The sequence below is a fragment of the Nicotiana tabacum genome, chromosome 22 (assembly GCF_000715075.1).
Source record: "Nicotiana tabacum cultivar K326 chromosome 22, ASM71507v2, whole genome shotgun sequence".
Taxonomy (NCBI): Eukaryota; Viridiplantae; Streptophyta; class Magnoliopsida; order Solanales; family Solanaceae; genus Nicotiana; species Nicotiana tabacum.
In genome coordinates, this window is record NC_134101.1 from 230,895,380 (window position 1) to 230,967,468 (window position 72,089).

At 39.7% G+C, this 72,089-nt stretch overlaps 1 pseudogene; it reads left to right on the top strand.

Annotated features, from left to right (window-relative positions):
• Positions 1-18,019: 18,019 nt before the first annotated feature.
• On the top strand, positions 18,020-31,990 carry LOC107803159 (putative disease resistance RPP13-like protein 1; annotated as a pseudogene).
• Positions 31,991-72,089: the final 40,099 nt, after the last annotated feature.

The following is a 72,089-nucleotide window of genomic DNA, read 5'->3' on the forward strand; positions in this document are numbered from 1 at the left end:
CGATGTTGTTATTACAGGTACTATTCTGGTATGTGATAGAGATGCTTCAGTGCTATTTGACCCTGGATCTACGATTGGTTGTCCCCGTATCATGCGATCTTGGATTGTCATGCCAAGACTGTGACTTTAGCCTTACCGAATTTTCCCCACTTAGAGTGGAGAGGGACTCCTGGTTATTCTACCTGCAGTGTTATTTCTTATGTGAAGGCTCAGCGTATGGTCGAGAAGGGGTGTTTAGCCTATTTGGCTTATGTCCGTGACTCCAGTGCTGAGGTTCCCTCTATTGATTATGTACTCGTGGTTCGTGAGTTTCCTGAGATTTTCCCTTCAGACCTACCGGGGATGCCACCCGATAGGGATATTGATTTCTGCATCGATTTGGCTCCGGGCACTCAGCCCATTTCTATTTTGCCATATCGCATGGCCCCGCCAGAGTTGAGGGAGTTGAAGGAGCAGTTGCAAGACTTGCTTGAGAAGGGTTTTATTAGACCCAGCGTTTCGCCTTGGGGCACACCGGTGTTATTTGTGAAGAAAAAGGATTGTTCGATGAGGATGTGCATTGATTATCGGCAATTGAACAAAGCTACGATAAAGAACAAGTATCCACTGCCGAGGATTGACGATTTTGTTCGACCAGCTTCAGGGTGAAAAGGTGTTTTCAAAGATAGACTTGAGATCTGGATACCATCAGTTGAGGATTAGGGCGTCCGATGTCCCTAACATAGCATTCCGCACTCGGTACGGGCATTATGAGTTTTTGGTCATGTCATTTGGGTTGACCAATGCCCCAGCAGCGTTTATGGAGTTGATGAACCGAGTGTTCAGACCTTATTTGGACTTGTTCGTGATGGTCTTTATTGATGATATTCTGATATACTTCTGCAACCAGGAGGAGAACGAGCAGCACCTCAGAGTTGTTCTTCAGACTCTGAAGGATAGTCAGTTATATGCTAAGTTCTCAAAGTGTGAGTTCTGGTTGAGCTCGGTTGTATTTCTAGGTCACGTTGTATCAGCAGAGGGTATTCAGGTGGACCCGAAGAAGATAGAGGCAGTAAAGAACTGGCCTCGACCAGCTTCAGCTATAGAGATTCGGAATTTCTCGGGGTTAGCAGGTTACTACTGTCGGTTCGTGGAGGGGTTCTCATCTATTACAGCCCTGATGACTAGGTTGACCCAGAAGGGTGCCCAGTTTAGGTGGTCAGACGAGTGTGAGGTGAGCTTTCAGAAGCTCAATACAGCTCTGACTACGGCACCGGTATTGGTTTTGCCCACAGGTTCAGGGCCTTATACAGTCTATTGTGATGCATCTCGTATTGGACTTGGTGTAGTGTTGATGCAGGATGGCAAGGTCATTGACTATGCTTCGAGGCAGTTGAAGATCCACGAGAAGAATTATACGGTTCATGATCTTGAGTTAGCAGCTATTGTTCATGCTTTGAAGATTTGGAGGCATTATCTATATGGTGTGACGTGTGAGGTTTACACTAATCACAAGAGTCTTCAGTACCTGTTCAAGCAGAAAGAGTTGAACTTGAGGTAGAAGAGGTGGTTAGAGTTGTTGAAAGATTATGATGTTACTATCTTGTATCACTCGGGAAAGGCCAATGTGGTGGCCGATGCATTGAGTAGGAAGTTTGCCAGCATGAGTAGTCTTGCTTATATTCCAGTCACCCAGAGATCGCTTGCTTTGGATGTTCAGGCCTTGGCCAATCGACTTGTGAGGTTGGATATTTCTGAGCCTAGCAGAGTATTAGCTTGCACGGTTGCTCGTTCTTCATTATTGGAACTTATTCGTGAGTAGCAGTTTGATGATCCTCATTTGTGTGTCCTTATAGTCACGATACAGCGTGGAGGTGCCAAGAAGGTGACTTTAGGTGATGATGGTGTTTTGAGATTGTAGGGGCGAGTTTTTGTGCCCAACGTTGATGGGATTCGAGAGTTGATCTTAGCGGAGGCCCATAGTTCTCGGTACTCTATTCATCCGGGCACCGCGAAGATGTATCAGGACTTGCGGCAGCATTATTGGTGGCGTAGAATGAAGAAGGATATAGTTGCCTATATGGCTCCGTGTTTGAATTGTCAGCAGGTTAAGTATGAGCATCAGAGGCCTGGTGAATTATTTCAGAGGATTGAGCTTCCCGAGTGGAAGTGAGAGCAGATCACTATGGACTTCGTTGTTGGGCTCCCGCAGACTCGGAGGAAGTTCGACGCAATTTGGGTCATTGTTGATAGGCTGACCAAGTCAGCGCATTTCATTCCTATGGCAGTCTCCTATTCATCCGAGAGGTTAGCTGAGATCTATATCCGGGAGATTGTTCGCCTTCATGGTGTGCCGGTATCTATCATCTCGGACCGAGATATGCAGTTTACCTCGCATTTCTAGAAAGTAGTCCAGCGAGATTTAGGCACCCAAGTTTAGTTGAGTACAACATTTCATCCTTAGACGGACGGGCAGTCCAAACGGACTATTTAGATATTGGAGGATATGCTCCAAGCTTGTGTCATTGACTTTGGAGGTTCATAAGATCAGTTCTTGCCTTTAGCAGAGTTTGCCTACAATAATAGCTACCAGTCGAGTATCCAGATGACTCCTTATAAGGCTTTATATGGTAGGCGGTGTCGATCTCCGGTTGGATGGTTTGAGCCGGGAGAGGCTCGGTTGTTGGGTACAGATTTGGTTCAGGAGGCCTTAGACAAGGTTAGAATCATTCAGGATAGGCTTCGTACAGCTCAGTCCAGGCAAAAGAGCTATGCAGATCGTAAGGTTCAAGATGTAGCTTTCATGGTTGGTGAGCGGGTATTGCTCCGAGTGTCGCCTATGAAGGGCGTGATGAGATTTGGGAAGAAGGGCAAGCTTAGCCCTAGGTTCATCGGTCCATTTGAGATTCTCGATAGTGTGGGAGAGGTGGCTTATAAACTTGCCTTGCCGCCCAGCTTGTCAGCAGTGCATCTAGTGTTTCATGTATCTATGCTCCGGAAGTATCACGGCGATCCATCACACGTGTTAGATTTCAGCACTATCCAATTGGGTAGGGATCTGTCTTATGAGGATAAGCTGGTAGCTATTCCAGACCAGTAGGTTCGACAGTTGAGGTCGAAGAGTTTTCCTTCAGTGCGTGTTCAGTGGAGAGGTCAGCCTCCTGAGGCATCGACCTGGGAGTCCGAGTCCGATATGCACATCCGTTATTCTCATCTATTTCCCGACTCAGGTACTTCTTTCTTTTGTCCGTTCGAGGACGAACGGTTGTTTTAGAGGTGGAGAATGTGATGACCCAAAGGGTCATCACTTGTTTTCTTATCCATTTCGTGCTTCCGAAGCCTTGAAAACCTCATTTATAGTCGCCTCAATTTACGTGCGCAGTTCGGGCGCGTAAGCGGAAGCCCAAATATGAAATCCTGTGAAAATTTGCTAAGTTTTGATATTAAAATGAATAAATTTGACTTCGGTCAACATTTTGGGTAAACGGACCCGGACCCGTGATTTGACGGTCCCGGGAAGTCCGTAGAAAAATATGGGACTCAGGCGTATTCCTGGAATCGAAATCCGAGGTCCCGAACCCGAGAAATAAATTTTTGAAAGAAATTATTTTCTGAAATTTTATATGAAAATTTGAAATACAAACGAATTAGAAAGCATTGGTATCGGGGCCGTATTTTGGTTCCGGCGCTCGCTACAGGTCTTATATGTGGTTTAAGAGCTTTCTGTGAAATTTGGTTGAAATCGGACGTCGTTTGATGTGTTTCGGACCTAAATATCTAAAGTTCAGAGTTTACGAAACTAGAATGAAAAATGATGATTTTGAGGCTTGATTCATTGATTTTGATGTTATTTTTGCGATTTGATCGCTCGAGTAAGTTCGCAGGATGTTATTGAGTTAGTGTGCATGTTTGGTTAGGAGCCCCGAGGGATCGGGTGTGATTCGGATGTGTCTTGGGATGGTTTTAGCCTTAGAAATGTTGTAGAATCTATTGTCTGTTGTTGCCCAGTTCTTTGTTCTATGCGATCACATAGGTCCTCCCGCAATCGCATAGTGTTAGCCTGAGAAGCCCTATATTTTCCTCTATGCGATCGCAGAGTCCTGTTCGCGATCGCGATGCCCAGCCTATTTCTTCTATGTGATCGTGTTCGTCCTCCGCGATCGCAATGCATAAAATCCAAACCTGGGCATGGAGTCAGTTTCTTCTATGCGTTCGCAACACCCTTCCTGCGATCGCAATGGCCAATTTTTTCCTTCCCTATGTGATCGCATGACCTTCTTCGCGATCGCATAGAGCAATTTTGCCCAGTTCTTTAAAAGTCCCAAAACAGAACCATTTCGGGAGTTATCAAAATTTTCACGAACTCCCTCTTCTCCAAGGTCCTTAGGTGATTTTTGAAGCTCTTCTTCATCGAAGTCTTTTGGGTAAGTAATTTCCCACCTATTTCATTCACTCTTCTTCATTAATTACTGAAATCCTAGACCTAAATCATGTGAAAATAGGTAGATAATTAGAGAATTGGGTAGGGTTAGAGCTTTTTGATTTTTCTTGAATTAGACCTCATTTTTGGGTCGAACTTGAAAGCAAATTATATATTCGGGATCGTGGGTGAATGGGTGACCGGAATTTGGTTCGAACCTCGTATTTTGACCAAGCGGGCCCGGGGTCGATTTTTTGGAAATTTTGGAAGAATGTTTAGAAAGTTATATTTAGGCATTAGAATTGGATTGTTTAGCATTTATTGATGATATTAAATCAATTGTGTATAGATACGATTGAAATGGAGCCAAATTGGAAAGGAAAAGCGATGCTTAAGGATTGAGTTGACCGTGGAATTTCGAGGTGAGTGTTTGGTCTAACCTTAGCTTGAGGGATTAGGAGTTGTGTCCTATTTGCTATTTGCTTCTTGTTGAGTACAACGTATAGGTATGGTGACGAGTATCTATACGTTGGTGTCAAGCATGACCGTGAGTCTTATATTGTGATTTTCATGATTTCGTTGTATTATTAAGGCTTGATGAAGATTTCTATTTTTGTTGAGTGAAGTTGTGGAAAGAATTGTGACCTATGAACATTGAGGAGCGTTGACTCCAGCTGTATAACGAATTGTGAAAGTATAAGTGATAACTGGAGTATTGGCTCGAGTTGTGAAGTGAGTTGTGAAGTAAAAGTAAGAAAGGGAAGAGATTATCACGTTGCACCCTTGCCGGGCTATTGTTGAGTTGTGGTTCCCTTGCATCGTGTTCTTAGTTGATATTACGGATGCCTAGGTTGATAATTCTTGTGTTAGGTGTTGTAATAAGTTTAGTTATAGCTGAAGTAGTTAGATGTTGTAACGAGTTTGGTTATAGCTGAGGTAGTTAGGTGTTGTAACAAGTTTAGATATAGCTCAGGTGGTTAGGTATTGTAACAATGTCTAGATATATCTGAGGTAGTTAGGTGGTAATAAGTTTGGTTATAGCTGTTTCTCCCTTGCCGGGATGTTGAGTTCATTGATATTGCTCCCTTGCCGGGATTTCTCGCATTAATTATTTCTCCCCTTGCCCCTTGTTTGCAGTTGTTGTCTGGGTGAGTATTGGAGATATTCTTTTTATAATGATCGGGTTGCGCGCCGCAACAAATATAAAAGGTATTGATATGAATCGGGTTGTGCGCCGCAACATTATTGAATGTTATGGATCGAGTTGCGCACCGCAACAAATATAAAAGTTATTGATATGGATTGGGTTGCGCGCTGCAACAACATTGAATGTTATGAATCGGGTTGCACGCCGCAACACTACTATATATATTTGGGTCGGGTTGCATGCCGCAACAATGATAATCATGGATCGGGTTACATGCCGCAACACTACTATATATATTTGTGTCGGGTTGCACGCCGCAACAATAATAATTGTGGATCGGATTGCACGCCGCAACAGTACTGTTATATGGTTAGATCGGGTTACGCACCGCAACAAATTACAGATTAGGTGTGCTTGTTCCGGATATAGGTTTTTGTTGGTTGTTCTGTCTTTAAATTTAGACTTCATGTTATGTCTGTTACCTCCCCACAGCATGTTCCCCCTCCTTTTATAAACTGTTTATATCCTGTTTATTTTCCGCAATATATATTATAACTGTACAGGTTTATCTGGTAGTCTGGTCTAGCCTCGTCACTACTTCGCTGAGGTTAGGCTAGGCACTTGCCAGCACATGGGGTCGGTTGTGCTGATGCTACACTCTGTGCATCTTTTTGCACAGATCACGGTGCCGGAGCAGCTTTTGGACAGCAGTAGGAGATTCGGGAGCTGACCTTCAGTCCCGGGACACTCGAGGTAGCCTTGCTGACATCCGCAGGCCCGAAGTCCCTTTCTATTTTTATTCAGTTTGATATCTCTTGTACCGAGACAGACAGTTATATATTTCATTCAAACCTTGTATTTAGTATTCTCTAGACGTTCGTGAGTATTGTGACACCGGTTCTTGGGTAGAGTTGTATTTAGATCTCCGTTTTGTTTACAGTAAATTACAATTAAGTCTTCCGCTTTATTATTAAATGTTTCGCTGCTTTAATATTGTCAACGTTTGTTAAAGAAGTAATAAGTAATTGGCTTGCCTAGCTCCTATCAGTAAGCGCCATCACGACTCCCGAGGGTGGGAAATCCGGGTCATGACATGTAGCTACGCGTTATTATTGACAGTTTCAGCATAACTTATAAAATCAATTGAAAAAGACAACTAAATCTTGGAATTCCTTAATATCATGTTTTATCCTAAATAGTTTACCGAAGAGAAAATAGTTTACTATATCGATGAATGGTCAGAAATAGTTTTTATTGACGTTAGAGAAAATAGTTTACCGAAGAGAAAATGTTTTATTGACGGCTCAATTTTTATTTGGCCCATCCATGCCACTGACGTTAGTCAATAATGGCATGGATGGGCCATTTCTTTAAAGGCAGTGGCATGAAATGAGCATTTTTTTAACGGATGGCATGGATAGACCATTTCTAAAAGTTGAGTGGCATTTTTAGGCCTTTTCCGTAAAAACTATTAGAGCTTGAGAATAGAAGAAGCATATTGGCAATTTTAGTATGAGTTTCTTTCTCAGATAAGGATTAAAAACCGTAGGTGTATTAAACAAATATTACTTTATCTTGAAATAATCTTTACAAAAAATATTATTTTACGTATTAATTTTTAGATAATATAAAGAAGTATGGTATACTAGTTGCGTGTTATAAATAAAATTTATTTTGCGGGAATTCTCCAAAATGCTATCGCACCCTTGTCGGATTCTCCAAAAATTCATTACTTTTGGAGGATCCGACATGTACCCAATGACATTTTTTGAGAGTTTGAATGATATAGTAAGACATTTTCTCTTCGGTAAACTATTTCTGACCATTCATCGCTACTAGTACGTTTGTTTTGTCTTGTATATGGCCATCATAGAAAGAGAAAAGGACAAGTATTAATATGTTTAGTTTTTTCTCTTTAAGTATCTCTGTTTTCATGTTGAAAAGGTTCATTAAAGTAGTAAAATATTTCTTATAAAACATTCTTCATTCCTAGGTTTTCAAAAATGAAATTATCTTTTCTTATGGTTTAACATATTTTTTAATAGTGAAAACATTAAGTAGGAAAAAGAAATTACAATTCAAATTCTAAGATTTCTGACAACAAAGTCAGGAATGACAGGTTGTGCCTGATTCTTTTCAAATATTTAAGAGTAAGAGTACTTTGATTAATGTGAAACAACTAAAATCTATCTATTATATTTTGCTATAAAAATCAATCCTCATCTAATTTACAATTAATATATATTGATAACCTAAAAGTCAAATCTAGTATATATCTCATATATACCAAATAACAAAAGAAATTTCAAAGTGATCATTCCAAGATAATTGCAACTTTGTCATCATATCGTATATTAGTAAAATTTTATTTTTAATTTCCGAGCGATTGCACCAAAAATTCGAGCTCCTTTTGAATATTTCTTCTTAATCAATAATAAATACAGCATTGTCATCATATTGTATTATCATTCTCCTACATAAGAAGGACGAGATGCATTTTGAATTAGTCGTACATTGCTCCCAATTTTAATATTGGGTTGAAATAGATCGATGTAATCGTATATTGCTTTCAGTTTAAGATAATAAATCAAAATCTCAGCCCCACTAGTGAGAATAGGTGAAAACTATATCAAATATTAATTTTATAGGAGAACCACCATAATTTCTTGAGCAGTGGAGTATAAAGGATTTAAAAGTAATTTAAAAGAAACTTACAAAAGAATAGACGGATTGCACACAAACATCCAAAGGTACGAGGGTAGTAAAATACATTCGGTCTTTACTAAATGAAATGTTTCAGGTTCGAGTTTCAGGATGGAGTCCTATTTACTAGGAAGCGCTAAAATTTTTATATTAGGCTTTTTATAGCGTAAATACAAATTAGTTGAGCATGTAAATTCCGAACACGGCATAAATTCAGATTATTCGGGCCAGTTCAGTTTGGAGATTAATGCTTCTATCTTAAAATAGTCTTAATTTTACCACTTCAGTGCTAAATCCAATATGTATTGAACGGTACTACTCTTATATATAACAATCATGATATTAACAAATATCATAACTTTTAGTACATAGATAAGTATGTATAAAGACATGACTGTCCTTTCAAAACCTTTAATACACCAAATCAAATAGTGAATAAGAAATAACTTCCAACATAACTAATCTCAGTATTACTAATACACCATATTTGGTACTGTTTTATACACCTTACCAAACAACCCCTAATTTCAAATATAATAGATAACATGTTATTGCCAAACTCAAAGGTTAAAGAGATTGAGTTAATTATTGCTCTTTCGATCACCACTTACAAGTTTTAAAGAAAAGAAAGAGGGGAAGAAGAAGAGAAAAACATGGTATATGAAGTTACCCAAAAATTGAGTATCAATTAAATTTTTTTCTTTTAAAAAGTGAGTAATATGCAGCTTCGTAAAATTTGTACGTTTTCTGTTGGACTGCTTTTATACTCGGGACTGAAAATCGATTAATTAAGGTGTCAGACAAAGTATATGAACCCAGACAGGGACCATGATAAGGTTTTGAAGAAGACTTGGAGGTCTTTTGTCTAATGCTGTATTTTGTCCCGGGCCCGGGCCTTAGTGGGCCTAACGGGCCGGGCCTCGCGGTCCCGGGCTTCGTGGTCCCGGGCTCTAGCGGTCCCGGGCCTGGCGGTCCCGGTCTTCGTGGGCTCAATGGGTGGAACCGGCCCGTGACGGGCCTAAGCCCACATGGTCCTGTGCTTAACGTGCCGGGCACGTGGGCTTCGCGGGCCTAGCGGGCTTTTTTTTTTTTAAGACAATTTCTTGTAGTATCATGGCTATATTAAAAATATATATGTAGTATATATGTATATCTAATTATTAAAGTGCTTGACGAAAAAGAAAATAACAAAACAATAGTAAAACACTAAATTGTCATGCATAATATATTTTCTTGTAGTATATTATATTGTATCTTATGTATATATATTCTCTTATATATTTTCTTTTAGTATATGTATTGTATCTTATGTATATATATTCGCATAATATATTTTCTTGTAGTATATATATTGTATCTTATGTATATATGTTCGCATAATATATTTTCTTGTAGTATATATATTGTATATTATGTATATATTGTAGCATAATATATTTTCTTTTAGTATATTATATTGTATCTTATGTATATATATTCTCTTATATATTTTCTTGTAGTATATATATTGTATCTTATGTATATATATTCGCATAATATATTTTCTTGTAGTATATATATTGTATATTATGTATATATTGTAGCATAATATATTTTCTTGTAGTATATTATATTGTATCTTATGTATATATATTCTCTTATATATTTTCTTGTAGTATATATATTGTATCTTATGTATATATATTCTCTTATATATTTTCTTGTAGTATATATATTGTATCTTATGTATATATATTCGCATAATATATTTTCTTTTAGTATATATATTGTATATTATGTATATATATTCGCATAATATATTGTCTTGTAGTATATATATTGTATATTATGTATATATATTCTCTTATATATTTTCTTGTAGTATATATATTGTATATTATGTATATATTGTAGCTTATAAATAATTCTAAGTATAGACAAAGAAATATTGCGAAAAGAAGCTCATGGGTAGAAGCAATAAATTTTATTACCAAAAAATGGCATATCTTTCTTAGTCATCCTTCCCCCAATGGAATGAGCACAACAAGGTACTAATACCACCATTAGAAGGAAAAAAAACTAAGGAAGATGTGTCAAAATACAAGTTACATATTATTCTATGTACTATCTCTAACAAATCTCATAAATCCTTCAAGGTTCGGAGGAGGTTGCGTTGGTGGTGGTGGAAAAGAAGCTTGTTCATCACCATTTCCGAGCGAAGCCGAATTCCTTCGCAAGTTCCGCTATCATTTCTTCATAAGCTTCATCTATCGCCGGTTGTGCTTCTGCAATTCCAAAGTTTCTTCTTTCCGAGTGGATCCAATCTCTAAACAATACTGATTTTTCCAAGCTATCCCTCATAGACGCTCTATGATCACCTATTTGCAGTCTTGCTTGACTGAAAGCGCTCTCTGATGCAACAGTTGAAGCTTGAATTGATAAAATATCCCGAGCCATCCTTGCAAGAACAGGAAAATGTTTTTCCCTTGCCTTCCACCATTCCAAAAGATCAAAAGAGCCGTCTGGATTCTCCTTTTCAAGTCCCTGAGACAAATAAACTTGAAGCTCATTTAGATGTGAAGTTTCATCATAATTTTCACCTTGAGACCCCTGAACTCCGTCCAAGATTTAAGAGCTTTTAAGCCCGCAACTTTTTTAGAGGATTGTGAGCTAGACGAAGTAGGGGTTGGAATAGTTGGCCTAGCATGCTCTAAGGCAAGTTGATAAGCATTATAAACTGTTTGAGCGTTAATCTTAATTGAAGCTTTTGCATCTGCAAGTGTCGCAATTTCCTCATTTGAAAGATCTAAAGCCTTATAAATATTTGAATACCAAAAATGAGGACCTCCCAATTTCATTGTAGGATTTAGCATTGCAGCAAGACCATAAATAGGAGGGATAGAAAAAAATATTTTTTAAACTTTTGTTTCATTTCATTTATAGCAAGTTCATAAATATCCCCACCCTCACTAAATTCAACAAACAAATCAGATAGTGCTGCAATATAAACTAAACAGTTTGAAATAGTAGGATAATATTGCCCAGAAAATGCATTTGTTGCAATTTGAAAATGTTCTAAAAAATCTAAAAGAATTTTAACATTAGTCCAATCTTGAGTGGCAAGCATTTCATCATCATCTTCACCACCTACCCGAGAATTAAACGTTGCATTAATTGGGTTTCTATATTCATATGCTACTACTAAACTTTCGTACATACAATTCCATCTAGTCGGGCAAGGTTTAGGAATCTTTCTTTCTCTAAGGCCATATTCATCACATTTTTTAAAATACTCTCTAAGTCTACTTCTACGGTTTGAATAAAAAAGCCAATTAAGAGCCATTCTAACCTTTTCAATTTCTATGTTTAATATTCGCATACCATCACCGACAATTAAATGATAAATATGACAAATACATCTAACATGGAAAATATTAGTAAATGCAGGATTTAGTGTTGTTGTAAGCATGCCTATAGCACTGGTGTTACTAGAAGCATTATCCATTGAAATTGTCATTATTTTATCGCTAAAGCAAAAATATCTACAAATATCTGCAACAGTGTTAGCTATAAACTTACCTGTGTGACGCGAATTAATTATTCTATATGCAATTATGCGTTTTTGCATTATCCATTCCTCATTCTAAGATGGTTTCATTAGGATAAAGAGCATTCATAATTTCATCATCTAATTTATCACCTGGTGCAACATTATGATAAAATTCACTATCGGTAAATTGAAAATAAGGGTGATCATTATCAAGAATTACGGAAGGAGGAGGACGTCTAGGTTGGCGACTACTTTCAACTTGCTTATCTTTTCTAGGTCGGGGAGCCGGGGGAAGGGTAGTTGGTTGGCCACTACTTTCACCGGTTTTATCTTTTCCTTTACCAAACATTTTTTTCAAAGTAAATGCCATATTAATTATAATTATGCAAACTAAACCACACAAAAATATATTCTAAAAACGTAAGAGTTGAAACGAGTTTACCGGATTACCGAACAACTTCTTGAAAATTGAAAATCGTTGAACACTTGAAAACTTCAATTCAACAAGTTCACAATTTTTCACGAAATTTCAACAATAAATTAAGTAATTGTAGTAGAGAGATTGAGAGAGATTGAGAGATATTGAGAGATATTGATGAATTGGTGAATAAAAATGAAAAAATGAGGGGGTATTTATAGTTGAGAAATGGGGAAAAGTGTAATTATATAAAGTTTGGGGTTAAAATAAAGTTTGGGGGCCAAATGGCCATTTTTTTAACTTAAAAACGGTCATATTTTCAGCCCAAACGGCTAGATTTTAAATATGGCCGTTGGAGAATTTTTTTTTTTTTTTTTTAAAAATAGCCGTTGGGCCCGCCAGGACCGGCCCAGGCCCGCCTGCCTGTCCCGGGCTAAACGGTCCCGGGCTCGTGGGCTAAACCTTGAAGACCAGCCCGTGACGGGCTCAGGAGGCCCACCAAGACCGGCCCACCCAGGACCGGCCCACCAGGCCCGTTAGGACTGCGGGCCCGGTCCGGTCCGGTTCAGGCCCGGCCCACCGAGCAGCCCTACTTTTGTCTTGAGACATTAGGAGTGTGCGTGGATTCATGTACATCATCCCAATCGATGAAATGAAAACTATTTACTAGATTCACTATTTATTGTCCTTTCTAAAAACGAAAAGAAGATGATAAATATATTTTTCATTATCTTCGTACAAATTGATGTTAAAAAAGACCTTTTATCCATACTGGATCTATTAGCCAAACAGAAAGAGGCGAGACAGGCATTGTTTTCATGCGGCTATTTAAATATTATCTCCAGTTTAGTGTATGAGATTGACCATGTTAACTATAATGAAAAAATTCTGGACTAAAGGTGTGTTTGGTATGAAGGAAAATGTTTTCCTAGAAAATATTTTCATGAAAAATAAGTGGTTTTATCACTTATTTTCCCTTTTTTGGTTGATGAGTGAAAAACATTTTCCAAAAAATATTTTCTATTGTTTGGTTAGAGAGTAGAAAATATTTTTTCCAGGAAAATATTTTTTATGCAACTCTTCTCACCCCTCTCCCTCCCCCTTTCCCCTCCTCCAACCCTTCCCCAAGTCTCTAAAAATTGACACAACCCAAAAGAATTAATGTGCTGCTTTACTTTTTTACGCAAAAACCGCGAACTTTCGAACCTATAAACTTTATACTTTTTAAACTCGTAAACTTCCAAACACATAAACCTCCAAACTCATAACTTTGGAACTTGCAAAATTTCGAACGTGTAAACCGAAAGATGAAAAAACTAAAACTGAAAATATATAAAGAATTTTTTTTTGGGGGAGGGGTTGGTGGGGGGAAGTGTGAAAACGAAAAAACAGAAAATTGAAATTACAAAAATAAAATTAAAAAAAAAACTTTTTTAGTGGTGGGGGGTGGGGGTGGGTGTGTATTGGGGGGACGGGGGTTGGGGTGCAAAAAACGAAAAAACAGAAATTTAAAATTACAAAAAAAATGTAAAAAGAAAAAAAAATTGTAGGGGAGGGGGGTGGGGGAGTGGGATATTGGGGTGCAGAAAAACGAATTTTTTTTTTGAAATTACAAAAACAAAAGTTAAAAAAACATTAATTTTTTTTTTTTTGGGGGGGGGGGGAGGGGGTGAGGTGGCGTTGGATGGATGGGTGTGGGGTGGGGTGGAGGAATAAGGTGGGGAAGATTGAGAAGGAGTTTTGGAAAATATTTTCCCTTCTCTTAATAAGAAAAACATTTTCCTCCAATTGAAGGAAAATGAGTTGATAAAGAAAATATTTTCTAAAACATTTAAGCCAACCAAACATAAAAAAATTGAAAAATATTTTCCTGCATATCAAACACACCCTAAAATACTCTTAAGCAAATCGTCAACCCCCTCTAACTCAGTAAGCGAGAATATAGATGACATTGCTAGTTTCGTTAACCACTGGTTACCTCTTTCTTTTTTCTTATTTACTTTAAAAATAAGAGTAAAATTGTAGACAAAACTTTATCAAAATTAAAACTAAACAGTCTATGCACATGAATTCATAATGGAATTAATTATAGTATAAGTTTTTTTTGCAGATAAGGATTAAAAACCTTAGGTGTATTAAACAAATATTACTTTATCTTGAAATAATATTTACAGAAAACATTATTTTACGTATTAAGTTTTAAATAATATAAAGAAGTATGGTATACTAGGTGTGTGTTATAGACAAAATTGCGAGGATTTTCCAAAGTGCTAATGCACTCTTATTGGATCCTCCACAAATCCACTATTTTTGGAGGATCTGACATGTACCCAACGATATTTTTAGAGAGTTTGAACGGTATAGTAAAATATTTTCTCTTCTGTAGACTATTTCTGGCCATTCATTACTACTACTACTACATTTGTTTTGTCTTGTATAGTCGGATATCACAGAAAAAGAAAAGGACAAGGATTAATTAATATGTTTATTCTTTTTATCTTTTTCAATCTTTTTCCTTTTCTCTTTACGCATCGTTGTTTTCATGTTCATTAAAATAGTGAAACATTTCTTATAAAAACATTCTTAATTCTTAGGTTTCAAAAATGAAATTACCTTTTCTCACGGTTTAACATATTTTTTTAATAGTGAAAGCATTAAGCATGAAAATGAAATTACAATTAAATTTCTAAGATTTAGGACAATAAAGTCAGGAATGACATGTGCCGGATTCTTTTCATATATTTAAGATTAAGAGGACTTTGATTAATGTGAAACAACTGAAATCTGTCTGCTTACTATAAGAATCAACCCTCATCTAATTTACAATTAAGATATTATCATGACCCAAAATTCACTAAGAAATTTATAAAAATGTCTACAATAATTTCATGAAATGGTAGTATCTATATACTCTATTCATTCAAATTTTCACAATTTCTAAAATATTTTCATAATATGGTAGGCCCAATTATCACTACAATGAGTGTAAAAGTAAATGAAGCAAAAGGCAAATTTATTTTAGGCTCTTTCATTTCTACAATAATTTTAGGCTCTTTAATTTTTAAGTCCCTTTCTACACTCTCAAGTAGCTTTCCTCTCTTGCCTCAATTATTCAGCTGAGTAATGAATAGCCGAGAAACAAGACTCCATTAAGTCTTTGTTTTTTTGTTGGGTAAAAAGTTTTACTTTTAATTGCAAAGAGAAAACAAGGACAATTTTGCTTTTTTTTTTTTTTTTTGTCTCTGTGGTAGCTAAGTAGCAAACATAGATGTAAGAATTACAAGCTTGAAATTAGGGGTTGTTTGGTAAGGTGTATAAGAATAGTACCAAATATGGCATATTAGTAATACTGATATTAGTTATGCTAAAATTATTCTTTATTGACTGTTTAGTTTTGTGTATTAAAGGTTTTGAAAGGACAGTCATGTCTTTATACATACTTATCTATGTACTAAAAGTTATGATATTGTTAATGTCATAATTGTTATATATTAGAATAGTACCGTTCAATACATATTGGTTTTAACATTGAACCGATAAAATGACTATTTTAAGATAAAAACATTAATCTCCAAACTGAATTGGCCTAATTAATTTGAATCTATGCCGTGCTCGGAATTCACATGCTCGACTAATTTGTATTCACGTTATAAAAAGCTTCATATGATAGTTTTAGCGCTTCCTAGTAAAGAGGACTCCATTCTAAAACTCGAACCTGAAATATTTAATTTAGTAAAGACCGAAGGGAACTTTACTAGTGCCCCGTACTTTTGGATGATTTTTGTGCACTCCGTCCTTTTCATTTGTAGGATTCTTTTAAATTATTTTTTAATCCTTTATACTCCACTGCTGAAGGATTCATGATTGTGGTTCTCCATCTAGAAAATAAATGTTTGATATAGTTTTTCAGCTATTCTAGTGAGTGTGACTCAGATTTCAATTCATTACCTTAGATTGATAATAATATACGACTAATTCAAAATGCATCTCGTCCTTCTTATGTGGGAGAATGATGATACGATATGATAACAATGTTGTACTTATTATTGATCAAGGAAAAAATCCAAAAAGAACTCGAATGTTTGGTGCAATCGATCGGGAATTGAAGAATTAAATTTTACTAATATACGATATAATGACAATATTGCAGTTATCTTGGAAATGATTACGCTGAAATTTCTTTTGTTATTTTATATGAGATATATACTATATTTGACTTTTAGGTTATCGATATATCTTAATTGTAAAGTAGATGAGGGTTGATTCTTATAGTAAGCAGATGTATTTAAATTGTTTTAATTAATCAATGTACTCTTACTCATAAATATTTGAAAAGAATCGGGCACAATCTGTCATTCCTGACTTTATTGTCCTAAATCTTAGAAATTGTAATTTCTTTTTCTTGCTTAATGTTTTCACAATTAAAAAATATGAAACCGTAAGAAAAGGTAATTTTGTTTTTGAAAACCTAGGAATGAGAAATGTTTTTATAAGAAATAACTGACTACTTTAATGAACCTCTTCAGCATGAAAACAAAGATGCTTAAAGAGAAAAAAAAAGATTGAAAAAGAGAGAAAAAACATATTAATCCTTGTCCTTTTTTCTTTCTATGATAGCCAACTATACGGGACAAAACAAATATAGTAGTAGTAATGAATGGTAAGAAATAGTCTACATAAGAAAAAATGTCTTACTATATCGCTCGAACTCTCCAAAAACGTCGTTGAGTGCATGTCGGATCTTTCAAAAGAAGTGAATTTTTGGAGGATCCGACACGGTGCGGTACTATTTTGGAGAATCCGTGCAACGTAAATTCTGTCTATAACACACAACTAGTATACCATACTTCTTTATATTATCTAAAAATTAATACATTAAATAATATTTTTTGTAAAAATTATTTCAAGATAAAGTAATATTTGTTTAATCCATCTAAGGTTTTTAATCCTTTTTTGCAAAAAAAAAAAAAAAAAAAAAAAAAACTCATACTAGAACTGTTAATATGCTTCTTCTATTCTCAAGCTCTAATAGTTTTTAAAACATGATATTAAGGAATTTCAAGATTTAGTTGTCTATTTCAATTGATTTTGTAAGTTATGTTGAAACTGTCACTAATAACAATTAGTTACCACATATAATGGATCAATAGGGGTTGCTCTGATGGTAAGCAACCTCCACTTCCAACCAAGAGGTTGCCGAAGGTCTATTTGGAAACAGCCTCTCTATCCTAGGGTAGGGGTAAGGTCTGCGTACACACTACCCTCCTCAGACCCCACTAAGTGGGATTATACTGAGTTATTGTTATATATAATGGATCAATAAATTTATTAGAGCAGAGAATACACTATTAAAATTTAAAGCCACCCTTAATTATTTTCCTACCATTGTTTACAACTTGAAAGAGAATATTGCAAGAAAATTATTTACAACCTCATGGAAATTTGATAAGAAAAGGAACATTTTCAAGAATGTATAGTGTAGAGTATCTCATAGGAATTTCAGCAATAATTTAACAATCATTTAAATTTCTAAAACATTTTCATGACATGAGCAAAATGCACACCAAACACATACCCCACACCAATTAGGCTGTCCTCTCTTGCCTTAAGTATTAACTATGTTATTAGGACAAACTTCTGCACACTTTCCTAATCTCCTCTATATGTAATAAATAGTGATACACAGTATTACTTTTTATGAGCACACCTAACACATACCCCACACCAATTTACATCATTTTCCAAGTAGGCTGTCCCCTCTCGCCTCAACAATTCAATGAATAGTTAATTCCATATTAAAGTCTTTGTCTTTTTTTGTTTGTTAAAAAGTCTTGCTTTTTGAAAAGAAAGAAAGAGAGAGATATAAGGTCTTCAAGAAGCACAAGTTAATTTTGCTAAAGAACGGACTCAGCTTTCAACAGGTAAAACTAAGAGTATTTTTAGATAGAATTGTTAATCTTCTGCAAGTTCTTAATCATTATCTGATATAAGGTCTTTACATTCCAACTTTAGGTAATGAAGCAGATAGCTTCGTGAAGCAGATCATTTTGTGATTTTCTTGTTTTGCTTCGGAGCTTTCAGAAATGGAGATTGGCTTAGCAGTTGGTGGTGCATTTCTTTCTTCAGCTTTGAATGTTCTCTTTGATAGGCTTGCTCCTCATGGTGAGCTGCTGAAGATATTTCAAAGGGGCAAGCATGATGTTGGACTGTTAAAGAAGCTGAAGCTGACTTTGCTTGGTCTTCAAGCTGTGCTAGGTGATGCAGAGAATAAGCAGACATTAAATCAATACGTCAACCAGTGGCTTAATGAACTTCGGGATGCTGTGGACAGTGCTGAAAACTTAATGGAAGAAATCAATTATGAAGTTCTGAGAGTTAAGGTGGAAGGTCAGCATCAAAATCATGCAGAAACAAGCAACCGCCAAGTAAGTGACCTCAACTTGTGCTTGAGTGATGAATTTTTTCTTAACATAAAGGAGAAGTTGGAAGGCACCACTAAAACATTGGAGGAGTTGGAAAAGCAAATCGGCCGCCTTGGCCTAACAGGGTATCTTGATTCGGGTACGGGTAAACAAGGAACTAGTACTAGACAAGATACTTCTGTGGTTGATGAATCTGAAATCTTTGGCAGGAAAAATGAAATAGAGGAATTGGTGGGCCGGTTATTATCTGTTGATACAAATGGTAAAAGTTTGAAAGTAATTCCTATTGTTGGAATGCCTGGGGTTGGCAAGACAACACTTGCTAAAGATGTTTACAATGATGAGAAGGTAAAAGACTATTTCGATTTGAAAGCTTGGTTTTGTGTGTCTGAACAATATGATGCTTTTAGAATAACAAAAGGTTTACTTCAAGAAATTGGCTCATTTGACTTAAAGGACGATAGCAATCTTAATCAGCTACAGGTCAAATTGAAGGAAAGCTTAAAGGGAAAAAAATTTCTTATTATTCTGGATGATGTTTGGAATGACAACTATAATGCATGGGATGACTTGAAAAATCTTTTTGTTCAAGGAGATGCAGGAAGTACGATCATTGTGACGACACGTAAGAAAAGTGTTGCCATGATGATGGGTAGTGAGCAAATTAGCATGGATACTTTGTCTAGTGATGTCTCTTGGTCTTTATTCAGAAGACATGCATTTGACAACATGGATCCTACGGAACATCTAGAACATGTAGAAGTCGGGAAACAAATCGCAGCTATGTGCAAAGGTCTGCCCTTAGCACTAAAGACACTTGCTGGTTTGTTACGGTCCAAATCAAAGATTGAAGAGTGGAGACGCATTTTGAGAAGTGAAATTTGGGAGCTGCCAGACAATGGCATATTACCAGCATTGATGTTGAGCTACAATGATCTTCCCGTGCATTTGAAGCAATGCTTTTCCTATTGTGCAATATTTCCCAAAGATTATCCATTTGGCAAAAAACAAGTCATTCGGTTGTGGATTGCTAATGGTCTAGTACATGGGTTGCAAAAAAATGAAACAATTGAAGATTTAGGAAACCTATTCTTTCTCGAGTTGCAATCAAGATCACTTTTTGAAAGGTTTCCAGAGTCTTCTAAAAATAATGCAGAGGAATTCTTAATGCATGACCTTGTTAATGATTTGGCCCAAGTTGCATCTTCAAAACTTTGTGTTAGGTTGGAAGAGTACCAAGAGTCTCATATGTTGGAACGAAGTCGACACGTGTCCTATCCAATGGGCTATGGTGACTTTGAAAAGTTGGAACCTCTCTACAAAATGGAGCAGTTGAGGACATTGCTTCCAATCTACAGTATCGAGCCATTTTATCCATTTTCTCTAAGCAAGAGGGTGTTTCATAATATATTGCCAAGACTAACATCCTTAAGGGCACTTTCATTGTCTCGTTATGCGATTGTGGAGTTGCCAAATGTCTTGTTTATTGAATTAAAGCTCCTAAGATTTTTGGACCTTTCTTGGACAAAGATAAAGCAGTTACCAGATTCCATTTGTGTACTCTATAACTTAGAGACACTTCTCTTATCATCTTGTGAATTCCTTGAGGATTTACCACAGCAGATGGAAAAGTTGATAAACTTGCATCACCTTGACATTAGCGGCAGTTCTCGCTTAACAATGCAGCTACATTTGAGCAAGTTGAAAAGCCTCCATGTTTTATTGGGAGCTAAATTTCTTCTAGGTGATCGCAGTGGTTCGAAAATGGAAGATTTGGGCAAACTATGCAGCTTGTATGGAACTCTATCAATTCGACAGTTGGAAAATGTGGCGGATAGAAGGGAAGCTTTGAAGGCAAACCTGAGAGGAAAGGAACATATTGAAAAGTTATCATTGGAGTGGAGTGTAAGTATTGCGGACAGTTCACAAAATGAAAGAGACATACTTGGTGAGCTACATCCAAATCCAAACATAAAAGAACTTGAGATCAACGGATATAGAGGGACAAACTTTCCAATTTGGCTAGCTGATCATTCATTTTCTGAGCTGGTGGAATTGTCTCTAAGCAACTGCAAGGACTGTTAATCCTTGCCAGCATTAGGCCAGCTTCCTTCTTTGAAATTTCTTGCAATTCGAGGGATGCGTCGAATAACAAAGGTGACTGACGAATTCTATGGTAGTTCATCCTCCAAAAAGCCTTTTAACTCTCTTGAACGACTTGAGTTTGCAGAGATGCTGGAGTGGAAACAGTGGCACGTACCAGGGAATGGAGAGTTTCCTACACTTCAGGATCTTTCAATTATTATTTGCCCCAAGTTGATTGGAATGTTGCCCGAAAATCTTTGTTCTCTGACAAGTTTGACAATTTCAAATTGTCCAGAACTCAATTTGGAGACACCTATCCAACTTTCAAGTCTAAAAGAGTTTAAAGTTGAAGGTTCTCCTAAGGTTGAAGTTCTTTTTGATCATGCTGAACTCTTTTTGTCTCAATTTCAGGGAATGAAGCACATTGTTGAATTATATATTGCTGACTGTCACTCTCTTACCTCCTTGCATTTTAGCAGTATGCCATATACATTGAAGAAATTAGGGATAAAGCGTTGTGGGAAATTTAAAATGGAGTCGTCAGTTGGTGATATGATTTCTATAGGAAGTAACATGTTTCTGGAGAAATTGGATTTGGAAGAATGTAATTCTATAAATGAGATATCACCGGAGTTGGTCCCACAAGCATGCTATATGAGGGTAGAAAGTTGCCACAGCGTTACAAGGCTTTTGATTCCCAAAGGGATTGAAGGTCTCAGAATTTATAACTGTGAGAATCTTGAAATACTTTCGGTGGCTCAAACGACGTCATTGCATACTTTGAATATTATGCGCTGCGAGAATCTAAAGTCGCTGCCAGAACATATGCAGGAACTCCTTCCATCTCTTAAGGAACTAAAACTGTATGAGTGTCCAGAAACAGAGTCCTTTCCTGAAGGAGGATTGCCCTTCAATTTAGAAGTCCTTGAGATCCAGCATTGCAAGAAATTGGTGAATGGGCGAAAGGAGTGGGGTTTACATAGACTCACAAAGTTAACCATCATCCATGATGGTAGTGACGAAGAGATTCCTGCTGGTGAAAATTGGGAGTTGCCTTGCTCTATTCGAACTCTTTCGATAGACAATCTGAAAACATTAAGCAGCCATGTTCTCAAAAGCCTCACCTCTCTTGAATATCTATGTACTTATAATTTACCTCAAATGCAGACACTGTTGGAAGAAGGGCTTCCCTCGTCTCTTTCTGAGCTTATATTATTTGACCATGATGAGCTCCATTCGCTACCGACCAAAGGTCTTCGATGCCTCACCTCGCTTCAACGTCTAGATATCCACTTTTGCTATCAACTCCAACATATTCCAGAATCAGCGCTGCCCTCCTCCCTCTCTAAGCTGACCATCTCGAGTTGCCATAATCTCCAATCTCTTCAAGTGAAAAGAAAGCCTTCCTTCCTCTCTCTGCTGCCTATTTGTCATAATAATCTCCAACCTCTTCCAGAATCAGCGCTGCCCTCCTCCCTATCTAAGCTGAATATTTGGGATTGCCCTAAACTCCAATCTCTTCCAGTAAAAGGGATGCCCTCTTCCATCTCTATTCTATGTATTTCTAGCTGCCCATTACTGGAACCACTCCTAGAATTTGAGAAGGGGGAATACTGGCCAAATATTGCTCAAATTCCCACCATATATATCGATGAGGAATACCTGTGATGATTAAAACGAAGGTGTTCTAACATATGTAAGTTATTCTTTTTGTTTTTTTCTTTTCAAGTAGCTTTTTATTTTTTGTTACTTCTCTTAAATTTGCTTTTCTGTTAATTCTTTCCCCTTGTTAAATCTTGTTGAGCAGTGTGAAGAGTCTATTTCCACTATGAAACAGAGGAAGCATCTTCACTTTAGGATGAACGGTGATATGTTGCAGCTACATAAATTCTTATATCTGCGCTAAAACATTGTAAGAGAAACCAGGTATAGGTTCAAATTGAAATAATTTACTCCACATAGTTGATAGCATAATATGATATTAATAAACTAGAAATATTTTACCATGCACCTACATAGACATATCAGCCGGATGTGCATTGGCTTTTCAAATATGAACCATTTTTTTCTTGAAAATTTTAGTTCATGTATTTCTTGATGTTTCAACTAAATAGAAATTCATGTAATCTTGTTATTTTCCTTTTTCCAACTAAATACACATTTTATGAAACTTGATTTGCCCTGAGTAATTCTTTCTCTACTGTGGATTAGTCTGCATAGATTAAGATTTATTTGTTCTAACAAAATCTTCTGCTTGAAGATTTTCACTTGATTGTACCACTTCGAGGTTTACTTTCTAACAGATCATAAATGCAATGTTTGACGAGTGTAAACCATTTTGCTAAGAGTCTCTGTAATGAATCAATAAGTATTTGTACTCTTTTCCAGTTAAACCCGACCATGAACAACGTGATCTTCTTCTCTTGATTAAGAAGAATTATTCATCCTACTGTGTGAAGTTTTATTCCCAGTAGAAACTAGAATTAAACAAATTAGATGGTATGTCAGAATGTTGTACTTCAGTTGCTTTTCCATTTTTCATTACTTCTCTTGGCTTGTTTGTTAATTCTTCCTCTTTGACAGATCTTGTTGAGCAATGTGAAGCCAAGGAAGCATCTTCACTTCGACATGAAGTTTAGATGCAAAAGAGGTAATATGTTGCAACTATAAAAATCACTATACATTGTGAAAAATAAAAATGCCTATTATAGTTAGAAATTAATAATTTGCTCTAGAAAGTTGATTGCAAATGTAATATTAAACCATGAGAAATTGATTACCATGCACATTAATAGATATGTCAGGGTGATGTGCATAGCCATTTGAAAGGAGGTGATGGTTATGGAGTAATGCAAATGTTATCTCTTGACCTTTGATATTTCTACTGGCAGTTCAAAGGCATACGAGACACAAAGTTTGTATTCCATAATTTAACATCTAAAAACAGCAGCACAATGTTAGTGCTATTTTGTATGATTATCTGATCTAAACTATTTATTGTCTTCTTCCCATTGCTCAAACCACGTCTAGAATTTGAGAAGGGGGGTCGATGAGGAATACCTGTGATGATTAAAAAGAAGGTGCTCCAACAGATGTAAGTTATTTCTTCTTTTTTTTTCCAGTAGCTTTTATTTGTGTTTACTTCTCTTTGCTTAGTTGTCAATTATTTTCCTTTGTTAAAGTCTTTTTGAGCAGTGTGAAGAGTCTATTGTAACTATGCTTGTTTTGTTAATTCTTTTTCTTTGTTAAATCTTTTCGAGCAGTGTGGAGCTTATAATGTCACTATGAAGCCGAGGAATCATCTTCAGGTCAAGATTACTTGTGATGTTTAGATGAGAAAAATAGGTACTTCTCTTTTGTTTGGAATTTGACTGTTCTACTTCTCTTCCATCAGTCTGAGAAGGAAAAATTATTAGTCCCTTCTCTCGGAAAAATAGAATAGACCCGCAAAAATAATATTCACAGTATTAGTGATAAACGCATAACACTATGTTATGGTTAAATCAGCAAGAATAGAAATGCAGCAACAATGACACCAAAATTTTACGTGGAAACCTTTCTGAATAAGGGAAAAACCACAGCCAAGAAGAGCAACTGATATCACTATAGCGAGGAATTTTACACTGTATAGTAACGAGTACGAATACTCCTAAGACAACTACACCCCCCAAAAAAATACTCTTTTGCTTTTTCCACCTCATTACAATATCTCTCACACTCTATATTTTTTCACAGACTATTTTCTTATAGTCTATGAAATACCTTGCTCTCTCTCACTCAGATGTATTGTCTGAGATTTTGGTGTGTAGAAATGAGAGTTAAAGCTCTCCTTTTATAGCAAAAACCTCACTCTCTAAAGCCTACAATATTTGACAATTTGCACACACTTTTCACAATTTCAACAAGGTTGGCTACCAAACAAAACCAAGTCAACAAGATTGGCTACCAAACCATACCAATTCAACAAGGTTAGATATCAAACCAAAGAAACTTTCCTTAGGCACATGCCTATTACCTTGGCTTTTGAATGAGATGGACACCATCAATCTCCCCCTCCAGTCTCATTCATCTAGAGGAGGTAGCACTGTCTTCTAGTTTGAGTGCATGCCAACAAGTTCTTTGCATAGCTCGAACTTGTCTCTTGGTACAACCTTGGTCAACATATCAACAGGATTTTCACTCGTGTGAATTGTTTTGACCTAATGTGATTTGTTCTCCACTTTCTCACGAATCCAATGATATCTGACGTCGATGTGTTTTGTTCTCGCATGGTACATGGAGTTTTTGCATAGGTCTATTGCACTTTGACTGTCGCAATTGACAACATACTCCATCTGTCGCAATCCAAGTTCTTGAAGAAATCTCTTGAGCCATATCATCTCTTTGCTAGCTTCAGTAGCTGCAATATACTCCGCCTTAGTTGTAGACAGTGCGGCACACTTCTGCAACTTCGACTGCCATGATATAGCTCCCCCTAAAAAAGTAAACAAATATCTAGTAGTGGATTTTCTGTTATCAAGGTCACCTGCCATATCAGAATCTGTATAGCCCTTCAAAATTGGATTTGATCATCCAACACATAAGTATTCATGTGAGCTTCCTCTTAGATACCTGAGTATCCACTTTACAACTTCCCAATGCTCTTTTTTTGAATTTTCGAGAAATCTACTAACAACACTGATTGAATGAGCAATATCTGGTCGAGTGCATACCATTGCATATATCAAACTTCCGATGGCAGAGGAATAAGGAATCTTGGCCATTCTCTCTTTTTTCTCCGTTGTTGTATAAGACACATCTTCTTGCTCAACTTCAGATGACTAGGAAGGGATGTTCGAACCAACTTAGCACTTTTCATATTGAAGTGCTCCGATACACATTCAATGTACTTCTCCTGTGACAAGTAAAGCTTCCTTTCATTTCTTGAACGAGTAATTCTCATGCCCAATATCTTCTTAGCATGACCCAAGTCTTTCATCGCAAAAGATTTATTCAACTGTTTCTTCAACTCGTTAATCTTGGAAGCATTCCTGCCCACAATCAACATATCATCTATATATAGCAAGAGGATGATAAAGTCATTATCAGAAAATCTTTGTACAAACACACAGTGATCTGAAGAAGTTTTCTAGTAGCCTTGCTCCCTCATAACAGACTCAAACTTCTTGTACCACTGTCTGGGAGCTTGCTTCAATCCATATAGACTCTTCTTAAGTTTTCATACAAGATTTTCTTTACCTTTTACCTTGAATCCCTCAGGTTGTTCACTATAAATCTCCTTTTCTAAGTCCCCGTAAAGAAAAGCAATCTTCACATCCATCTGTTCAATCTCCAAATCAAGACTAGCAGTCAAACCAAGAACTGTCCGAATGGAGGATATTTTTACGACATGATAAAATATTTCGTCAAAGTCAATACGTTTCCTTTGACCAAATCCCTTGACAACCAATCTAGCTTTATATCTGGACTTCAAACTATGTTTTTCAGCTTTAACTTTGAACACCCACTTGTTCTTCAAAGATCTCATGCCCTTAGGTAATTTTACCAACTCATAAGTATGGCTCTCATGTAGAGATTTCATCTCATCTTTCATGGCTTCAATCCATTGATCCTTGTGCTCATCTTCTATGGCTTCCGCATAACATTCAAGTTCTCCCACATCAGTAAGTAATGCATACTCATTGGGTGAATAATGGGAGGAAGGAGTACGAGGTCTAGAAGACCTCCTGAGTGGAAAATCTAACTCGTCCACAGCTTCGTGAGTAGGAGCATCTACCTCATCAACATTAGCATTGTTATCACCATCACCATTGATATGCTGATCTAGAATATGGTTCTGAGCATCACTACCATCATTGAGCCCACCAACGTCATCCACATTTGTATGAGGAACTTGATCAAGATTAACTAAACCTTCAGAACTTGGAGATTTTAGCGTCTCCGCTTTGTTAATATCTTCAATGATTTGATCCTCCACGAAGATAACATCATGACTTCTCATGAACTTATTCTCAATTGGATCATATAGCCTGTAACCAAACTTACCAAGACCATAACCAATGAAGATGCACTGCCTTGTCTTGGCAGTTAATTTTGACCTTTCATCTTTAGGTACATGTACAAAAGCTTTGCAACCAAACATTTTCAAGTGGTCATAGGAAACATCCTTGCCATACTAAACTCTGTTTGGAACATCGCTTTGCAAAGCAATCGCAGAGGATAAATTAATAACATGTGTGGCGGTCAACAAAGCCTCACCCCAAAAGGAATTTGGCAGCTATGCTTCAGAAAGTAAACATCCGACTCTTTCTATCAAGGTCCTGTTCATCCTTTCTACTAAACCATTAAGCTGATGAGTCTTAGGAGGAGCCTTCTGGTGTCTGATACCCTGTTGCTTGCAGTATTCGTCAAATGATCCACAATATCCACCACCATTATCGGTATGAATTCACTTCAACTTCTTTACAATTTCTCTTTCAACTGAAGCCTGAAACTGCTTAAAGACACCCAACACTTGGTGTTTAGTCTTCAAAATGTAGACCCAAAGTTTCCTTGAGCAATCATCAATAAAGGTAGAAAAATAAAGTGCACCACCTAAAGTCCTTGTCTTCATTGGACCACATGAATCTGAATGCACCAACTCAAGAAACTCTGTCTTTCTTGAAGGAGGATGGGACTGGAAAGAAACTCTTTTTTGTTTTCCAGCCAAGCAGTGCTCAAATTTTTCAAATTTTGCACTTTCAAAATTTGATAACAATTTCTTCTTGGCCAGAACATTTAGTCCTTTCTTGCTAATGTGGCTAAGCCTCTTATGCCATAACGTTAAAGAGCTATTGCTCTCAACGTCATTTACCATATCAACACAGGTATAGGCCGTAGTCCATTATGACATTTTTCCCCACGAGCCACAATCATGGAACCCTTAGTGAGCTTCCATTTTCCAGCACTACTGGTGCTGGCATATCCCTCATCATCCAAAACACCAACAAAGATTAAGTGCAAACGAATATCAGGTGCATGCTTTACATTGTTTAAAACTAGTTTAGTTCCAATACTAGTTTCCAAACAAATTGTTCCAACACCAGCCACCCTAGATACAGTCTCATTACCCATACTCAAAGTTCCAAAGTCACCCTGAGTATAGGATGAGAAATTCCTTCCTTGATGTCACATGAGATGCGGCACCACTGTCCACAACCCAGCTTGACTCATCACAAACAATATTTATCATATCTGCATCAAGGACAATAACAAGATCTTCTATAGTGACGGTGGCCACACGATTGCCATCTTCTTTCTGTTCTTCCTTGTCTCTATTCTCCTTTTTCAAAATCAGACAGAACTTCTTTTTGTGCCCTTTCTTCCTGCAATGAATAGCACTCAATATCTTTAAGTCTGCTTCTAGATTTGCTTCTATTATGTTCTTTATTTTGAGAACTCCGGTTCTTGCTTCTCCCCCTAGAGTCAGTCACCTAGACATCTGATGAGGAGGAACCCTGAGATTTTCTTCTCATTTCATCATTTAAAAGGCTGCTCTTGGCAAGATCCATAGAGATCACACCATCCGGAGTAGAATTTGATAATGAAGTTCTAAGAACTTCCCATGAATCTGGTTGGGAACCAAGTAGAAACAAGCCTTGAATTTCTTCATCAAATTTAATGCTCATAGCAGATAACTGGTTCATGGTCCCCTAAAAATTATTCAGATGATCTGTGATCACGAAACCATCATGGTATTTAAACCCAACATCTGCTTTATCGGAAACATCTTGTTGTTTCCAGTTTTCTGAGCATACAAACTTTCAAGGTGCTCTCATAGGGTCCGAGCATGTGTCTCCCCAGAAATATGGTTCAAAACATTATCGTCAACCCACTGTCTAATAAAACCGCAAACCTGCATGTGTAACAAATTCCACTCTCCATCTGATTTATTTTCATGCTTTATAGTGGTGAAGACAGGTTGATGAAAATTCTTGACATATAGCAAATCTTCCATTTTGCCCTTCAAATGGCATAATTTGTGCCACTCAAAGTAACCATTCTACTAGTGTTGACTTCCATTGTTTATCACAAATACAAATACTATTTATTAGGATACCAAAGTAATTCTTTTCTGATGTGGAAGTTCAGACTGTGCTGCAACCACAGAGCATACTCAGACAAAACATTGGCTCTGATACCACTTGTTGAAAAAAATAGAATAGACCCGCAAAAATAATATTCATGATATTAGTGATAAACGTGAAACACTAAGTTATGGTTAAATCAGCAAGAATAGAAATACAACAACAATGCACTAAGATTTTACGTGGAAACCTTTATGAATAAGGGAAAAACCACAACCAAGAAGAGCAACTGATATTACTATAGCGAGAAATTGTACACTATATAGTAACGAGTACAAATACTCCTAAGACCACTACACCCTTAAAAAACACTTTTTTACTTTTTTCACCTCACTACAATATCTCTCACATTCTATTTTTCTTCACAGACTATTTTCTTATAGTCTATCTGATACCTTTCTCTCCCTCTCACTCAAATGTATTGTATGAGATGGTGTATAGAAATGAGAGTTGAAGCTCTCCTTTTATAACCAAAACTTCACTCTCTAAAGCTTACAATATTTGACAATTTGCTCACACTTTTTACAATTTCAACAAGGTTGACTACCAAGCCATACATTCAACAAGGTTGGCTACAAAACCAAAGAAACTTTCCTTAGGCCCATGCCTTACTTTGGCTTTTGAATGAGATGTACACCATCACCTTCATTCCCCTATTTATACTCTCCCCTCACCTCTTGTATAACATGAATGGTTGTCTTGACAGGTATCGGTAACACGATTTATCAGCCCTTTGATCGGTGAAAAAACTGAAACGATATAAGGCTTATAATTTCTGAGGTAATATTGCTTTTTCTTCAAAATTTATTTCCCATTCTATGATTTTGTGTACAATCATTCAAGCAGTGTATGGTTCAGTTATTGCAAAATGCTGATATTTGATTAGAATGATGTGATGCCTGAAGTTTCCGCCCAAACCTCGTCTAGAATTTGACAAGGGGGATTACTGGCCAAAAATTGCTTAAATTTCTACAATAAGAGTTGATGGGAAATTCCTGTAATGATTAAAACGAAGGTGCTTTAACTGATCTAAGCTAATTCTTTTTTTTTTTTTTGTTTCTTTGTTGATTCTTTCCCTTTATGAAATATTGTTGAGCAGTGTGTAGCGTCTATTGTCACTATGAAGCCGAGGAAGCATTTTCATATCGGGATGAAAGATGACAAAAAAGGTAAAATGTTGCAACTACAGAAATTTTTATTCATTGTAAAAAAAGAAAAGACATAGTATAGGCTGAAATTAATAAACTAGAAACCTTTTTTATCATTAGCATATGTGCATAGTCATTTGAAATATGAGTCAATCTTACTTGACAATATTTTTAGTCTATGTATTGTTTGAAGTTTCACCTCAACAGAAATTTCATGTTATTTTTTGTTGTTTCTCTTTTTACAGTGAGTTGAGAAAGGAGGTGTTGGTTATGGAGTAATGCAAATGTTATCTCTTGACCTTTGATATTTCTACTGGCAGTTCAAAGGCATACACGACAGAAAGTTTGTATTCCATAATTTAACATCTAAAAGCATCAGCATAATGTTAGTGCTATTTTGTATGATTATCTGATCTCAACTTAACGATCGTTTTTCTTTCTTTGTCTGGATTGTGGTGATCAGATGTTGTTGCTTAACATGGGAAGGAAAAGCTGGGCAGAGAGTTGTCAAGGTTCAGTCTTAATTATGTGAAATGCCCGTCTCAACGTCATGGACACATGGTGTACGCGTGTTTGTGTACTTCAGTAATTACATTGAAAATATATTGAACAAAAACAAATGTAAATTTTTAAATATCTAGCATTTATTTCCTTGAGTATAGCTCATCCAATAGAAAAGTTTTCAATTCTTTGTTTGTTTATGCATATATAAAACCAAGAGTAGAAACCAAAAACCTAGCCAACCTGTATTTTTTTTGTAATTGTTATAGTCAATGTACACTTGGTGAATTGGCCGAATCCGCTACATATCCTCACTCACACTCAGATCGTGTTGGATCGCTATAAAGTGGTGTCCATCTCTATATCATCATTTGCCCTGGGACACAAGCAGAGTTGCCCTTCTCCATCACTTCTCCATCTCCATCTATATGTTTGCGCAAATGTGAGACTGCCTCAGCATTTAGATTGATGGTCATCTCATCTGGTATGCCACATAAAGTTCTATCCTCTTATTAACATAAGCTATTTTGTCAGTAAACTCGCTTGTAATATCCTTTCTATGTACTTCTTCTTGTTTGTTTACTAGTTGTTTTTTCCCGTCACATAATGTTTATTTGTTTATTTCAGTCCTTTGAAGAAACAAAAGTTCGAGTACAGTTGGAAAGGCAAGGAAACATGCGATACTTGGAATGATTTCAAGGTTAGATAACAAACATATATAGATAGTAGTTTTCAATTTACTCGTTAGACTTGACAACATAACAAAGAAAGAGCCATCTCTCATTAGTTCCTTTGTGACAGTTGATGCTTATTAGCTGTTCCAAATATGATACGGAATAACTTGGTACTTTATTTTGATGATTTCCTCCTTTACTTTTCTACTAGCTCGATTTGGCCGCTGATACATTGTCATTGTTGGGTTGTTTAATCTTCTGTTCGTTGTTCTTAAACTCAAGTAAATTCGTGGAATCGCGAGGAAGAGCATGAATGGTCAGAAACATGCAATCTCTATTTCACAATCAGCTGGTACTTTTTCAAACTCAGTTCTTTTTCATCACATATTGCTTTGTTCATTTTATCTGTTTTTTTTTTCCTTTCCCTTTTTGAGTCAGCCTCATGTTGCAGCTCAGAACTTGAAAATCAGCATTAATTTGTATCAGAGGTTAGGAAACAGAGCGGATGTATCATGATGTCGTTGAAACTATGATAGATCTTGAATAATTGAGAAGCCTTCAGTTGTTGATTAATCGTTAAACCACAATTCGAATTAATGAGTGCCTTCCTCCACTTGTGATGTATAACTCGAGCGTTACCCCATGCTCCAAGCTGCGCCTCGAAGATGAGGAAGAGGAATGACCAAAGATTGATCAAAGTGAGGGTTGTTCTTTCCTATATCTTGTCTTGGATTTCAGTCAGCAAACCTTTGTACAAAAGTTTCTTCCTATACCGAAATTCGAACATCAACTAAAAGGACTAGTCATTTTCTAGTATCAATTATATAATCCATTTGCTAGAAGCCTCTCTACTGCTTGATGTTTCGTTTCCAGTAAAAGATAAAATTTTGTCAGAATGATCAACCTCCACTTTGTTCCATTTGCTACCAGGGACATGAATTATGTTCTGCTTGTCATTACACGCTGGCTCTGTTCTAAAGCTCCATATAGATGTTATATTTCAAATACACACACACATATGTACATATAAAAAGCCGCGGACAACCATCAAAATTATCTAGGAAATAAGTAACCTATTTTCTCCATCAAATCTTGCAGACTGGAAAATAAATCGTCATCATGAGAGCTGTTAAGCTTAGTTCCACAGAGATAAATGGTTCTATCGAGTTCTAAGTTGTAGATTCTATCGACTCTCTCCTGACAGCAATATCGTTGTAATTATTCAGACTGTGTGATTTTTTGTAACAAGCTAGCAGAGTATGTAAATTTAAGTATAATTTGTGGTGTTAGTTTAACATGTAATAAGTACTTCTAAATCACAGGAGAGATATTTTAGAAGAGGAAATTATTTTGTGCAACTGATTATTGCCTCTAAGACCACATGTAAAACTAGCTGGAACATGTTTTTTCAAGCTCCAGCTCTATACTTGGACTCCATGTAGACTATTGCATTATCAGTACAATACTGATCAGAATAAACCAGCTACAACTATTTCTGTATTTGGTAGCGCGAATGCAGGAATCGTTTCACAACCAACAGCTCTGTTTGCTAGTTGTGTCGATGATCAGATTCTCGCTAACTCATTCAAGTCTGATCGCTTTGATGTCTATGGATCAGCGACGTCTCTTTATTTTTATTTACTTCTATTGGCTTGTTTGTTAATTCTTTTCCTCTGTCAAAAGTCTTGTTGAGCATTGTGTAGTGTATCCATTGCCACAATGAAGCCGAGGAATCATCTTGAGGTCGAGATGGATTTAATGTTAGATGACAACAAGAAAAGGTGCTAAAATCATTATATTTGCATTGAGACATTGTAAAACAAAATCTGGTATATGCAGGAATTGAGATAATTTTCTCTAAAAAGTTGATAGTTCTAGAATATTCACTCACATTGAATTCGTCTTTAAGCTTGTCGTTTTCTTTAATCTCTTAATTTGTTACTCTAGATTAATTTTAGTTAAATATTCATACGTTACGATTCGCTTGAATAGATTAATTGTTTGAGTTTAATTTAGTTGATAGTTAATCACAAGTCCATGTGGGTACGATATTTGGACTTACAATCCTATATTACTTGTCGACCACGTATACTTGCGTGTGCGTTTGAGAGCAATAATAACCATCTATCTGATAATACCCTATATTTTTTTAATAAGGGTGTATTGGATTAGCAAAATAATAATAATTATAATAAGAAACTAACTAATAAAAATAAAACAAAATAAAAGGATAAGGAATTTAAAACAAAAGGGCCGAAGCCCAGAACAAACAACCTCTGCCCAACTTTTAAAAGGGTCAGGGGAAGGGGATGAAGCAGGAGCTTGAGAAACGAAACAAAAAAACAGCAGAGAAGGAAAGAAAGAGAAGAAGAAAAGAGAGGAAAAAGAAGAAAGCTTTGGACAAAGACTTTAAGAAGAATTGGGGTTGGAATCGAATCCTTCTGCTCAAGAGGTTAACCTTTTTCTTATTAGTTGAATTATTTCATTACATCTACGCGATTTCATGTAGAACAAAAGAAATCCATATCAGTTTTTTTATAAATAAATAACTGTAACTACCCGACCGGTCATTTTGAGCTTTTGCACCTTGCTCACCAGTTCTCGGGCATGACTTGCCCCGTGTGATGTATTATGACTTATGTAAATCGTCGGTTTTGCTTTTCAGTGTAACCGGAATGAATTTTGAAGAAACAATTCTCAGTTTGAAGCTTAAAATTTGAAAGGTTTGACCAAGATTTGACTTGTTACTATATGATCTCGGATCGATTTTTATGATTTGGTTAGCTCCGTTAGGTGATTTGGAACTTAGGAGCGTGATCGAAATGTGTTTTGGAGGTCCGTGAAAGGTTTTGGCTTGAATTGACGAAATTGGAATTTTGACAATTTCCGGTTGATATGTGAGATTTTGATATAGTGGTTGAAATGGAATTTCGGGAGTTGCAGTAGGTCCGTTGTGTCATTTGGGATGCGTGTGCAAAATTTCAGGTCATTCGGATGTGGTTTGGTAGGCTTTTTGATCAAAAGCGTAATTCGAAAATTTTTGGAATCTTAGGCTTGATTTAGTTTATTTGATGTTATTCGATGTTATTTGAATTCGATGTTATTTGAGGTGTTTTGAAGATTGGTACAAGCTTGAGTAGTGGTATATGATGTGTTTGTGCTTTTGGTTGAGGTCCTGGGGGCCTCGGGGTGATTCCGAATGGGTGACGGAAGAATTAGAATTGAGTTTTTGTAGCTGAAGCATTCGGTTTCTGTCATAACCGCAGGTGCGATGATCACAGAAGCGGAAGGCAGTTGCAAATGCAGCCAAGAGGAAGTTCTTCAGGAGCCGCAGAAGCGGTGAAGTGGGCGCACCTGCGGTAGCGCAAGTGCGAGTTTTTAACCGCAGATGCAGAAATTGGCTATTTAATGAAAACCGCAGATGTGGTGGATTTGGTCGCAGAAGCGGGAAATGGACCGAAGATGTGAAAATGTCTGGGTCAGAAAGTATAAAAAGGTTGCCTTCGCGATTTTGAGTGGGTTTTCACCATATTTCATTCGGGAGAAGGCTTTGGAGATCTAATTGAAGAGAAAACCAAAGGATAATCTCGTGGAGGTAAAGGTTTTGACTTCATAACTCGTTATATGTGACTAAAGGCCTAATTAGTGGTGAAATTTTGGGAAAAATCAGTGCAAAAATGAGTAATTAGGGCTTGAGATTAAGAGGCTTTTGAGTGAGAATTTGAGGGGCCATTTGAGGTCCGATTTTGATGTTTTTGATATGTATAGACTCGTGAGAGGATGAGGATTCTATTGATGTGATTTTTATTAGATTTCGAGACGTGGGCCTAGGGGGCCGGGTTTGAGCAATTTCAGGATTTTGATGTAAATTGGGTATTTTCGAGTGGGTTTTGTCCCCTTAGAATATTTTATTGGTTATGTTCTGATTGTGGATAGATGTGGAGCATCCAGAGGTCGATTTGTGAGGGCAAAGGCATCGCGGGCAAGAGTTTGGACCGGATCGGGGTGAGTAATGATTGTAAATGTTGTCCTGAGGGTATGAAACCTCGGATTGCACATCGTTGTGCTATATTGAGGTGACACACATGTTAGATGACGAGCGTGGGGTCGTGCACTGTTGGGGATTGTGACTTAGTCCATCCCGAATGACTATTTTACTGCGTATTTGACTGAAAACTACTTGCTTTCATCATGTTTTTGGGCTGAATGCCATATTTGGGCCTCGTGCCAACTATTTGAATCCTTAGGGGATTTTTATTGATATTTCCTCACTGTTTTGACTTTCTACTTGAACTCAGTCATGCTATATTCTACTGTTTTCATAACTCATCCATGTTTACTCTGCTTTAACACTTAAAATGATCTTTCAAATGATATTTTGGGCAGAGCATCATATTTTACTATGGCCCGAGTGGCTTTTGAGATTCTGACTGAGTAAGGCCAAAGGGCCTATGTTGTGAGGAAACACCTGATTATGATTATGAGGCCGAGGGCCTGAGATTTGTACGCCACGAGGTGGCTTGTTGATATGAGGTCGAGAGCCTAGTGATGATGCCACGAGATGGCTTGATATTGTGCTTGGGCCGTAAGGGGCCCCTCCAGGAGTCTGCACACCCCCAGTGAGCGCAGGTACCCATTGTGATGTGAGATATAGCCCGAGGGGCTGGTATTGTTTCTGAGATATTGCCCGACGGGCGGATTTGTTAACTGTGCCCGAGGGGCGACCCTTTATGTGTTTATCTTTCCTAATTGCCGGTTATTTACTTGCTTAATTGTTAAAAATGCATTTTTATGAATTTTAAACTGAACTCAGTGACTTTACACATCTTTACTTCTTCATTGCTTTTACTGGCTTTTACTGCTTCCTTATAGCCTGTTATGTTCCATACGTGATTTCATACTTCTCAGTCTTTATTTATGATTATTACTCACTGAGTTGGAGTACTCACTTTAGTCCCTGCACCCCGTGTGCAGTTTCAGACGTTGTAGATCCTGCTTGTGAGGGTTGAGAGCTCCCGACAGATTTCGGAGTTTACGAGGTAGCTGCTCGGCGTCCGCAGCCCCGTGCTTCTCCCCCTTTATCTCATTTCATTTTCCTTATTAGTGACTCTATAGTAGCTTTGTAGACTCTTCAGACTTGTATTAAATTGATAGATGCTCATGACTGGTGACACCCCGGTATCGGGTTGTGTTGGGTTTATTTTCTGCAAACCGTACTGTTCACTGCTTATTTGAGATTCTATCATGTTTAAGGCTTAATACTTATTATTTTAATTGCTTAAAATTAAAATGGGAATGTGTCGGCTGGCCTTGTCTTCACAAGAGGCGCCATCACGACCGGGTTCGGGTTTAGGGTCGTGACAATAACTAATTACTATGGACAATAAGGCTATAAAAGTTTGGTTTAAGTACTGATAGGTCTAATTTTGGAGAAATAAAGTATACTAAATAGTTTAAAGTTTATAGATTTTGGACTAGTTTTATGAGTAAATATAAATCGACAAATTAAGACTCAAACATGAACCCCAATGATTGGGTATTCTAAATTAGTTATGAATTAGCCTAAACAAGGAAATTAACATGAGATCGATATTATGTAATTATAGATTGATTAGAGGAATTTGTACGAATTGCTTGAGGTGAAGCATTTGGTATCTCGGCACGAGTACTGTGAGTATTAATCTTACCACAATTTGTATTTTCATAACTTGCATGATTTACACATGATTTTTAATATGAATATGTTACCGATTATTTTGAGTTTCATGTGGGACAAGTCTTTTACTCGATATGATACCGAAATAGTTATTTGAGATGAATACCGTGGTTTTAAATATTTTTGTTGTCACTAGATCTGTTTTACCATTACTTGAATTTACTGTTATCAAAAAGAAATTATATGATTTGATAAGAACCGAAATGTCCTATATTGTTTTAAAATAGTTTCTATGAGTATATACGGATTATAGAGACAAGTATAAATAGGAGTAGACATTGAAGGATCCCGTAGCTAACGACAGGTTTGTTAGACCTAGTGCACCTTGTAATTACCGATTACCGTTATAGCCCTCCCTAGTGGGAAGGTAGAACTAGCATACCGTTACCGATTTCCCTCGAGTAGGGACCATCGTTATATATGACTTCTTGCAAAGAAGTCCACAGTTATACCGATTACATGATATGTTCATTGACACCTCCCAAAATGTGAATACTGATATTATACAGTAGTTACCGAGCTTATTACTGAGTTGTTAATTATATTATACTACAAAAAAAGCATGATGAGACTAAAAATTATTTATTGTTTCTGAAAGGGCATTTTTATGTTATTTTCTGTTTGAGATACTAGCATGTTTCTGACTTGTCCCCAATAAAAATGGTCGTGGTTAAGTCTTATTACTCACTGAGCTAGTGACTCATTACCCGCTATTTTTTTTTACAGAGACAACAGTTGACCCGGGTGATGATTTCGTTAATTAGAGCGTACAGGTTGATAGTTCTTGGTGAGCCTCGCACTTGTTCGCGTGGGTAGAGATTTTATTTATTGTTATGGTCTTTCTTTGAACTCTTAGAGTTGCTCCATAGTCAATATTTTAGTGTCATGAGTATTATTTTATTATTATAGTTTTATGTTGAGTATCGTTGTTTAGTATCAAAGTTGGAGATAATTAGTATTTTTGGGTGTTAGTGGGTTGATTAGTAATGGTGGAGACTTGTTTTGGTAAATTGATAAGTTGTCAATTGTTTGGTATGATATTAGGATGTTTGGTTGTTGATTTGAGACAAGAAATTTTTGGGATAGTCCAAAAATAGGGGAAACTCTGTCCGATTTTCTATAAAATATCGATGAGGCTTACTTGGCAGCACTTGCTCCTAAATGCCGGTCACGATCCTAAATTGGATCGTGACACCATCATACGAGCTTTGATACACCAAATGAGAAGGCCGGAGATTGATTAATGGTTCTTTTAGTTTATTCTTTAAATACACTGACATAGTTATAAGTTAATCCATTGTAGCATATGGACTGATGTTCATTGGGAAAAAAACAAGATACCTTAAAGAAGAACAGGTATTAAAGTCACTATAGAACTAGACAAAATGAAGGACCATTATTGGCAATTGAAACTCATAAGTAGCTCTATTATTTCATTTTCTGTTTTTGCAAGGAAAATGTGTTAATATAGTTATAAATTATAAAGATGTGGACATAGGGCTCCTGAGGGAAAACTATCAAATACCATATGAGGCACTGAACACTCGCTGGCACGCATAGATGGTTATGATCTCACTCTTCATCTTACTTGAAGATTTTCAACAACTAAAAGCATCAGGCACTATATAGGAATTGATAGCTCAGGTAATGAACTGATCTTTTACCATGCACATATATGTCATCCGGATGTTTATTGTCTTTGGAAATTCATCTTAATAATTTAATAACTAAAAGCATAAGCACTAGATAGATTGCTCTAATCTCAATTTAGCATTCTTTTTCTTTCTTTGTCAGAAATTTTGTAACAATATGCAATCTATTACATTGCACAGTAATTATATAGATTTGATGGTAGCTAGTCTGAGGCTTGGCTCTATTAACATTCGTTTGCTCTAGTAACATTTGATTGCAATACTTTCAGGTTTTCTTCCAGAAAGCAATGTTTGACAGAATGGAAACCATTTTGCAAGAAATATCTCCTAAGTATTGTTTGCTGTTTTAGTTAAATCAGAAAATGTTGTTTGACATAAACAATGAATATTTTTTTTTCATCATCAAAAGCATATCTTTATGTTATAGCTACATGCAGAAGTTAAATTCCAACGAAAAAAAGGATAGAACAGATAACTACCCAAAGTTTTAAGAAACAAGTATACTTCCTGTAACGACCACCGGTCGTTTTAAGAATTAACGCCCCGATCCCCTATTTCCCCATGTTTATTTCTGCTATTTTGATTTGCCGAGATATTCGGTTTTGAGTTCGGAGAGTTTTGGGACACTTAGTCCCTAAATGAGAGCTTAAGTTTTGGAAATTTGATCGTAGTCAGAACACTGTGAAGACGGCCTCGGAATGGAATTATGATGGTTCCGTTAGCTTCGTTGGGTAATTTCGGTGTTCAAATTGTGTTTTGGAGGTCAGTAGCTAATTTATGCTTGAAATGCCGAAAGTCGAATTTTGAAGTTTCCGGTTCGATAGTGAGATTTTGATCCGAGGTCGGAATGGAATTTCAAAAGTTTTAGTAGCTCCGTAGTGTTGAATGTGACGTGTGTGCAAAATTTTAGGTCATGCAGACGAGGTTTGAGACTTTTTGATTGAAAGCGTAAATTTAGAGTTTTGGAGTTCTCTCACAGATGGTGAGGACACGTGCTACCTGAGATGATCAGGCACCCGCGCCCCCTACTGCAACTGTCAGAGGCCGGGGCTGGGGTAGAGGCCGAGGACGCGCATGTGGTGCAGCCAGAGAATCCGCGTGAGCTGCTGCCAAAGTACTACCACCCGTTCCAGCCGGAGTCCAGGCACCTAATACGTCTACTGCTACTACTACTCCAGCTCTCCAGGAGACCCTTGCGCAGTTCATGAGCATGTACACCACTTTGGCTTAGACATGGTTGCTTCCCCTTGCTGCAGCTACATCTCAGGCCGAGGGAGGAGCACAGACTCCCACCGCCCGCACTCCTGAGCAGCGAGTGCATGTTGATCAGGTCCCAGAGATTATTCCTGTATAGCCTGTAGTCCCAGGTCAGCCCGAGGATAGGGTAGCGGCTTCCAAGGATGAGCAGTGGATGCTTGAGTGGCTCAAGAAGTATGATCCTCCTGTATTCATGTTACATCTCGCATTTTTCGAACGTTAAGGTTTTGCCTTCAGTAAATTGACATAGACTCGGGGATGAGATCATCTTGACGTTAATGTATTTAAGCTATATAACAAGCAATAAATAAGTGTCATGAAGGATAAAGGATGCAGGAATTAGAGAAAACGAGTTTCATTGAAAATGGCCAAGTTTGGATAAAATACGAATCAAGTAATAATACCCGATAATTATAAACTAGTACCATGCAAGGTACCATATGACCACGATAGTATAATATATAAAGTATTTTGAAAATAAATGGAATTTTAAGTATTTTGTGATAATTTTTAAAATTATGCGGGTAATAGATTAATTATCGGATAACGAAATATTATCGGTTAACTAATAAGGGGATAAATTAATAAAAACATCTCCCCAAGAAGATACGTGGCAGCCCGCCCCCCTTTTATTATGGTGATTCATCAATCACCTTTAATATGTGTCAAGACTTTAAAATACAAAGTCTTATCAAGACTTTTTAGCTTTATCAATCAAAAAGCAATTCAATTCATTTCAAGACCAAAAGAATAACTGTTCATTCTGTCATTATCCAAGTGAAAAGCAGAAGCATTTTAAGCTCATCCAAAACGTTCAAGCCTCACAAATTAGAATCAAATCGTTACTTTGGAGTTTAAGCCAAATTTCGTTCCTCAAAGTTCAAAAAACACAGAAGCTTAAATTCAATTTTTGGGTCGAAGTTCAATCCACGAAGGTTTCCAACGGAACAATTATACGGAGTTGTTCCTACTCCAGGTATGTTAAGGCTAAGCTTTTCCTTCGTTTTAGCATGATATCGTAGTTACACAAGTCTGCTAACGAGGCATAAAGAAAAATTCGTATCCCGGAATTTACGTATATTTTGCTAGTCTCGCAAATTACATATATTTTTATAGTTTTGTAAGTTACCATATTCTTCTTATCGGGACTATATATTCAGTTGAGTATTTTCCTTCTTCCAGACAAAAGAGCAGAGAATTTACATATATACAGTATTAAAAGTATTTTCATTACCATCGAGCTATAATAGATGGGCATGCCTCTATCGGGAAACCTCTGTGGCCGAGCGCTTATGAGCGAGCCCAGTTAGTCGAGACACAGAGCCAAGTATGGCCGATCGCATGTGAGCGAGCCTACTACGACAGAGCAGTTATATATATACCGAGCCTACTGTGGCCGAGCGCTTATGAGCGAGCCTACTACGGCAGAGCAGTTATATATATACCGACTACGACAGAGCATATATATATATATATATATATATATATATATATATATATATATATATATATATATATATATATATATATATACACACACACACACACACACACACACATATTATACTTACTATATTGAGAGAGTTGAGTCAGTATCTGCAGATGAGCATAACTTCAGATTTATTTTCTTGACTCCCAGTTGTTTTCAGTTATTATATTATATGTTCAGTTTCAGCTTCACTATATTGCCTTACATACTTGGTACATTATTTCGTACTGACATCCCTTTTTGGGGGCTCTGCATTTCATGGATGGAGGTTCAGACAGACAGACGGGTAGACCTCCTTAGTAGGTGTTGCCCGAGCTCAGCTTTATCGATAAGCTCCCCTTCTTTCGGAGTTGCCGGGTCTCGCAGTGTGGTGTATATCTTATGTATATATGTAGATAGGTTATGGGTAGGTCGGGACCCTTTTCCGATCATAGTACATCTATCAGTAGAGGCTTGTAGATATATCCTGTCAGTTAGTACAATATGTTGGGCTTGTAGGCCCTGTACATATATTTTGTTGGTTTTTCAGTTGTAGTAATTATGATGGCCTTGCCAGCCCAGCTCTATGTTTATGTTTAGTCAGTGTTAGTCTCCTATTCAGCTGTATATTTTGCATCGCACATTATCTTGCAATGTGGCCCATGGCAAAATATGATATTACATGTTCAGAGTCTCTTAGTCGAAAGTGGTATGCAAGGATAAGTGAGGCACTGGGTGCCGGTCTCGCCCCTAGGCTCGGGGCATCACAATTCAGTGGGTTAGCCTCAAATGATGCCTTAGGATTTCTGGAGGAGTGTCACCGTATCCTCTACACTATGGGTATATCAGGATCGAGTGAGGTTTCTTTCACTACTTTCCAGCTTCGAGGAGCCACCTCTGAGTGGTGGCGCACCTATGAGTTAGATATTCCAGACGAGGTTGCTTCACTGACTTGGACTTGGTTTTCATATATGTTCCTGAGAGAGTTTGTTCCTTAGAGCCTCAGGGACGCATGGCGCATAGAATTTGAGCATTTGCACCAGGATGCTATGATTGTCTCAGAGTATGCTGTCTGTTACACTAGCTTGGGAAGACATGCACCCACCTTAGTTTCTACTGTTCGCGAGACGGTTCACCGGTTTATTGAGGGGCTTATTCCCAGTATCAGGTCTAGCATGGCTCATAAGTTGGAGATGGATATTTCTTATCAGTAGGTGGTGAGCATAGCTAAGAGGATTGAGGGTATGCATACTTGGGAGAGAGAGGAGAGGGAGGCCAAGAGGTCTCGAGAGTCGGGCCATTATTCTGGTGCATATGCCCCAGCAGTAGGTCATCAAGGTAGGGCTTATATGAGTCGCCCCGTTCATTTAGTTCTTCCAGCAGCCAGTGGTATTCTAGTTCCTCCTACGCCCCAGGATCCTTATCATGCACCTCCATTATCTAGTGCGCCTCCTGCGCGGGGTGCTTTCAGAGGTCAGTCCAGCAGACATGGCCCGATCCACTCACAGCTACCACGTCCTTGCAGATATTGTTTTGAGTGTGGTGATACATGCCATATGGTGAGGGATTGCCCCAGACTTAGGAGGGGTTCACCTCCACAGACTTCTCAGCCACAGCGTGCCCCGCAGAGTTCTCAAGCTATGGTTACAGCTCCAGTTGCTACCCCACCTACTCAGCCAACTAGATGTGGAGGTTGGGGAGGTAGAGGTCACCCTAGAGGGGAAGGCCGGGCCAAATACTACGCCCTTCCTGCCCGTACCGAGGCTGTTGCCTCCGATTCTATTATCACAGGTATTATATTAGTTTGTCACAGAGATGCATCGGTTCTATTCGATCCAGGATCCACTTACTCTTATGTGTCTTCTTATTTTGATCCTCATTTGTGTGTACCTCGGGATTCTTTAAGTTCCTATGTTTATGTTTCTACTCCCATGAGAGATTCTCTTATTATGGACCACGTTTATCAGTCGTGTTTGGTTGCTCTTAGTGGTTTTGAGACTAGAGCCAATTTATTATTGCTCAGCATGGTAGATTTTGATATTATCTTGGGCATGGATTGGTTGTCGCCTAATTATTCTATTCTTGATTGTCACGCCAAAATCGTGACGATGCTATGCCAGGTGTACCGCATGTTGAGTGGAGGGGTACTTTAGATCACACTCCCAGTAGAGTTATTTCTTTTCTTAAGGCTCAGTATATGGTTGAGAAGGGGTGTGACGCGTATCTAGCTTATGTGAGAGATGTCAGTATTGATGCCCCTTTAGTTGATTCAGTCCTAATAGTACGACATTTTCCTGATATATTTCCAGCTGATCTTCCAGGCATGCCACCCGATAGAGATATTGATTTTGGCATTGATTTGTTGCTGGACACTCACCCCACTTCTATTCCTCCGTATCGTATGGCTCCTCTTGGGTTGAAGGGTCAGTTACATAAATTGCTTGATAAGGGTTTTATTAGTCCTAGTGTATCACCTTGGGGTGCTCCTGTCTTGTTTGTGAAGAATAAGGATGGTTCAGTGCATATGTGCATTGATTATTGCCAGCTGAACAAAGTTACAGTGAAGAACCGTTATCCTTTGCCTCGTATTAATGATCTGTTTGACTAGATTCAGGGCGCACGAGTGTTTTCTAAGATTGACTTATGCTTAGGTTACCATCAGTTGAAGATTCGGGAGCCAGATATCACGAAGACTACCTTCAGGACTCGGTATGGTCATTACGAGTTCCTTGTTATGTCATTGGGGCTGACCAATGCCCCAACAACCTTTATGTATTTGATGTACAGTGTGTTCCGGCCGTATCTTGACTCGTTTGTCATTATCTTTATTGATGATGTTTTGGTGTATTCTCGGAGTCAGGAAGATCATGAGCAGCACCTGAGAATAGTGCTTCAGACCTTGAGAGAAAAGAAGTTATATGCTAAGTTCTCGAAATGTGAGTTTTAGTTGGATTTCGTGGCATTCTTAGGCCATGTGGTGTTGAGTGAGGGTATTCAGGTGGATCCGAAGAAAGTAGAGGACGTGCAGAGTTGGCCCAGACCATCTTCAGCTACAGAGAATCGCAGTTTTCTTGGCTTGGCGGGATATTACTATTGTTTTGTTGAGGGGTTTTCATCAATTGTAGCCCCTATGACTAGATTAACCCAGAAGGGTGCTCCGTTCTAGTGGACAGAAGAGTGTAAGGCGAGCTTTCAGAAGCTCAAGACAACTTTTACTACAGCCCCAGTTTTGATATTGCCTACAGGTTTGGGGTCTTATACTATCTATTGTGATGCCTTGATGATTGGCCTTGCAGCGGTATTGATGCAGGGCGGTAGGGTGATTGCCTATGCGTCCAGATAGTTGAAGGTACACGAGAAGAGCTACCCTGTCCATGACCTTGAGTTAGATGCCATTGTTCACCCCTTTAAGATCTAGCGTCATTATTTGTACGGTGTGCCTTGTGAGATTTATACTGATCACCAGAGTTTGCAGCATCTGTTCAAGCAGAAGAACTTTAGGCGGATGAAGAAAGACATAGGTGGGTTTGTAGCTCGGTGCCTCAATAGTCAGTAGGTGAAGTATGAGCACCAGAGACCGGGTGGGTTGCTTCAGCAGATAGAGATTTCGGAGGGGTAGTGGGAGCGGATCACCATGGACTTTGTAGTTGGGCTCCCATGGACTTTGAGGAAGTTTGATGCCATTTGGATGATTGTGGATTGGTTGATCAAGTCCGCGTATTTCATTCCTGTGTGTGTTACCTATTTTTCAGAGTGTCTAGTGGAGATTTATACCTGAGAGATTGTTCGTCTGCATGGTATTCCGGTTTCTATCATTTCTGATATAGGTACTCAGTTCACATCACGGTTCTGGAGGGCCGTTCAACATGAGTTGGGTACTCGGGTAGAGTTGAGTACAACATTTCGCCCTCAGACAAATAGACAGTTCGAGCACACTATTCAGATTCTTGAGGATATGCTTCGTGCATGTGTGATTGAGTTTGGAGGGTCTTATGATCAGTTCCTACCACTGGCGGAGTTTGCTTACAATAATAGCTACCAGTCCAGCATTCAGATTGAACTGTATGAGGCTTTGTATGGTAGGCGGTGTAGATCCCCGATGGGTTGGTTTGAGCTGGGTGAGGCAAGATTATTGGGCACATACTTGGTTCAGGATGCTTTGGAGAAGGTTAAGGTTATTCAGGATAGTCTCCGTATAACCCAGCCCAGACAGAAGAGTTACGCGGACCGGAAGGTTCGTGATGTTTCCTATATGGTTGGAGAGCGGGTTCTGCTTGGGGTTTCACCTATGAAGGGCGTTATGAGATTTGGGAAGAAAGGGAAGTTGAGTCCGAGGTTTATTGGCCCTTTTTAGTTGATGCGGCGTGTTGGGGAGGTTGCTTATGCGCTTGCCTTTTTTCCCAGCTTGGCAAGAGTTCATCCGGTATTTTATGTTTTGATGCTCCGGAGGTATCACGGTGATCTGTCGCACGTATTGGATTTTAGTTCAATCTAATTGGACAAGGATCTATCTTATGTTGAGGAGCTAGTGGCAGTATTGGATAGGCATGTTAGAAAGCTAAGGTCAAAGAACATTGCATTAGTAAAGGTTCAGTAGCGGGTTCAGCCGGTCGAGGAGGTGACCTGGGAGACCGAGCAGGATATGCATAGCCGTTTCCCTCATCTTTTCACTACTTCAGGCATGTCTCTATACTCGTTTGAGGATGAACGAATGTTTAAGTGCGGGAGGATGTAACGACCTGGCCGGTTGTTTTAAGAATTTACGCCCTGATCCCCTATTAACTGCTTTTCCCATGTTTATTTTTGCTATTTTTATTTGCCGGGATGTTCGATTTTGAGTTCAGAGAGTTTTGGGACACTTAGTCCCTAAATGAAAGCTTAAGTTTTGGAAATTTGATCGTAGTTGAAACAATATGAAGACGACCTCAGAATGGAATTCTGATGGTTCCGTTAGCTTCGATGGGTGATTTTGGGCTTAGGGGCATGTTCAGATTGTGTTTTGGAGGTTCGTAGCTAATTTAGGCTTGAAATGCCGAAAGTCAAATTTTGAAGTTTGCGGTTCGACAGTGAGATTTTGATCTGAGGGTCGGAATGGAATTACGAAAGTTGGAGTAGCTCCGTAGTGTTGAATGTAATGTGTGTGCAAAATTTCACATCATTCGGATGAGGTTTGATAGACTTTTTGATCGAAAGCGTAAATTTAGAGTTTTGGAGTTCTTAGGCTTGAATCCATGGTTGATTCATCGTTTCGATATTGTTTTAGGTGTTTTAAGGATTGGTATAGGTTCGGACAGTGGTACTAGACTTGTTTGTGCTTTTGGTTGAGATCCCGGGGGCCTCAGGATGGTTTCGGAAGGTTGTCGGAAGAATTGAGAGTTTGTTTGAGCAGCTTCAGTTGCTGATCTTCTGTCATAACTGCACCTGCGGACCGCACCTGCGATTGGGTCCCGCAGAAGCGGTACCGCATCTGTGTATGGGGAGTCACAGGTGCGGAAAGTTGAGTTTAGTGATTTGTCGCAGATGCGACCTTTGTTCCGCAAAAGCGGGACCGCAGAAGCAGATTAGTTGGACAGAACATATAAATAGTTGCTTTCGCAAATTTAAGTTATTTTCACCTCTTTTCAAACGGGAAGAAGCCTTGGGGAGCATTTTCAAGGGACATTTTCAGAGGAATTCATTGGGGTAAGGTCTTTGGCCTTTAAACTCATTATTGAGATGATTTTTATCATTGTAAGTATGAAAATTAAGGAAAATCAGTGGTAAATTGGGGTTTAAGGGATTGATTAATTAGAGACCTTTGAGTGATGATTTGAGGGACCATTTAAGGTCCGATTTTGGTACTTTTGGTATGACTGGACTCGTGAAAGTGTATGGATTCTGAAAATGTAAATTTTACCCAATTCCGAGACGTGGGCCCAAAGGGTATTTTGGTTATTTTACCTAATATCGCGTATTAACTTACAATTTCTTTGTAGAATCAGTAACTTGAAGTGTTATTTACATTATGCAATTGAATTGAATAGATTTGGGCCATTTGGAGTCGAGTACTCGTGGCAAAGACGTGGTTTCGGGTTGACTTTGAGCCGGTTCGAGGTAAGTGGCTTGCCTAACCTTCTGTGGGGGACCTTTCCCTTAGGATTTGGTATCATTGATAATTGAAATGCCTTGTACGTGAGGTGACGAGTGCGTACTTGTGCTAATTGTTGTAAATCCGATTTTCATTAGTAACTTCTAGTATGATTCATTTCCTGTTTATAATACTTGCAATTTAAGCATGTTGTTAGCCTAGGAAAGCATATCTAATTGACTTAATTGCCTTACTTGCTCGAACTGCCTTATTTGAATTACCTTCAACATGCTAGGTTAGAAATACCTGTTTTACCTTGGCATGGAACTTGAATTGAACTGTGTACTCTTCTTGTTGTTGCTATGTGTTTACTTTGGGACTACGGGACGGTATCCCGGGAGATCTCCATGTATGTTTACTTTGGGACTACGGAACGGTATTCCAGGAGATCCCCCTGCATATTTACATTGGAACTACGAGACTGCCCCAGCTAGATTCCCCCTGTACTAAGTATTTACATTTGGGACTATGGATCGGTATTCCGGGAGATCCCCTCACATTATGAGTTGGACTACAGGATGGTATCTCGGGAGATCCACTGGATATTTATATTTGGGACTATAGGACGGTATCCTGGGAGATCCCCGGTTGTCATTTTTGTACTGAGCTGTATTTCTTTCTGTGTTTGCTTGGCCTCTGTGGTAGTTGTTGCTATCATTTATATCCTATGTTGTTTTTACTGTTGTACTTATTTATACTGTTTTTGTTCTATACTATTAAACCTTATATTTTATTTAACCTCAGTAGGGCCCTGACCTTCTTCGTCACTACCCGACCGAGGTTAGGCTTGACACTTACTGAATACTGTTGTGGTGTACTCATGCCCTTTCTGCGCATGTTTTTTATGTGCAGATCCAAGTACTTCCACTCAGACTTATCACGCTTGAGACGAGGCGCTTGTAGAGACTCCGAGGTATATTTGTCGCGTCCGCAGACCGAAGAGTCCCTTTCTACTCTCCCTTTTTGTATTACTCCTTCTGTACTTTCGTTTCTTTGTTAGATATTCTGGAGTTAGATGTTTTTAGATATTCAAAGGCTTATGATCATGAGATTCTGAGTTTTGGAAAATGTATTAGTTTTTGAGAGTTGATATTATGTATGTCGAGCGACACTTTTAAACATTATTTTATTTCACTATTTTGATTTTTAATTGTTTCTTCCGCAAATTGGTTTATTTTTCGAATTGTTAGGCTTACCTAGTCGTAGAGACTAGGTACCGTCACGATGGTTCACGGAGGGCGAACCGAGGTCGTGACACTTCCAATGCCGGGATTTTGGCAGCAATTCAGGAATTTGTTTTCAGCAGTCATATGAAAAGATATGTTTTACTCCTTACTGATGTGCAGATATGCAGTAGTACAACACAAAAGGCATATCATTTGCGAACAGTTATCTACTATAATAATGAGATTAAAATAAAATGCCTAAACAAAATATCAACTGCAAATAGTCTTTTATTATTTATTGAAGGAAAGTAAACATAGAATAAGACTTTTGAGAATAACAATATCCTCAATCATATCCATCCCCATATTTGTAATTTTACACACAAGGATTCCCAACAACTATCTGAAAAACGATAATAAGCATGTCTCCATGATCTCTTGAAAAGCAAACAAGAACATACTCCCCAAAGGCTAAGACCAAATCCTATTGACATTGAAATGTAGAACCAATCTAGTTCATCTTCATCATGCTCATCCTTTTCGGTATCAACATCAGGAATTTGACTACCTGAACTGCAGTTCGCCAAAAGTGGAAGCCCGCAAAGCTCATTTCCCTGGAAACTAGAGAGATTAAAGCTTTGAAGTTGAGTGCCCACAGGTATCTTTCCTGATAAATTGTTATAGGATAGATTCAAGAAACTCAAAGTTGACAAACTCGATAAGCTTTGCGGGATTTGACCAGAAAGTTGATTTTCTGAAAGATCAAGGGATTCTAGAACTTTCATGTCGCCAATGCCATTTGGGATCCTACCTGTCAGATGGTTTTTTAAGAAATTACAAATTTTTAATCTTACAAGACCGGTAAAAATTATGGGAATATCTCCTGAGAGATTATTGTTAGACATATCTATGCTGGTAACCAATGCTAATGTTTTATCATACTGGTAATTGTTGCCTTTAGTTGTCACCATTGAGGGGTAGGTCTCATTCTATTTGCTTGAGGACAAGCAAAGGTTTAAGTTTGGGAGAGTTGATAACTGCGATTTCTGCATGTTTTTTATACCCATTCTTACCTGAGCTTTGTGCATTTATTGCCATATAATAGTCCCAAAATGCTTACAAATGACACTTGATTGCAGGTTTGAGCGACAAGATGACAAATACTAAAGATCGGCTAAAAAAGGAGTGAAATCTGCCAAATGTCAAGAGACAACTGAAAGGGGGGATCAAAAGGCCCTGCACGGTCCGCACTGTTCTGTCACGCGGCCGCGCAGGAGAGTTCAGAAGCTGGGCATATCCAAGTTCAACCTGCGTGGACCGCACTGTTTTGCCACGCGGCCGCGTAGGAAAGTTCAGAGGCTATGATATTTTTAAGATAAGCTGTGCGGTCCGCGCCTCTTCTCGCGCGGTCCGCGCCCAGTTCCAACGCGGTCCGCATCACTTTTTGTGCGGTCTGCGCGTAAGGGAATCAAAGAAGCAATCACTCGAGACAAAAGCCCATGCGACCGCGCACCTAATCAGTGCGGTCCGCGTGGATGAAGTTCATGCGGCCGCACATCACTTTTGTGCGGTCCGCGCCCCCCAGTACCAGATGCAAGTAATGAAGACCCAGAGCCCTACGCGGCCGCGCGTCATTTGTGCGCGGTCCGCGCCAGACCCTCAGGGGTATTTTTGTCCGGTTTTTCCTGTGTAGTATAAATAGAACATTTTACTTTTTAGCAGTTTTTTTTGGGGAAGGCGGTTCGAGAGCAGAGAGCAGCTGAACTCGTGTTACCCTATTATCAGCCTATTTTGGGCCATTTCTTCTAGGTTTAAAGTGGAATCAAGTAGATTAACATTGTAGTTAACTATTATGTCAATTTCATCTATTATTTCTTTGATTTTTGTTACTACTATGTCTAGCTAAACCCATTAGCTAGGGTTATGGCTCAACCCTAGTGTGGGAAATTGATGGGTGTGATTGTTTAGTGCATGAATGATGTTGGGTGTTTGCTATTTGGATTAATCTTAAGTTTTCACTAAGATTTGGTGGTTGCAAACACTAAGTCTAGCTTAGTGGGTCTTGACTCTTCTTGACAAAGAGAGTCTATGACCTCAAGATTAACTCCAACAAGGAATCGGGATGGACCCATGAGAATGGTAGTCCCAATTAACGGGTTAAACCTCGAGAGAGTAATTACCCAACTTGAACAATAAGTTGCTTGGGCAAATTAGCCTACCCAATTGGTCTCGAGAGAGTCAATTGGGCAAAATCACTCTCTCTACCGAGAGGTGTGAGAGTGGGTGTAAAAGGTGCAACGGTTATAGCATAAGCCCCATATTCGTCATTCTTGCATTAGGAATTTCTACCCGTTAGTGGACCACCTAGGTAAATGCTGCATCCCTAGTGCTTTTATCTATCTTGCATACAATTTAGAATCATAATTTTAGCATAACCTAGTTTTACAACTGTAGTTGATAAATTGTAGCTCTTAAACAAAAGAAAACCAAAAATGTTAGAAGATCAATTATGAGCTAAAACACTATCCTAGACCATACAAATACTCGACTCCAATTTGAAGTTCCCTATGGAAAATCGACCCTGATATCGCTATTGGGTAAAAGTATTAGCGCCCACTCATCCTTAGGTTGAGTCTGCTACGATCACTTTTTGGCGCCGTTGCCAGGGAACTTTACGGTGTTGACTATCTGTGTAGCTAGTATTGTGTTTTGCTTCTCTTTCCTTCTTATTTACTAATTTTGTGTGTTGATCAATCAGGTACCATGGCTCTTAATGCAAATGACCCTCTCGGCAATGTTATAGCGGGGGAGGAGGTAGAAGATCTAGAACAAGATGAGGTCTTACCTCAACTTCCACGGAGAGGCCAGAATGTCAATATAAATGCAAATGAGAACAACAACATTCCAGACCCTCCTCCGCAACCGCCGAGAGTGGCCCCCAGAGTTCTACCAAATCAAAGATACGCCAGTGCTATTGTTCCTCCCCGAATCCGGGCGGGGAACTTTCAAATCACAAATGTTATGCTGACCTTGCTCGAGCAACGAGGTTATTTCACGGGAGCCTCCGATCAAAATGCCTACAAGCACTTGAAGGGGTTCATGGATACTTGTTGGGGTAGCAAGCAGACAAACGTGTCCGAAGACTCATTGAGATTGAGGCTTTTCCCGTTCTCTCTTCGAGGTAAAGCATTGGATTGGTTAGAAAGGCTCCCCAATCATTCTATCACAACATGGGATGAATTTGCGGACATATTTATTGCCAAGTTCTTCTCTCCAAGTCATATGGCGGCTCTTCGGGATGAAATTCTAGCTTTCAAGCAGGAGCCAACAGAACCTTTGCATGAAATATGGGAAAGATATAGAACAATGGTGAAAGAGTGCCCTAATAACGACATGACCGAGGCTATGATTCAACAAACTTTTTATCGGGGCATCAACACCACAAATCAATGCATTGTGAACCAATTGGCCGGAGGGAATTTTATGAAACTTTCTTACCAAGAGGCATGTAATGTACTTGATGAAATGGCTGACACCTCTTCGGCATGGCAAAGCCGATCAAACGTGCCACAAGGTGACCCCACGGTCATCCATTTGCACAAGGAATTGCATGATCATGGCCAAGCGATAGCCGAACTTACAACAACTATGAATCAATTAGCAAAGGCGCAATTGCAGCAAGTCCAAAACCCGCGCCAAGTCAATGCAATGGAAGGTGTTTCTATGTTGAAAAGGAGGCAAAGAGGACAACAACCTCAAGGTAATTGTGAACAATATGACAACAACAATGATGGTGGTGGGTATTCGAATGAAGGTTTTGATTACCAAAGTGAGGAAGTCCAATATGTCAACAACTACCAAGGGAATAGAGGCAACCAAGGGAATCAGCAATGGAGACCCCAAGGTAATTGGGGCAATCAACAAGGCGGCAATTGGAATTACAACAACAATCAAGGAGGCAATTGGGGGAACAATAATTCTGGGAATCAAGGAAATTGGAACGGGAACAACAATTGGAACAGCAACAATGGTGGTCAAGGTAATAGGGGGCAAGGCTATCAAAGGCCCCCAATGTATCAACAACCCAATAACCTGCCTCCGTTCCAATCTCAATGGTCGAGTACGTCGGGCAATGACATGAGTCAAATAGAGAGCATGTTCGAACAATGATGAAAAAAGTCAAGATTCCGAGGCCCAATTAGCTTCGCATAACACATCTATCAGGAACTTGGAAGTGCAATTAGGCCAAGTCTCTCAATTTTTAAATACTCGCCCAAAGGGTGCTCTACCAAGTGACACGGTAGTAAACCCCAAGGGAGGGCACAACAATCATGTGATGGCAGTGACAACACGAAGTGGAAGAGGCGGTGATGTGCATGCCTCAAGAGATAACCGAGTTCCGGTAGATGAAGATGAGTTGCAAAATGATGAGATCCTGTTGGTAGTTGAGGATGTTGTCGAACCAAGTGCAAATGATGATGGGAGAATTGCAATTGATGAGGGTGAGGAGGAGACTCAAGAGGCCGTGAACCCGTCTAGGGAACACGTCATTGATACGCTCGAACCGGAGGTGCCAAAAGCCAAGGCACCCTTGCCTAGACCTCCTCCGCCCTACCCTCAATGGTTGGCCAAGAAAAAGGGTGACAACAAATTTAAGAAATTTATTGAAATGATGAAGAGTTTGACTATCAATGTGCCTTTGGTGGAGGCACTCGAGCAAATGTCGGGATACGCAAAGTTCATGAAAGATTTGGTTACAAAAAAGAGATCAATGGAGTGTGAGACAATCAAGATGACCCATCAAGTGAGCGCAATTGTGCATTCTATGGCTCCAAAACTTGAGGATCCCGGCGCATTCACTATCCCATGTACCATTGGAAGTGCCGACTTTGCAAAAGCCCTTTGCGACTTAGGGGCAAGTATCAATTTAATGCCATATTCGGTCTTCAAGACCTTGGGAATAGGAAAACCTCGTCCAACCTCTATGAGGCTTCAAATGGCGGACCGATCAATGAAGCGGCCTTTGGGAATTATTGATGATGTCCTTGTTCGTGTTGATAAGTTCATATTGCCAGCCGATTTCGTGATCTTGGACTGTGAAGTGGATTTTGAGGTGCCTATCATTCTTGGGAGGCCCTTCCTAGCTACGGGAAAGGCCTTGGTTGATGTGGAAGCGGGAGAATTGACCTTCCGTGTTGGTGATGAAAAGTTGGTGTTCCACGTATGCAAATCAATGAGGCAACCAAATAGCAACGAGGTGTGCTCGTTTGTTGACATTGTCACGGCAGTGATAGTGGATGACACAAGCGCTATGGCTAATGTTGAGGACCTACTTGAGGCCGTGCTATTGAACATGGATGTTGATGATGATGCTAGAAGGGTGGAGTGTGTGAATGCATTACATGGCATGGGATCATATTCTTATGAACCGAGGAAGTTATCTCTTGATCTTGAAAATCGCAAAACTCCTCCCACCAAGCCATCTATTGAGGAGCCACCGGTGTTGGAGTTGAAACCACTTCCTCCTCACCTCATGTATGAATTTCTTGGTCCTAATTTTACTTTTCCGGTTATAATTTCTTCTTGCTTGACTAACGTGCAGGTTGAAGCCACTTTGGCGGTTCTTCAAAAGCGCAAGCGGGCAATTGGATGGACCTTGGCGGATATTCGGGGTATTAGCCCCGCGTTTTGCATGCACAAGATAATATTGGAGGATGATGCTAGGCCGTCTCTTGAACATCAAAGGAGACTCAATGAAGCCATGCAAGAGGTGGTTAAAAAGAAAGTCATCAAGTGGCTTGACGCCGGTGTGGTGTATCCAATTTCTGATAGTTCGTGGACTTCTCCAGTACAATGTGTGCCAAAGAAGGGAGGAATGACTGTGGTGACTAATGACAATAATGAACTTATTCCGACTCGCACTGTGACGGGTTGGAGGGTGGGTATGCATGGACTACCGGAAGTTGAACAAGGTGACTAGAAAGGATCATTTCCCATTGCCGTTCTTAGACCAAATGCTTGATCGTCTTGCAGGCCGAGCTTTCTATTGTTTTCTGGATGGGTATTCAGGCTATAACCAAATTCTCATTGCCCCGGAAGACCAAGAAAAGACAACTTTCACATGTCCTTATGGAACATTCGCCTTCTCTCGAATGCCATTTGGGTTATGTAATGCACCGACGACTTTCCAACGATGTATGATGGCAATCTTCACCGATATGGTGGAAGACATTTTGGAGGTCTTCATGGATGATTTTAGTGTGGTCGGGGACTCTTTCAGTGATTGCTTTCAAAACTTGGATCGTGTATTGGCCCGATGCGAAGACACAAACTTGGTTCTCAATTGGGAGAAATGCCATTTTATGGTAGAAGAAGGCATTTTGTTGGGTCACAAAATTTCAAAAAGAGGGATTGAGGTTGATAAAGCGAAAATTGAGGTTATCTCGAAGCTCCCTCCCCCTACTTCTGTCAAAGGGGTGAGGAGTTTTCTTGGACACGCAGGTTTCTACCGAAGATTCATCAAAGACTTCTATAAGGTAGTTAACCCGTTGTGTAAATTGCTTGAGAAAGATGCCAAATATGTGTTTGATGAGAAATGTATGGAGGCTTTCGAGCTTCTAAAGCAAAAGTTGACGACTACCCCCATTATTACCGCACCAAATTGGAGCTTGCCCTTTGAGCTCATGTGCGACGCTAGTGATGTTGCGGTGGGGGTGGTCTTGGGCCAAAGAATCAACAAGATGTTCCATCCGGTGTAATACGCAAGTAAGACAATGAATGAAGCTCAAAGGAAATATACGGTCACCGAAAAGGAATTGCTTGCCATTGTTTTTGCAATGGAGAAGTTTCGCCCATATACCGATCACGTCGCCCTTAGGTATTTGATTATGAAGAAAGATTCTGAAGCGAGGTTAATGAGATTGGTGCTTCTTCTTCAAGAATTTGATTTGGAGATCATTGATAGAAAAGGTAGTGAAAACCAAGTGGCGGACCACTTGTCTCGATTGGAGGAGGAAGGGAGGCCTTTGGACGGCCTTGAGATAAATGATGCTTTTTCGGATGAATAACTCCTCTCGGTTTCAATGCTAGACATGTCATGGTTTGCCGACATTGCCAATTACCTTGTTACCGGTGTGGTTCCGTATGAGCTCTCTTCTAACCAACGGAAGAAGCTCAAGCGGGATTACTTGGATTACTATTGGGATGAGCCGTATCTTTTTAAAATCTGCACCGATGGTGTAATTCGCCGGTGTATTCCTGAAGAAGAGCAACTGAGTATTGTGGAAGCTTGTCACTCTTCGCCCTATAGTGGCCATCATGGCGGGGCAAGGACGACGTCTAAAGTGTTGAGCTATGGTTTCTATTGGCCTTTGTTGTTCAAGGATGCCGGTGACTTTGTGAAAAGATGTGATGAATGCCAACGTGCCGGAGGGATTTCAAAGAAAGATGAGATGCCCCTTAACACAATTCTAGAGGTTGACATCTTTGATGTTTGGGGGATAGACTTTATGGGACCATTTGTAAGTTCCTGTGACAACACTTACATCTTGGTAGCGGTTTACTATGTGTCGAAATGGGTTGAGGCCATAGCTTTGCCAAATAATGAAGCTCGAAGTGTGGTGGCATTTTTAAAAAAGAGTATCTTCACGAGGTTTGGCACTCCACGTGCCATAATTAGTGACAGGGGTTCTCATTTTTGCAACCGGGCTTTTGACTCTCTGCTAGCCAAGTATGGGGTAAATCACAAGGTAACCACTCCTTATCATCCTCAAGCGAGTGGCCAAGTTGAGGTGTCCAACTCTGAGATTAAGAGTATTTTATCCAAAACTGTCAATGCAAATAGGATTGACTGGTCGAAGAAATTGGATGATGCTCTTTGGGCTTATCGTACAGCTTTCAAGATGCCGATTGGTATGTCGCCATATCGGTTGGTGTTTGGGAGGGCTTGTCATCTTCCGGTAGAATTGGAACATAATGCTATGTGGGCGCTGAAAAAGTTGAACTTAGAATGGGATGTAGTTGCAAATCTTCGGGTGGAGAAATTGAATGAACTTGATGAGTTTAGGTTTCATGCTTACTCCAGCTCGTCCTTGTATAAGGACAAGATGAAGTACCTTCAAGACAAGTATGCCAGAGGGAAGGAATTCAAAGTGGGTGATATGGTTCTTCTTTTCAATTCCCGGTTGAGGTTATTTCCGGGCAAGTTGAAGTCCAAGTGGAGCGGCCCTTTTGAAGTGGTTGGGATAACTCCCTTTGGTGCCATTGATCTCAAAAATAAAAATGGTGAAGTCTTCCGAGTCAATGGGCATCGCGTCAAGCATTATTTGGGAAAGATTGATGACAGCCACGTGGTGGCACGCATTCATTTGAAATGGCTGTGATGGTAACATGCGTCGTGTCGCGACGTTAAATCAGGCGCTTCGTGGGAGGCAACCCATGTCTTTTTCCTTTTCTTTGTTTTTCTGTTGTAGAGTAGGATTGTTGAGCTGATAATTTGTGAAGTGTTGCAGGGATTATGTTGAACCAGTGCAGGGAAGAAGTAAAAAAAATGATCAGTCCATGGAAATTGCTCCACACGGCCGCGCATCAAAGCAGTGCGGTCCGCGTGGGCTTGAGCAGCAGTGAGTTCATCCTCAGAAAAAAAATTCAACGCGGACCACGTCCCTTTCTGTGCGGTCCGCGTGTGAGAAGCTGGAATTACCACATCTCTGATAAACTCCCACGCGGCCGCGCATCAAAGTAGTGCGGTCCGCGTGGGCTGAGTAGTCAAAATGTGACTAAAAGAAAACCAGCGTGGACCGCGGCCATTTTTGTGCGGCCGCGCTGGTAGGTAAGTTGAAAGCCCCAGGGTTTTTCTATAAATAGAAGCCTTGGGCCTCATTTGAACCTTTTCGCAAATTTTCATCTGGAGCTCTAAATTTTCACTATTCATCCGCACTCCCTGCTCATTTAGTCAATTTTTCACTAATCCCTGGTAACAAATCTTGTTCATTTTTTTTAATGACTGTTAGTTTGGATTTCTATTGTTTAGTGAGACTTAGGGGCATAAATCCATGTAATTAATTGAGTAGGGACACTGAGGGGTCAAATTCCGATCAAAATATGACTTAAAGAGAAAAAAAATTTCCGCCTTAGTTAAATCTGCCCTATGCGGCCGCACAGCATTTTGCACGGTCCACGTGATTTTTATTTTGTGTGCTATGATGAATCGCCTCCATGCGGTCCGCGTGACATTTCTATGGGGTCCGCGTGAGTCCAGCGCCGCCGCGGTCCAAAACAGTGCGGACCGCGTGTGAAAAGTTCAGAGAAGTCACCATTTTGGCAGTTCACCTGTGCGGTCCGCGTCCATTTCTGTGCGGTCCGCGCTGAAGCTACGCGGCCGCAACACAAAATAGTGCGGACCGCGTCGGTTCATTCAGAGAAACCATTGTGTGAATCAGTAAACTGCGCGGACCGCGTGCCTTTTGGTGCGGTCCGCGTTCCTCTGTCTGTGAAATTGTGTCTGCAATTCTTTCATTCAATTGAACTGTCCATTTCATATCATGTGCTTTTACTAACAATGCTAGACATGTCTTCCTTGCAGATAATGGTTCAAAAACATGTGGCTAAGAAGCGAACGGGGAAACAAATACAATCCGGGAGAGGTGGTTCCTCCTGTGGGGGAAGGGGAAAAGGAAATGTAAAGCTAAATCCTAAGACCAGGGAAGCACATAAAGTTGCATCTCACTTCACGGGGAGTGAGTATGCTCCATCACGGAGCATTACCTCGGAGTCTTCTCCAACACATAGGGCCACTTCATTCCAACTCCGTGACCCTCCTTCCTCGGATCATGATGATATAGCCTCTTCCAAGGAGCCAGTCGATGTTATCTCGGACTCGTCTGATGAGTCCGGAGCAGAAAAAGACAAGGGGAGCACTTACTCCACGTCTCCCACAGCTTCAATATCAGGGAATAGTGGAGGATATGCCGAAGGGGTGAACCACAGGTTGGAGGTATAGAGAGAACCAGGAAACTAGAAGCATGGGAGGATAGGTTTGTCAGCGAGGTCGCTTTCCACAAATTCAGGGAATGGTGGCCGAAGAGAAAGTTGATTCCGGAAAAGCGGTTCATAGACGCCGATCTTGTCCCACTCAACCCTCACGTGCAAGCACAATTCCGCACTAGAGAGGGTTGGGGATTTTTTAAAGAGAGAGTCGAATTTGCAAACGAGCATATGGTGAAGGAGTTTTATTGCAATGTTCACCACACAGTCCGGAACTCCAAAGCAATAAAAGTGAAGGACAAGATAGTAGCCTTTGATGGGAAGTCGCTGAATGACTTTTTGGGGTTTGCAGATGAGGACGAGTCTCAATATCTTGAGAAGCTGGCATTGAAAGAGGAGGTTCGTCCGTGGTTGGCCGAGCATTTAGCAGCTCCAGGTACAGTCCCTGTGTGGTTGAAGGCACAGGAAACGATTTTGCGGAACACCCTTAACTTTGAAGCAAAAGGGTGGTTAACCTTCGTGTGTAGTCGACTTGACCCGTCTACACACTATCACTCCCTCCCCCTTCCTCGGGTTGTCTTGGTGGCAGCTATCATGGCGGGCTTTCCTCTGAATGTGGGAAACATAATGTCAAGGGTGATTTATCAAGTCGGGAATGAAACAAAAACAAACTTCCCCTTTCCGAACACACTCTCCCTTTACTTCAGAGAGTTGAAAGTGAAGAAGAAAAGATATGATGTTACGGTACCTCCAGTGGCCCCCTACTCGTGGTATGATCAGTTGGATCCGGACAACCCAAAGAGAGGAAAGAAAACTCCAGCTTCTACCTCCTCCGCACCTGGCCAGTCTGAAGAGCCAGTTGCGACAGAGCAGCCCTCTGACCCTACTCCTAATGAGACACTTCCCCTAGGTACTTCCTCCACAGCTGGTCCATCAGTTGCATCTGATCCGGTGATTCCTTCATCAAAGACTCACCGGTTCACTGCCAACCAGCTCGCACACTCCCTTGCTAGTTTAAACAACTGGATGTCAGTTGCGACATCCAAGTTATCTTCTTTGACCACTGTTATGCAGGCACAGGGAGCACCAGCTACTGTAGAGATTCCCTCTGCCATTGAGGATGTTTTGAAAAAGATCCTGGCCAACCAGGAAAAGATGATGGCAACACATGATACCTTGACCAAGGCGGTTGGGGAACATGGAAAAGCTTTGGAAAAATTGGCTCGGGAGCACAAAAAGCTAAGGAAACAGAAAGCTTCCAAGGAGTCAGTTGCACAGTTGAGAGGGGATGTGGACAAGCTGCTAGCGGATCAGATGCCATTCGACTTATTATTTGGAGATCCAACTGGAGAGCCAGCAGCAGAGCAGCTACAGGCAGAGGAGGATAGGCCAAGGAAGAAGAGGAAGCTCCCTAATACAGAGGGAATAGTGATCGAGGTGGCTCCCCCATCTAGTACAGCAGATGTTGAGCCCTCTTCAGTTCCACCAGTTGATGAGCAGGATCATGAGCAGACACCTGTCCCAGCAGCACAACAGCAACAGGCTAGGGACCAGTTTGATGAGGCTTGAGGGGACGCTCTATATCCTTTGCTTATTTTTGATTTTTGATGTCTTATTTGGTAGTTAGCATTGGGGACAATGCTAGCTCTTATTCATGGGGGCGTGGCCCTACTATTTGGATTAACTGTCAAGATGACTGTATATATTATTTTACCTTCTTTTAATTTCTATACATTAGTAGTGGATAGATGGTTTGTGTATAACTGTTCATTCCAGATGATCTTCAGAGTTTATGTATATATTCATTTCCCCCTGGTTGTATATTCTACTCCCCGTTTGTACATATTCATTAGGTTTTCATCTTGATTTTCTATTTTTCGTTTTAGTTGCAAAGTTAGGCTCGTAGCCTTTGTGTTTTGTTTTGGCGTTTGCAATAACTTGAAAATCAAAAAAGAAAAGAAAAATCAAAAACGGACTCAAACCCTTAGTTGCAAAGTTAGGCTCGTAGCCTTTGTGTTTTGTTTTGGCGTTTGCAATAAGCCCTTGGTTTTCTTAATGCCACGGTTCTTTCCAAGGGTAGATATTGTGCGAACCGGGTGGCTCTTCCCAATGATAGATGGTGTGACAACCTTCTTAAGGGTTTGAGTCCGTTTTTGATTTTTCTTTTCTTTTTTGATTTTCAAGTTTTTGTAGTTAAGGATACCTCAGGCAAAGCCTCACTTGGGCCTAACACATTTTTGTAGTTGAAGACATTATGTTGTGTTTAGGATGGTGAAATTTGTGGCCTTGAGACTCTTGTGTTGACCAAATAATCATCACATGGTCATTTTGGGCCATGGGGCGCTTGAATCATATTTAAGGTTGTTGTGGGCCCTCGACTCCGTCTTAGGCAACCCTTGAGTGTGTGTGGTGAGAATTCGAATCGCGAGCCCAAGTACCGAGCCGATGGTCTAGAACTTGCCCTGAATGTTTGTTGAGGCGAAATCATAGGTAGAACTTGACTTGAGACGTGAGTATAAGCGCTCCTTGATCCAAAATGCAAAATTTGAACACTTTTCATGACCTACCAATGAAATAATCCCTAGTTCAACCCTTTTGAGACTTAAATCTTTTTCGTTCATGAACCAAGCTAAAAACCTATACCTGTTCCTAACGAAACCCCCTCTTGGCACCCAAATCTTTCCTTGAGTAAATGGCAAATATCTAAGTTTGGGGGGGAGAGACAGGAAAGGCATCAATGTGCTAAAAAGATGCAAAAGCAAAAGAAAAGGAAGGCAATAAAAAAGAGAAAAAAGACAAAAAAAAAAGACAAAAATGAATAAAAACCAAAAAGGGAATCCAAAGACGACAAAAAAGAAGTGAAAAAGGTGTAGAAAAGTGATAAAAAAGAGAAAGGATTTGAATTGCAAAAGAAAGAGTGACAATGTGTCCCTCTAACCCCTTGAAAGAAGTGAACTACTCAATTGAGTCAAGAAAGTGTGCCAAATTAAATCAAAAGAAGGGCTTAAGGGAAGATTAAACCCATTTGAACAAAAACACGTCCTACCTTTACAAAAAGCCTTCACAATGACTCCTCAAAAGCCCTATATGATCTTGAGTTGAGGGAAACCTACATTAGTGGATACTTACATAAGGGGCAAGCATATGGTACTTAGAGCCGGACTCAAGGCCTCTTCTTTGTGAGAGACGAGAGAGAAATCCATTCATCTCGATTTGTGTGCAAATACCCTAATAGGTGAGATTCACTCAGGAAAGTCAAGAATGTGTGAGTTTGGGTTCCATGATGTCCAAAGAAATTTAGAAAGGTTCCGTGATGAAATGTGTCAACTCTTGATGCTCTTGTGTCGCACTTGATCCACAAGTTTGTAAGTTTGAATATGTTGAGGATGCATTTGCATTGAGGGCAATTGCTAGTCCCAATTGATGCCTGCTGAGGTTCCTTTAGGATAAACAGGAATTACTTGGTTGTTTTCCATTGAGGGGTAGGTCTCATTTTATTTGCTTGAGGACAAGCAAAGGTTTAAGTTTGGGAGAGTTGATAACTGCGATTTCTGCATGTTTTTATACCCATTCTTACCTGATGTCACACCTCCTTTTTCACCTACACCCGCAAGGGCGTACAAGAGTTTTTCCATTTAAAGGACAATTGGAACGAGATTTAATTATTAACTATTCAGAGTCGCCACTTGAGAGATTAATGGTGTCCCAAGTCACCGGTTGAATCTCGAACCGAGGAAATTTATGACTCTGTTAACAGTCCGCGTACCAGAAATCCGAGTAAGAAATTCTGTTAACCCGGGAGAAGGTATTAGGCATTCCCGAGTTCCGTGGTTCTAGCACGATCGCTTAACTATTGTATTTGATTTTATCTGATTTTAATACATGCTAACTTTTATTCGTAAACCGCTTTTATTGTTATTTATTTTAGCAGAATTGCGATGCTGTGAAAACGCGTTTTGATCCACGTCACAATCAATGCGCCCGTGGTTGTCAACACGTTTTGACTTCGTCGAGATTTGGATTTGGGTCGCATCAATGCGCTCCCGAGTTTTAAGAAGGTACTTTAATTAACATCGCGCCTAAAGATTCTAACTTATTGTTATTTTTGAGGAAGGTGGTGAAATTCACTAAACAACCTTTCCAAATCTAAACAGTGAGATAATTATGCTATTAATTACTTAAGGATCCTAATTGATTAAGGCCAGTACTTTGTTGAATTTGAATTTGAACATCCAGGAAGAAATGCTGAGAAAATGGGCTCTGAGCCCATAAGGTCCAAATCATGCCATTGCACATGCTGCAGGCGCAGACTCTTAGATCTCTAAGCATCGGGCCTAAAGCAGGCCAAAATTTTAACTTATTGACATGCATTCGTACCGCCCAGGGATCGAGCCCTTGGGCACCTTTTGATTTAACTAATTTCTTAAGCTTTAATGCACCTAGGCCCCAATTCAATTTATCACTTAACCCAAAAAAATCTGGGCTACCTATTAATACGCCAGGCCCAAAACTGGCCCAGTACGAAGTTATTGAATGTACAATTCATATTAAACCAAAATTAAAAGCAGTCACGTGTATTGAACTCAAAATTAATTACAACTTTGCAAATTTAACTTCAGCAGACTGTGGAATTTAAGCAAAACTGAAAACTACAATTATATAAACATGAATTGCACAGTCTAAACAACCCACAGTTTTGACTACATACATGAATCTAAATACCCAAGTACCCACTTAATAATCAAAATGAACAATAATCAGTTCATCAGTCCAATTTACACAATCCAGGATTAGTCTAGTACACAAATGACATGAAATATCGAGTAAGCTAACTGTTTTATACATTAAATCAAACAAAAAACATGAGGAGTTCAGAGATCAACTTCAAACAGCATATTTACTTCATTTCCATAGACTTGAGAGCTACAGAACAAGTACATGGAAATTGAAATGTAAATAGAGAAAAGGAAAGGAGTCAGCTACTTTGAACAGCAACAGCAGCAAACTCAACAATATATATCACAGAACATGCCAGGAAATGATTTGAAAACCAGAAATATAAGAAGACTCCACAGATCAATTCAACACACACTTCAAATGCACTCCTAGCCCTCCCAGCTGAACCTAAACACCTCTGCAATGCTGCTAAACCCAAAAACCCAACTGAAATCCAGAACTAATACTGAAACTGTAAGATTCTTTTTGATTTTCTCATTTTTGATATTTGTATTTTTGAATACTGGAATGGAACTACTAACTGGATTTGAAAGCAGGGAGGAGAGCCTTTTGTGGGGATTTTCGAGCTTAGAGCTGAAGGAAGAAGAGGAACCCCCTTTCCCAAGGCATTTCATGCCCTTTTATAGGCAACCAAAAGAGAATAAATCAGATTCAGATTTTCTAATTAGTCCCTTCCCTATTTTTAGTTTAGTCCCCCTATTCTTGACTTGCTAAACAAGTAAGCACCCCTTTTGTGCTGAAATGTGCACTAAAATCCCATTCTAGAAAGCCCTAGGGTATTCCTCTAAATCCCTCTTTAGACTTGAATCAATTAAGGGTTAATTTGTTTTAAAACAAAACATGAAAATCACAAAAATTAGTTCACTTTCGCATTTTAATGATTTTATTATGAATTTGGCGTGAAATAGTTTTTAAACAATTTTAGGCATTAATCAGTTTAGTTTTTGAAGTATATTAGGATTTTATTTTAATTGTTGCAATTCTATAAAATCAGAAAAAATAATTACAAAATTACAAAGTGGAAAATAAATAGATAAAATGAAATTAAAAAAAACAACAAACAAGGAAGGAAATCAAGTGAGAGGCAAAGGGCTGGCCAATTTTGGGCCAAATTAAAAGGAACGTTCAGGCCCAAACGCCTTAAACCATTGCAAAAACCCAGCCCAAGTACCAGTAGGTCCGAGTCACCCATGATCAAGACTTCCCGTACACCCATTTCCACAGCTAATCTCAATCCCAATATACACGCCTCATATTCTGCCATGTTGTTTGTACAGTAGAAACGAAGCCGAGCTGTAACAGGGTAATGCTGACCTGTTTCCGAAATAAGTACCGCTCCTATTCCCACGCCTTTCATATTTGCAGCCCCATCAAAGAAAAGTTTCCATCCCGACTTCTCAGCTTGTTCCAATTCATCAATGTGCATCACCTCTTCATCAGGGAAATAGGTTTTCAAAGGCTCATAATCTTCATCGACGGGGTTCTCAGCCAAATGATCGGCTAATGCCTGTGCTTTCATGGCAGTCCGTGTCACATAGATAATGTCGAACTCTGTAAGCAAGATCTGCCACTTTGCAAGCCTCCTTGTGGGCATGGGTTTCTGAAAAATATACTTCAATGGGTCCAAGCGAGATATAAGGTAAGTAGTGTAAGATGACAAATATTGTTTCAACTTCTGTGCCACCCAAGTTAGGGCGCAACATGTCCTTTCCAGATGAGTATACTTAACCTCGTAAGATGTGAACTTCTTGCTGAGATAGTAGATAGCCTGCTCCTTTCTACCCGTAACATCGTGCTGCCCCAGTACACAGCCGAATGAACTGTCCACAACTGTCAGATATAGAATCAAAGACCTCCCTAGTTCCGGCGGGTCCAACACGGGTAGATTTGACAAATACCCCTTTATCTTATCAAAAGCCTCCTGACATTCATCAGTCCATTTGACCGCGACATCTTTTTTTAACAACTTGAAAATCGGTTCACAAGTTGCCGTGAGCTGAGCAATGAACCTGCTGATATAGTTCAATCTTCCCAACAAACTCATCACCTCGGTTTTGTTTCTTGGAGGTGGCAACTCCTGAATGGCTTTGATCTTCGACGGGTCTAATTTAATACCCCGCCGGCTGACTATAAACCCCAACAACTTCCCAAATGGCACCCCAAAATCACACTTTGCAGGATTGAGCTTAAGATCGTACTTGCGAAGCCTTTGAAAGAACTTTCTCAAATCTCTGACATGGTCAGATTGCTGTCTAGACTTCACGATCACATCATCCACGTATACCTCGATTTCCTTATGTATCATATCATGGAAGATGGTTGTCATGGCCCTCATATAAGTTGCCCCAGCATTTTTCAAACCAAACGACATGACCCGATAACAATATGTTCCCCACGGTGTGATGAATGTCGTCTTTTCTGCATCTCCCTCATCCATTAGAATCTGATGATAACCCGCGTAACAATCCACAAAAGAACCAATATCATGTTTGGCACAATTGTCAATCAGTATGTGGATGTTGGGCAGTGGGAAATTATCTTTTGGACTTGCCTTGTTAAGGTCTCGATAATCGACGCATACCCTGGTCTTGCCATATTTCTTCGGCACAGGCACGACATTAGCTAACCAAGTGGGGTACCATGTAACCTGAATGACCTTTGCCTCGAACGGCTTGGTAATCTCTTCTTTGATCTTCACACTTATGTCCGTTTTGAACTTTCTCAGCTTCTGCTTGACAGGGGAAGTGCCGGATCAGTGGGTAATTTATGAACCACCAAATCGGTGCTTAGACCTGGCATATCATCATATGACCATGCAAAAACATCTTTGTACTCATGCAATACTTTAATTATCTCCTCCTTGAGTTGTGGCTCCAGATGAACACTTACTTTAGTTTCCCGCACATTGCCTTGGTCCCCTAGATTAACTGCTTCTGTGTCATTTAGGTTAGGTTTGGGTTTTTCTTCAAAATGACTTAATTCTTTACTAATTTCCTCATAAGCTTCATCATTGTTACAATCCACCCCATCATCACACTCGATTTCTTGTATTATTACTTCCGAGCTAGATTGGCTTTTAAAACTGGGCCGAAGATTCCTCATGCATGTCATATCATTGATATCAGCATAAAAAGAACTGTACAAAAAGATAAGAAAAAGAAAATGGAAAGAGAATTAGGGACGAAGAAAATTGCATTTCATTAAATGTAAAGATAACAAGGTTTTAACTCATCCAAATGGACGGAACATAGCAACTGGATTACAAACCCTGGAATAATCCAGGTGACAAAAGGAAAACAAAACCCACTACCATGACTCCCTCCTAATTGGAAGAGGAGTAGCTTCCCAATTGTTGATGTTAGCATGTGGTCCGATGTACTGTATATCTGCTCTGCTTGACCCTTCCCTGGCCTCAACCATGTTTACTTCAGCAAATACTCTCTCGAACACCTTATCCAAATTCCCCTCTGCACCAATCAATGAACCTGACATCTTTGCCAATGACTGTTTCTTGCTACCCGGCTTGACGAAGGACCTGGACAATCATGGAATTGGTTTGGGAAGAACCCAAGCTTTCTTTTTCAATTTACGGGCCCTTCTAACATCTCCCGCTGTTGGTTTGAACCCTAATCCGAAGGTGTCCAGATTTTTGGGCAGGGACACAGGTTGAATATTGCCCTGAAGTTCAGCCCCCAGACCTTTCCTTGGCACGAATCCATTATTCAGCATTTCTGATACTACCATGACGGTCACAGCTGCCACCCTGGGACATGGCATGCTTTTACCTTCGGGCACTCTGCTCACCGGGACCGTGTTGAAAACCTGATAAACCCATGGTCCCTTATCATCTTCAGTTTCTATAAAGGGCACAATGGCATCATTCATGGCGCATGTGGGGTCTTCCCCATGTAACACAATTTCTTGTCTGTCCCACTCGAATTTGACCATTTGGTGCAGCGTGGAGGGCACGACTTTGGCCGCGTGAATCCATGGTCGACCCAACAAAAGATTATAGGATACTGTAGCATCCAACACCTGAAATTCTATAATGAACTCGACTGGGCCAATAGTCAATTCGAGTACAATATCCCCTACTGTGTTTGTTCCCCCTCCGTCGAACCCTCGAACACAAATGCTATTTTTGCGGATTCTATCCTCATCGATCCTCAATTTGTTCAATGTGGACGACGTGCAAATATAAGCACTCAACCCGTTATCGATCAGTGCCCGATTAACCATTGAACCTTCATACTTGACCGTCAAATAGAGAGCTTTGTTGTGTTCTGTGCCTTCCACAGGCAATTCATCATCAGAAAATGCTACCCTGTTTACTTCAAAGATTTTGTTGGCAATTGTCTCCAAATGGTTCACTGAAATTTTGTCGGGCACATGACCCTCATTCAATATCTTCATCAAAGCTCGGCAATGCTCGTCAGAATGAATCAACAACGACAACAACGAAATTTGGGCCGGTGTTTTTCTCAGTTGTTCAACAATGGAATAATCTTGTACTTTCATCTTTTTCAGAAACTCTTCTGCCTCTTCTTCCGTCACAGCTTTTTTGACTGGCACTGGATTGTCTTTAGCGCCCTTAGCCTTTCTCAACTCTTCGGGAGCGAAACAACGTCCCGACCGGGTTAGTCCTTGTGCTTCACAACTTTCTTCCTCAATTTCCTTCCCTTTGTATGTCACCACTACCTTGTCATATCTCCATGGTACGACTTTGCTATCAACCATGGGTAACTAGACTACCGGTTTTATGACAACTGGTTCTACGTAGGCTCCTTTCACAACCACCACGGGTGCAGATGATGACCCTAGTGCCACTAACTTGACTGGCTCCGGCTTTTTTGCAGCCACAAATGGTCCTTTTCCCATTACCAACACTGGCTTGTCTTTTATTGCTTTTAACTAAACCATTGGCCTTGCACTCACTGTCTTTTCTTTGGCTTCTGTAGAACGAATCACCATAACCACCTGCAAAGGTTTTTTAGGCTCTGCCCCCTTATGTATCAGTTCGATCATGTTGGCCTCATAATGTGCTGGTAAAGGATTTTGATTGATGTTCGGGGCCTCTGGGGCCTGTACTTCAATACGGCGATTATCAATGAGCTCTTGTATCGCATTTTTCAACTTCCAACATTTTTTAGTATCATGCCCCGTCATCCCTGAGCAATACTCGCAGCTAACAGAATGCTCCAGGTTTTTGGGAAGGGGTTTTGGTGCTTTGGATTCAATCGGGGTCAACATTCCCAACTGTTTCAATCTATGGAAGAGAGCAGTGTAAGATTCTCCCAACGGAGTAAATGTTTTTCTGTTTGGGGTCTTCTCACTTCTAAAAGCTTGGTTTGGGCGGAAGCTGGCTCCTGGTCTGTTTGCCCTGGGCGGTGGATAGGTGTTTTGTGGGGGTGGATGTGTGTTTTGGGGATTCGGTGCACGCCATTGCGAGTGCACCGGGGGCTGAGTGTAGGTCTGGGCGTGGTGAATAGAAAAGTGTGGTTCTGGTGGTGGATAATAGTGTTGCGGTGGGCCATATGGGGCATATTGGTAGTTTGGGTAGTGGGGTCTGGGTTGGTTGTAATAGAGTGGAGGGTTATTGGGCCTGGACCAAGCACTAGCTTCAACTGTAGCAACTTCTTCTTTCTTCTTCTTTCCAAGCACACCACCAGTACCGCTTTCGATGGCCTGGGTGGTTGCTTTCAACGCCGAGTAGCTCAAGATCTTGTTAGATTTCAATCCTTCTTCAATCATGGCTCCCATCTTTACCACTTCATTAAACGACTTTCCGACATATGTCACTAGATGACCAAAATAGGTAGGTTCCAATGTTTGCAAGAAGTAATCTACCATCTCACTCTCCCTCATGGGAGGATCAACCCTTGCAGCTTGCTCCCTCCAGCGGAAACCAAACTCTCTAAAACTTTCCCCAGGCTTCTTTTCCAGCTTCAACAATGACAGACGATCAGGGACTATCTCAAGGTTATATTGAAAATGGCCAATGAATGCCTGTGCCAAATCATCCCATGTATACCATCGGCCGGGGTCTTGCCTCGTGTACCATTCTAGCGCTGACCCGCTCAGGCTCTGACCAAAATAAGCTATCAACAATTCATCCTTTCCCCCAGCACCTCTCATTTTGCTACAAAAGCCACGCAGATGGGCTACTGGGTCACCGTGCCCCTCATACAAGTCAAACTTCGGCATTTTAAACCCCGCAGGCAACTGAACATCAGGAAAAGGGCACAAATCTTTGTATGCGACGCTGACTTGGTTACCTAAACCATGCATGTTCCTGAAGGATTGCTCCAGGCTTTTGACTTTACGAATCACTTCCTCCTGTTCTGTATTCTTAACCGGTTTCTCAACCTCTCCCGGGATTTCAAAATGGGGAGAATAGGTATATGGCTCAGGCGCTTTGAAAGTGGGTTCGGGAGGGTAATATTGGGTGTCGTGAGCTTGGAATAGCGGCTCACTGGACGATCTATGTAGTGGGGCTGGGGGAGGTGCCAGAAAGATGGGAACCATGGGTGGTGGAGGGTTCTGTTTAGGAGGTGGAGCTGGGGGAGCGTATGAAGTGGTACCATAACCCTGGGCATGATAAGGGAAAGCTGAAGATGCGTGGGGAGTGGTAGGCTCTTGAGCTTGAGCCAGGGGTGGGATGTAAGATGGGTTAGCAGGATATAGTGGTGCCGGATGTCCCTGAGACCATGCCCGATGCATTTCAGCCATCTATGCTTTTAATTTCCTCATCCCTTCTTTCATAGCACCTACGTCTGTTACCTCAACCTCGTTCGAAGGGTCTACGATGCTGATTTCCGAATCCTGCCCTGTCATTTTTACTTGATCTTTCGACCGGGTGTTGTATGGGTGAGTTGCCAGAATTGCCAATCAACTAACCACCTACCTGTACTCACACATTTAGACAACCACTCTGTTAGCGATTAAGTCTTAACAGATTTAACAACCGCACGTTAGCATGAATGCACTTATACAGTTAATCATTTCTATTATGCGTTTGCTCGATTGCATGCGTCATCCCGGCACTTCGTTCCTTGTTTCTTTTTACCCTTGTTTCAAATTTCTTCACCTCATCCCTCTCTTGTGCTTTTCTTTCTCTTCCTGTTTTTCCGCTCTTTTCTTTCTTTCTTTCTTTTTCGGTTTTCCTTCTATTTTCCTCTTTTTCTTCTTTCTATTTTTCTTACGATTATAGTCGAATCTTATGGAGATTGCCTACGTATCGTCACCCCGCACGAATCATACCAAGCGTAGTTCGTGAAAATAAATGCAAAAATAAAGGGTGGAAGTAAGAATTTTCGAAATTTTCAATTTTCATCACTAAAACAAACTATTACAAACCCAACATTTTTCGGAACGAAGCTAACAGACGCAATTTAAAAGCAAATACAGACTCTAAGACTGCAGACATACTTGACCTGGACAGATAACAGACATACGAAAGACTGACTCAAAATGGTAGAAAATTACAGACACAGACTATGCATATTCTAGTGCTTCAAACTTAGGTGTCCGCGGGGCGTCGTTCGGCCTTGCCGCGGGCCTAGGATCCAAATCCCTTTCAAGCTGCTCTAACTCATTCATGGTTCGCTTCACATAGATCATCACTGCTGAGGCAAAAGTAGTATGGGTCATGTCTTCACAAACCCGACATCTCCTGAAAATAGCATGAGCAATGGCTCTAATCCTGTCTTTTGTTTGCTTCTATTCTATGAGCAAGTGTCTTATCTGATCGCTGCACGTCTTTAAAGCTCGAGAGTCTTGCAAGTGTTTGTCTTGCAGTTGCTGCACTTCTACCTCCACTTGGGCCAACAAGTTGTAACAATGTCCACTTTCAATTTCAAAATCTCTAGCCTGCCTAACCGCTTTACCCTCAAGGGCAACCACTTTTCTCTTTAAATTGACAACTTTCTCATGGTCCCTTTTCAACTGATTCAAGTATTGGCGACGCTCCTCTGTTCTTGTATCCCACTGTGCTTTAAGTTCTGCCATGACATTCTTAGATTTTTCTAATTCATCCCGCCATTCCCTAACTTTGTTTTCCAATCTTTTTACCAATTGTTCATCGGATCGGCTCCTCGGTTGCTTATCGATGGTTATCTTCAATTGCCGGATTTGGGCCCTAAGTGCTTCATTTTCTCGAGCCAGTCTATTCTTTTCCCCTTGATCTGCGGCAACCTGTACACTGTTCTCGAATTTCAGACTCTCAACTTGCTGCTTTAGTTTACCGATCTCAACTCGATAGCCTTCTTCCTTTGCTAACCAATCCCACTGCTCTTGGGACGACTTGGCGAAATCTTCGAGATGAGGTCTTTTAGCCGATCTCCCACATGCCACGTCACCTCTGAACCAATCATGATACCCTGGGGCAATTTCCCCTTTAACCCTATCAGACATACAAGTGTTCGCCATCAAATGTTGACACTCGCTCCAAATTTTGCGAACTTCTTCCTCGGGGAATCGATCGTCAGGACTGATTTCGACCACTTGGGTACTCAGATCTTCATCTCTCGGTATTACTTGATATCTCCCGAGTTGCCTTAGAACCCGATATGGTGCATAGGGCTGGATGCTTTTGAGTCCCATCAACAAAAAATGCAGGCGGGCTGCTGGCATATATACGACCTCTTCGACAGGCGACCATCCAAGCACCCACTGTATCTGGCTGGCATTGAGGTTCCGAAATAATGATGTCCAGGCCGTAACTCCTTCAGGTAGACTAGCCCCTTTGATTCTTGTGTAAAATTCGCCTATACAAGTTTTCTCAACCGAACCATAACTCAATAACTGAGAGCGAGGGCACAAATGCTCAGTC